At 39.0% G+C, this 56,847-nt stretch overlaps 2 protein-coding genes across 2 annotated transcripts; both read right to left on the bottom strand.

The window, feature by feature from the left end:
- Positions 1–5,558: 5,558 nt before the first annotated feature.
- On the bottom strand, positions 5,559–30,513 carry xxylt1 (xyloside xylosyltransferase 1). Its single transcript, XM_063013227.1, has 4 exons — positions 30,040–30,513; positions 25,063–25,210; positions 15,944–16,076; positions 5,559–6,410 (listed from the first exon to the last, which is right to left on the bottom strand). The coding sequence occupies exons 1-4, from the start codon at positions 30,505–30,507 to the stop codon at positions 6,014–6,016; spliced, it is 1,146 nt and encodes a 381-aa protein (XP_062869297.1). The 5' UTR covers positions 30,508–30,513; the 3' UTR covers positions 5,559–6,013.
- Positions 30,514–33,555: 3,042 nt separating this feature from the next.
- Positions 33,556–54,235, bottom strand: pik3ca (phosphatidylinositol-4,5-bisphosphate 3-kinase, catalytic subunit alpha). The gene is made up of 21 exons (XM_063013473.1): positions 53,995–54,235; positions 52,234–52,337; positions 50,269–50,676; positions 49,123–49,332; positions 48,505–48,755; positions 46,157–46,402; positions 45,461–45,546; positions 45,226–45,331; positions 44,698–44,850; positions 43,998–44,132; positions 42,926–43,047; positions 42,735–42,816; positions 41,892–42,056; positions 41,695–41,798; positions 41,088–41,259; positions 40,614–40,720; positions 40,394–40,515; positions 40,227–40,305; positions 39,503–39,673; positions 39,145–39,417; positions 33,556–38,610 (listed from the first exon to the last, which is right to left on the bottom strand). Exons 3-21 carry the CDS (start codon positions 50,618–50,620, stop codon positions 38,340–38,342), a joined length of 3,207 nt encoding a protein of 1,068 aa, XP_062869543.1. The 5' UTR covers positions 50,621–50,676; positions 52,234–52,337; positions 53,995–54,235; the 3' UTR covers positions 33,556–38,339.
- Between the last annotated feature and the right edge of the window lie 2,612 nt (positions 54,236–56,847).

The raw sequence follows: 56,847 nt of genomic DNA on the forward strand, positions 1-56,847 counted from the left end.
ATTGAGAACGCAAGATCCGGTGTGAGGGGAAACACAGGGGAGGAGTTGTAAAAAGGTGAGACAGGGGCATAATATAGTTTATATCAGAATAAATTGGCAAATGTTTAACAGTATTTCTGACCTTATCGTTCTCTACAAAACATAACACCAACACTGCATTGCAAAAAATACTTATTAACCTCCAACTCACAACAGAACAATCCATGCTGTTCGCGTTGCCAAATCCACTCAGATTCATTTATTTTCCCTCTTTGCTTTAACGCTGCACATCAGCACACAAACTTTGATCGCTCGCTACTTGGTGATGTGCATTTTTGGACGTGGTATCATTAAACCCCTCGTCACTTCTCGCATTTGTTTTCGTGACAAAATGTAGTTTGGGAGACCAGAGAAGCTCGCCTGCGATTCCAGTTGGTGATAGATGGTGTAGTGTGTGACCCCCTATCACCGATCAGTCGTGTAGTGTGAAAGCCACACCGACTTGAAAGACTCCCGATTACAAGAGATCCAGTTGTGTAGTGTGAACTGTACAGCGACCAGACCACTTGGAAAGTCGTGTAGTGTGAACTTGGCATAAGCTGAATGTGGGTTCTAATTTGATTATTCATTCGCACTAGTTACTGAGGCAAAAAATAGTACAACAGAGTTCTCACTACTGCGTTCAATAATCAGAACAAACTGTTTTTGTCCTACAGAAAATACTCACTACAGTGTGGTCTGGATGCTCGTGCTACATTCCTTTTACATAAGAAATAAACAACAATGATTACTTACTAGATCTGACCTACTTTAAGACTAATTTTATTAATAGATGAATTAGTAATAACTGACATACACAAACACACTCAACAACTCAAAATAATAATAACACTTTTTATTTCACCTCTGCTGTTATCATTACAGCTGTTTAAGTAAAAATATTGTATAAAATGAAATATGCATCTTGACTTACACTCTACATGGACCTTTATTTAAATTCAGCTGGTGGAAAAATAAAGAAACAAGTTTATTTTGCACTTATATTGTATTTATCTCCAAACATAAAAGGAACAGCTTAACGGTTATGTATTATACTAATTTGTTTGGATTTTCTTGTATGATTTGTAGGCCAAACAGCAAAACAGCAAATAAATGAGCAACCTTCTAAGGAAAAATGGGTCAATTTTACATTTTCGGCATTTAGCAGATGCTTTTATCCAAAGCGACTTACAGTTGTGACAGTATACAGTCTAAGCAATTGAGGGTTAAGGGCCTTGCTCAAGGGCCCAACAGTGGCAACCTGGTAGTGGTGAGGCTTGAACTGGCAACCTTCTGAGTACTGGACCAGTACCTTAACCACTAGGCTACACTAGGCTACACTAGGCTACACTGCCGGGTCAATGATGTAGGTCAGTGTCTTAAAAGCATCTGCTTTAAAAAAAAGACCCGTGGAAAGCATAGGGTACTGTGACATGGTTTCTGTAAACGAGGAGGACGAACATGCTGAGCAGAATATGAGCATATAATTGAACATCTGTGTACAGAAACACTGTTTACAGAAAGAAAACCTGTTTTATTGTATTTGACCCACATATAAAGTTCCAGCTTTGTCTTGAGATCCTTTTTTCACACATAAACCCTCATTTTTTCTCCCTATTTCATAATAAAGTCAATATATTGAGGGACAATACAAAGAGATTTCAGAGCTAGAAATCAGTTTATCTTATTGTTAGTCACCTGTACATCTGTCTACCACAGCTGGAACTGGATTTGTAGAGCAGACAGAATTATTTAACAAAAAGGACAACACACAGTGAGGTGACGACTTTGGTGATATTACTGAAGACAAGTTCATTTTGGTGTGCTCGAGTGGCGCAGCGGTAAAGTGCACTAGCCCACCAGTGCTGACATCTCGAGTTTGTGAGTTCCAGTCTCAGCACTGCTAAAGATTGACCGGATGCCTACATGGACAATGATTGGCTTATCTGAGTGAGAAAGGCTGTACTGATTTCAAATACATGTTGCAAAATATTTATAAATCTTTGCTGTCTTTTCTACTGCCAAGTTTTTCAATATTGGGTTTGTAAAATTTAAATAAAATTTTACACTCCTAGGCAAAGAATGGACCCAAACTTCCTTTTAATGGTCCTAACAACAAATCATTGGTCAGACAATAAGCCAGAAATAAGAAAATGCACTGAGATGTCATAAAACCATGTGCTCATCATTTGTAGATTCTGCAAGAAATATATATATATATATATATATATATATATATATATATATATATATATATATATATACAGTGGGGAAAATAAGTATTTGATCCCCTGCTGATTTTGTAAGTTTACCCCCTTACAAAGACTTGAACAGCCTATAATTTTTATGGAAGGTTTATTTTAACATTTTAACAGAGAGACACAGAATATCAACAAAAAATCCAGAAAAAAACATTAAATAAAAGTTATAAATTAATTTGTATTTAATTAAGGGAAATAAGTATTTGATCCCCTACCAACCAGCAAGAATTCTGACCCCCACAGACCGGTTATGTGCCCATGAGGCACACAAATTAGTCCTGTCCCTGTATAAAAGACTCCTGTCACAGAATCAGTTTCTTCTGTTCAAATCTCTCGACCACCATGGGCAAGACCAAAGAGCTATCAAAGGACGTCAGGGACAAGATTGTAGACCTGCACAAGGCTGGAATGGGCTACAAGACCATCAGCAAGAAGCTTGGTGAGAAAGAGACCACTGTTGGTGCGATAATTCGAAAATGGAAGAAATACAAGATCACAGTCAATCGCCCTCACTCTGGAGCTCCATGCAAGATCTCACCTGGTGGGGTAAGAATGATTCTGAGAAAGGTGAGGTCAGCCCAGAATTACACGGGAGGAGCTTGTCAATGATCTTAAGGGAGCTGGGAGCACAGTCACCAAGAAAACCATTAGTAACACACTTCGCCGTAATGGATTGAGATCCTGCAGTGCCCGCAAAGTCCCTTTGCTCAAGAAGGCTCATGTACAGGCCCGTCTGAAGTTTGCCAATGAACACCTGAATGATTCAGAGAAAGCTTGGGAGAATGTGATATGGTCAGATGAGACCAAAATTGAGCTCTTTGGCATCAACTCCACTCGCCGTGTTTGGAGGCAAAGAAATGCCCGGTGGGGATGGTGTTCTTGGGGTCATATCCAGCATTTCTCTGCTCCCAGCTCCCTTGAGATCATTGACAAGCTCCTCCCGTGTAATTCTGGGCTGACCTCACCTTTCTCAGAATCATTCTTACCCCACCAGGTGAGATCTTGCATGGAGCTCCAGAGCGAAGGCGATTGACTGTGATCTTGTATTTCTTCCATTTTCGAATTATCGTGCCAACAGTGGTCTCTTTCTCACCAAGCTTCTTGCTGATGGTCTTGTAGCCCATTCCAGCCTTGTGCAGGTCTACAATCTTGTCCCTGACGTCCTTTGATAGCTCTTTGGTCTTGCCCATGGTGGTCGAGAGATTTGAACAGAAGAGACTGATTCTGTGACAGGAGTCTTTTATACAGGGACAGGACTAATTTGTGTGCCTTTTGTGCACATAACCGGTCTGTGGGGGTCAGAATTCTTGCTGGTTGGTAGGGGATCAAATACTTATTTCCCTTAATTAAATACAAATTAATTCATAACTTTTATTTAATGTTTTTTTTCCTGGATTTTTTGTTGATTTTCTGTCTCTCTCTGTTAAAATAAACCTTCCATAAAAATTATAGACTGTTCAAGTCTTTGTAAGGGGGTAAACTTACAAAATCAGCAGGGGATCAAATACTTATTTTCCTCACTGTATATACAGTATATATATATATAAACTTTCTGAAATATCTTCAGGCTTGTTTTTGGCTGAAAAGATTAATGCAATTCTGAGTTTGGCTCTTGTTTTTGGGGAGTGTATTAAGCCTAATCTTTAAATGATTTATGTATTCAACAGGATTAAAAACTGGTACAGAGCATGAGTGACACAACTAGGTCTTGACCGGTCGTGATGCTCTTATGTATGCATGAACATCGTATATAAAAAGTGATATGAAAACGAAGTAAACAAAAGTAAATAATGCACATTATGAAAGAATTGGACTGTACAAGGGTTGAAAATCTTATATACATTAGTTTATGGTGATCTCATGGTGGTCCCTTTCCATAGATGATGAACATGTAGAGGGTGAATGACAAATTTTAGAGAAACAGAACACTTCAGTAAATGTACTATACAAACTGCAATACAAAGTCAATTACAGTTTGTAAAACAAAAATCATACACAAAAATGATTAATACATTCAAAAAAGTACCTCACATCATAATAAAACTTCAACTGGTGATAAATGAGTGGTTATAAATATGTAAGAGCAAACACCCTCCATACTGTCCTGAAAAGAAAATAACACACAAAATGGGCCACAAGAGATACGTATTGTGCCAAGTGTACTTATATCAGTGCAGTTCAGGGGGGTTTTTCTCATCATGGCAACTTCTCAAAATTGAAAATAAAATTGTAAGTTCCTCATTTTTTAACCTAAGCACAATCTTGAGCAGGTACTCCACCTTCTGCATGGGAGGATGGAAGGAAACTGGAGTACTTGTGGGATCCCACACAGACATGAGGGTGAACATTCCCAGTCGGGGACCCATATTGCTTTTGCGGCACTCCTGTTACCCCCTGAACAACTGTGCCACCATGCACTTGTAACTGCCTCCTTTAAGTAAAAGGTTTGTGATTTTTTTTGTACTGTAATTGATACATTTGAACCACTGTCGGTAATCAGAATCATCTCAACATCTAATAATTACTTTAGGATATTATTTGGGGATCTGTGTACACTAGTACAAGTAGGTTGTATAAAACAGGCTTCTTTCTGCTTCCATTAACATCTTTCCATGCAGCTTCTCGTCTGGAGCATGCAGCTGCTTGTTATGCAGACTGGAGTGTTATTGATTTTTTGAACGGTGGACCTCACAAAGTGATGGAATGCTGTTTTTAGATTGGACCTCTTTCACCTGGAGTTAAAGTGTAGAAGTTAGAAGTGGATCAATCTGTCAGTGTGTCTTTGCTGTTGCATTGTGGTCAGGACTGCATGCTGGAAACAAACAAGCCTGGAGTTGAGAATAAATGCGATTGCGGCCAATGCTGGCTGGCTGGGTTGGAGAGGGCGCATGATAGTTGGCGGCTTTCTTTAATCAGCGTAGGTGTCTAAAGTGGCAGGGAATGTTATAATTGGGGAACTGGTACAGGGTACTAATCTCAGCTGCGGTACTAGCCGGATGGGCATCTACACAGACATATTGGCTATGTCTAGAAGAGGGGAGGGGCTACGTCTGCCGGGACTGCCCACTGCCACTCATGTTTGCCACCTTAGAAGGTATTTGCAACTTAATCAAGAACAACTGTGAGGTTGTTTTAGACGACACTTCTCTGTGACAGTTACCATGTGATTAAGTGGTGCCCTGAGATAAACTGACACTCATGACACTATATTCATTGTAAGTTCATTATTTAAACATACTGAAAAATTTATTTCTTTTATATTTAGGCCATTGGCTTATATTCATTCATTGTATTAATTGCAACTAAATATGTATCTTCAGATGCGGGCAGAATTTTTGACATGCAAGCTGCTTAACTGGCACAATGAATGGCACAACAAATAAATAACAAAAGGTCATTAAGAAGTGGCGATGTATGTCTGCAACTTAAAATACTTCAGTAGACACACAGGGAAGGTAAACCATAACCAAAGGTGCAATACAATACATTCAGTTTACATTCATATTTCATCCAGGGGTGTAATGGCTGCTTAATGAAACATAATAATTTGGCTAAATGCATGATAAGGTGTGCCTTGATAACCAATGTGGTCTTCATTGGTTGGTATGTCAGCATTATGAACAATTCGCACCTTGAGCATTTGTACTTATCTCACAGATCAAACACCACAGAGCCAACCTTCAAGCAACAAAGCAGTGTTTTTTTTCAGATGATCTTAAGCAACCAGAAGATGTTCAGTCATCAGGAATTGGAGTGTTGCAGTTTCCATGGTAAATGTAAACGAGTCCATCACAGCGGTAGTAAAGATGGAACACATCACCATATCCATGGTCTCTCCACCAGGTGCACAGCTGCCGGTTCCAACCACAGTCCAGCTGGTAGAAGAGCTCTGGATGCTCCATGCCGATCATAGTGAAGAAGTCCTGGTCTCCCAGGTGGCCCCGGAAGTGGTACTTCTCAGCAAGATGGGCCACCCGTTCGGGCTCAAGTAGCCGGTTATAGAGGTCTGAGTGGCGCATGGTCTCTAGATTCAGCAGCATCACACCACTGTTAAAGCCAGGCAGGCCATCAGGAGGAGGGTCACCTACGCGGGACTTGGGCTTTTCCTTGCGATACTGCCAGAAGGTGTGCCTGAGATAGTAGAAAAGGAGGAAAAAATTATAAGACGGTGACTATGCAGGAATTATCAAGAATTTTGTCCATCCTTACACTGTCCTGTTTCACACCAGCAGTTTTACCGATGCAGCACATGAGCGCACTGTAATACATGTATATGGTGCATCAAACACAGAGAATAAAAATTTAAATGTAGCTACAGTACTGTTCCATGAGGGTCTGGTTTATTGATACATCACGGTGGTTTAGCTTTCAGGTAAATCTGGATCAACTCTGAGGAAATAAATGATCAAAACTCTAAATTCAAGGACCCTTGACAAGCAAACATGAAAGAATGTAACCAACTATGGAATTCAGAAAATCTTCAAAACCTCAGTGATGTCTTTAAAGGTAGAGCCGAGCCTTCAGGCAACAGGGTGACTAATAGAGTCGGAAAAACCTAAACTGCTTATAATGAGGAACGACTGGAAGTCTGAAGGACTAAGTAATGAAACGAAGGCAAAATCTTTGTAATGTCGGGACAAGCCTCAGTAAGATGCTAAATATGGAGTTCAGAGATTCCCATAAACATTCAAAAGGAAGAAGAGTGCCTGAACTCAGGAAACAACAAAGCCACTGCCCAGGTGCTTCTCATGGCAGGTTCATTTGATGCTAGAAGAGCAGAAGTGGAGAAAATAACCCAGGAGCATCGCTTTCATCTCTCTGGATCTCTCAACAATGTAGTGTTGCTACAAGTGAAGGCAGATCGTGGTGGTCTCAGAATTGATTAAGGCCAATTTAATTCTAATGAATCTATAGGAATAAGATTTATTCTTCAGTAACCGTGCATCCTAATTAACATCAGATCAGATCACATAAACACTGGACCCAAGGAAGGAACACATTCTGGACAAAGACTTCAGTCTATTGCAAAGCTTTACACAGTTACTTATTTATTTATACTTAATCATAAACAGGAGCAGAATAAAATGGCCAGACCACTAACCCTAAATTGAATACTTTTAGTTGTATGTAGGGAAATGGGTATGGTGTGTTTCCTGCCCTCCAAAATGTCTGTGCATGTCCCTGCTGACCAGGATGAACGGACTAATGAAAGGAATGACTGCAAGTCCAAATTTTGGAAGAGAATGAAAGGATCCTTCTTCTTCTTAATATTATTATCTATAGATGATTGGTCCAACTATAGCTGAGAAACATAGCCCAGCAACAGATATTTAGAGAGTATTAAAAAACTGTCCAGCTGTCCAGTAAAAGAGCCAAAAATGTTATTTAAATATTATTTACAAACTTAATTTCTTCCTTATTTATGTTAAAATTGCATACAGAACATGCCAAACCGATTTAAACTAGCTTTGAAAGAGAACTAGAGCTGTTGACAGTCTGTCTGCCTCTGCAATTTTACACTTCAGCATCTGAAATCAAGCTGCTTTTTCCAGAGTTCCAATTACCCAGATCAGATGTTTTAGCACCGAGCTGTCAGGTTATGTACTCTGCTCCTGCCCTAAATGTTCAGCTAAACACCACACAGAAAGAAATGTACTATACTTCAGCTGAGGCTTGAAGTGATGCTCAACATACTGTTCTAAACAGAAAGAGAACAAATGACAGCATCAGCCATGGTACAGCAAGAATTAAAAACAGTAACTTTTTCTCTATTTATTTATGCATTTTCTCCCTTTTTCTCCCGATTAAGCGTAGTTCATTTGTCTTCCGCTGCCGAGGATCCCTGATTGCGTTTGAGGAGGGTAAATTGCTGCTCACGTGCTCTCTGATGCGTGTGCAGTCCTAGCGGACCCCTTCTTTACACCCATGCTTCTGCACAGGCGTCTCCATCTGCTAACCAGGGTCCTGACACAGCGTTTGAAGACCCCACCCACTTAGTCCGTCCATTTCCCCCGCCCAGCAGACACGGTAGCCAATTTGTGTCTGCTGAGGGCACTGGCAATTGTGCTCATCAGGTGGTGCCCAGCCGACCGGTAGCAAAGCCGAGACTTGAACCGAGGTGTTCAGAATCTCGGTGCTGGTGTGCTTGGGGAATATCCTGCTGTGCCACCTGGGCGTCTAAAATAGTAATTTTATTACAAACCCAATAAAATTGAGTTTTACTTTACTCAATGATATTCCTATGAAAATTAGAACTGTATGAAGACATTATTATTTATTAGTTTTTTATTAGTTATTATTTATAGTTAGTCTTGTAATAATTGTAATTATATAACAAACAAACAAAAAACTAAACAGGGATAGAGGTAGCTTAGTAAGCAGAGCTTTGGGCTATAAGAAGATTGTGGGTTCGAATTACAGCTCTGCCATGCAGCTACAGTTGGGCACTTAAGCAAGACCTTTAACCCTCTTGGGTTCAGGGTCGCCACAATAGCTGACCCTGCTGAGATTCGCAGAAAAAAATTTTGTTGTACTGTACACGTGCATATGTATATATGACAAATAAAGGCTTTCCATTCCATTCCAGAACATTGCTGTTATCCTGGCTGGGCTGTTTTCACACCCACTCATGTTTGTAACCCTTCAAATCAGTCACGCAAACTGTCGCCTGTGGACCCGTGGATCAGCTGGGTGTCCTGCAGTAATTCAGTGATGTAACCTACTAATGATGTGTTTCCAACTGAGAAGAGTGATTAAAAGCATAAATGTAGGACTTCAAACAGGCAAAAAGCATTAAAATATTATTAATACTCCGACTCAACTCTGATTCATTTCAGACTTCATAATAAACAACAGTTTTCCTGTATTTTTATGTTAAACACAGTAAGACATATCATTAGTTCTTTTGTGTGTGACAGCTTAATGACGATGTAATTACAATTAGAATTCACACTGGTGTACTGAATTATTGTTTTCTTAGAAAACCTGTATGAATATTCATTAGAGCTATTTAAACTCTACTTCAATTGTCTAATAAAGCCACACACCATGTGGTGCGTTCTTCTGTGCTATGTGACAACCTGTTGCAATGGAGCAAAAAACGCATATGATTTGAGCTTAATTCGTAACTGCAAAGCATAAAAAATTTATTTTATGGCGCAGCGAGATATTCCGCTAGCACACCAGCACCGAGTTTCTGAACTCCTCGGTTCGGAACTCGGTGTTGCCACCGGTCGGCTGGGCGCCATCTGGCGGACATAATTGGCAGTGCCTGCAGCAGATACTAATTGGCCACCGTATCTGTAGGGTGGGGACCGAACTATGTGTGGGGTGTGGGTGGGTGGTTCTTCATACGCTGTGTAAGGACCCTGATTGGCGGAAGAGACGCCTGTGCAGAATGCAGGGGCAAGAAGAGGAGGGCTGTGCACATGTCGGAATAAGCGTGTACAGTGACGTGCTCTCCTTGGATGCAATCTGGTATCTCTCAGCAGCGGAAGACAAAATTGAGTGTACTAAATCGGGAGGAAAATGCATAAAAAAAAGAATTTTATTGTGACCACAAATATGAAAGCAAGTATTTTAGGCCTCGTCTACACTAATATGGATTTTATTATAAAAGCATATACCTACGAGCCAAAACATTAGAACCACCTGACTAATGTGCTGTCAAAACAGCTCTGACCCACCAAGACATGGACACCACATAACATCTGAAGGAGTTCAATAGTATCTGGTACCAGGACATTACCAGCAGATTGTGAGGTGGATCGTCCTACATGGCAACAGTGGTGCAGATTTCGTAGACCAGTCAAACTTCTTCCAATGCTCAGGTGTCCAGTTCTGATGACTGTGTGCCCATTGTTGGTGGACAGGAGTTAGCATGGGCACTTTGACTTGTTTCCAAAAAAGCAGCCCAATACACAGGGTTGGATGCACCAAATGTTGTGACACATTCACCTCATCACCAGCATTAAAGTTATCTGCTATTTGACCCACAATTGACCTTCTTTTGTCTGTTGGCATCAATACATCTTGGCTGCCCAAAAACATGCCAGCGGTTTGTAGCTTGTACCTCTTAGAACCACTGTCATGGGTAAACACCACAGCTGCTTGTGGGCTCCACTTGTTCTTTCCTGAGATACTTCGACCCAGTTATCCGGCTGTAACAATTTAGCCTTTATTAAAGACACTCGGGTCTTTATGCCTGATCATTTCTGCTACATTTAAGATGTGTATTACGAGCAAGTAGCAAAATAGGAATTGCCATACACGTTTTGAGGAGTGGTCATAATGTTTTGATGGATCAATATTGTGAAATGAGATATGGTTTAACATCAAGCTTGTTGTTGCATTCGGTCTTATGCAGCAGGTGCACCGTTAGGAAATGACGTCAGAAATCTCAAAACATGACACAGAAATTAAAGCATTGTTTCAAAATAGGTCAGTAAGGCAGTTTTGCTATGATTTGAACCAACTTGTGAAAGCTCAGCTATTTTAAAACTGCAACCAAATTACAGTAATTATTTATCTTTTATGGTCATTGGGCTGAGCAGCGTTCCTTCTGGTAAACCTAAAATGAAAAACCAATTATTGTCATTTCAATGTTTTAAAGCCTCACAGCTCAAAACAAAGTGTCACTTGAACAGTGGGTTCATAATAATATAATTAACTATAAGAGGGCAAATAGTGGTCTGAGCTTAATGATGAACAGTACTTTAATGACAGTAATTTGAACCAGGGACATCCTGCAATTTTTAATGCTGCACAAGAGCCTCTTCATTAAGAGAGGACATTAATAAGGTCATAAACAATGGTAACATTATTTTATACTCTGGATTGGTTCTGTTATCATTAATAACCTACACAGTGTTGTAGTATAATTAAAAACATATAATGTACAAATCAGTTTTGACCTAAATTTAACTGAGAAATGGCACAAAGATTATATTTTTACTAATAAAGTGTATATTTTCTGTTTCTATGTCCTCAATCTAACTTTGCTGGATGCATGTACATGTTTATCACTGTGTGGTTCTTTCAAACTTTTTTAAATGGTTGTAAAAATAGATTTTTCTTCCCTAGTATTGCTTAATTTAGCACGTCAGCTGCTTAACATTACAGAGATTACTCTGAATTCTCTAAATCTTTCAATAATGTTATGGACTGTAGATGGTAAAATCCCTAGAGACCCATTTGTGCATGTAAACAACTGTACATTTTGTTAAATTTCATTTCATACCAAAACTATCACCTGTGTTAGTTCAAAATGTATACATAACATTGCCACCATTGTGCCAAGGGCTTGTTTTTTTGGCTACATTATTTTTAACACCTCCAATTAGGCTTTTGAACAATGTGACATGACAGTGTTTTCACAGGTCTATAATTGAAGAATCATCATCAGAAAATGATTCACATACATACAACTACAAGACTTCAAGTTCTAATCTTATTCATGCCATGTCTATCTGAGCAAGGACTATATTTCCTGTTAGCTACACATGTGTGCAGAATTCAGACCTCTGTAAGATACATGACCCAATAAAGGGAAATAAATTGTTATCTGGAATGCAAGACAACAGGACCTGAGACCCCGTCCGACCTTCCCTCAAACAAACACAGCCTGTTTGTGTGGACGCCCAGCCAGTTGGTGGCTGTGCTGTGAGATTCGTACTCGCAGGTTTCAACACTCAGTAGTGGCGTGCTCACCCATTAGAATGCTGTGCCAACCATGTACCCTGGCCGTGTTTTTTTAATAAAAGAAATGACACTGATTTTGTACAGAAGATAATACACACTAGTACAGTCATTTTAAGGAGAATCTAATCTGGTCACTAATCTTTTCACTGAAAGACAGTGGAAGCGTCTCCCAACAGACAGCCATAATAAAGTGGAACTGAAAATGCAGAGCTGTGTATTCCAAAAGTTCCTCAAGATGAAAGTTTCCATTATAAAAGTGTCAGATGATGTTTTGGTTATGGTTCCATTCAATGGCGCAACAGAATTCAACTCATCTGCTCCATAAAACGCTTGTGAGAAGCTGCGTAGCGGGTTTCCATGTAAGCCTCCGCTAGACACATGACCCACTGTAGGGGAAGTGAAAGATATACAGTTAAAGCAGAGGTCAGCAGTTTTTTTGGATTGGAACACACACACACTTGGTCAAAAAAATTATAAATAAAGAAAAGAAAATGTTCATTGTTGGTTTCCCAAAATTGGAATGAAAAATGAAAAAAAAAAGCTTTTGTCCGTATGATCAGCAAGCAAATTCAGTTGAACTTGTGCTGACTCTGGTGCGAGAGTCTCCAAGCCCATTTTGATGTAAAGCTTGCTTGACTGTGGACAGTTAAACCTTCATACCAGCAGCTTTCTATTCATGAAAGGCTTGCCTTGGTGGTTTTTAGGTGGCAGTAAAGGGAAAGCGGTTCTTGGTGGCAGTAAAGGGAAAGCAGAAATTTGAACGCACAACCTTCTGTTCGACAGCCCAAAGCTCACTGGGCCACCACTGGTGTGTACAAATGTGCTATAGCAAATATTATCAATAATAAAATGTCCACAAACAGAATTTCCAGCAGTTAAATCAACAAAAACACATCGATTCAACATGAAGTAAACACAAACACTGAGAATTCACATGATGTGAACACGTCTGTACTAGCGATCAATCGCCTTTCAGCCAGAGCTGATAAATCTTAATGAAATGTTTATACAAGCACCACAGAGCTCAGCAGCTAGCGATCAGTTCAGACCTGAGTGACGTGTTCACTTTCTATGAGACGCCAAGTCCTGGAACAGCACAGAACAGAAATTCGGTAAGTGATGTAAAAGCACCTCGGTCTGTGCAATTGCAACAGGACATGCCACATTTATAAGGGGTTTCCTTTCATTTACAAGAAGAGAAGCAGCGCCCGACCGGCTGCTAACATCTGAGCAGTGCTGGAGAAGTGTTTACATAAACCGGAACTGCTCTCAATGTGCCAGAGGCACGGAGCATTCGGAAACCGTGTCCTTCACAACAGGACAGCATGGCATGAGCTATGACCTTACAGTTCATAAACAAAAAGGAAGGACTCTTTGATGTTTTCCAGTAGTGGATAGTAGAGATAGCCAGATTAATTACTGACTGAGCACTTTAACGAATTCATACTATAATTTATTTTGTGCTGTAAATGAGTGAGTGTGTGATGTAATAGTATCCTGTCCATCGTGGTTCTGGGATAGACACAGAACCCATCCCCATATATTTTTTTTGATTTCCCCTTCTTTATCTCCCAATCTAGTCAATATCTAATTCCCATATCCAAATCGTATGCTGCTTGTAGATTCCCAGTCTGATCAAGAAAGCTGGAACACCACATACCCACTTTGGCATGTCCTATCCGTGGGTGCTTCTTATCGCCTGCTAGTGTTGGGTTATCACATAGAGCTATTTCGCGTATCACTGATCAGACAAATAATGGATGGTGTATTTCTGACCATGTTTTTGATCAAGAAAAGCCTCAAATCAGGCATTTACAATATTAACAATGTCAAGTCATGACCAAATAGCTTTTAGAACTAAGAAAATCATATTATACTATTCTTAAGACAAGCAAAACAACCTCTACACAGTGGCTCTCAGCTCTCAGTTCTTTGGACTGGATTTACCAAGTCATGAAAACAGTGTTTGTTGGCACCATGCTGTGATGAAGTAGCTCTGAGCCAGAGAAAAACCTGACCGACTGATACTGAGCAGGAGTGGCTTCACGTTACTGTTAACAGACTGGCGACCTGAATCCATTTAATAGGTAGCACTGCTTAATGTTTATGCTCCAAGCCAGCTGTGCGTGCAGGGTAGTTTTCAGACATCTGGCATGCTGCCCGGCTTGATCTGCTGCCCTGAACGGATCGAGCTGGGTTCAAGTCAGGAAGCAAAGGAGGTGAAGAACGATTAAAGACTTTGTCCACTTTGGTTTCAGGATTGTGACAGCTATGAGGCTTTTATCAGACTGCAATCTGGTTTTCCAATTCCCTGATTATTTGAAGCAATATGTCAAAAACATGGCACATCAACAAGTAGTCATCCTAACACACACACACACACACACAGTTTCAAACATGACTTACTGTGTGGAACTGTGGGGAAAAACCAACACAAATCTGTTTATAAATGCTGCAGAAAAAAAGCTATAAGAATTATAAATCAAACAGATTATTATAGATTATTATAACCAACCGATATACTGTTCATTAATATACATGCTTTAAAATTCTTTGATTTAATTTATAACACAACACATAATGTACAAAGCACAAAATAATTTAATACCTTACTGTAATTCAGAAGCTTTTTAGAGAGAGTTTAGAGAGAGTCAGTATGAACTTGGGGGAAAGGGGAAGTTATAACAAGACAAATATAAAAATAAATGCATATCTGTCGAAGGGGTGAATTTGTGGACTAAAAAGGTGGTAATAAAATACTAACGATTGATTATGACAAACTTTTAAAATGTGAGAAATAGAAGGATTACAAGCAAAACAGAAGCATTTTCAATAAAGGTCTCAGAGTTTTGACTCACTTTGTACTAACGGTCAGTCAACAACCAGGAATGGTAAGAGGAAAGGGAGATTCCCCAAGGGACTTTCCACATAGCATATTCCCTGACCCTACTATTATATTAAAGTACAGATAAAGAAATTTCATTTTTCTTAACATTATCATTTATTTGTCATCATATATGCAAAAAGGTGTTATTCTATATACTATACATTATTACTGGTTTAAAAACCCTGTTGCAAGAGTACAACATTACAGCTTTTACATATAATAATGTACATATATATTCTCAACAAGGTTTGAACATTATCCATTAGGAAAGCCATGTTTCCTTTGCTCTTAAGACAAGAAACATGATGCATGTCTTGCAGACGGGAACCTCAGAAACACCAAATGTTAATTATAGGTGGGGCATCTCGTTGCCGCAGGCAGCAGATTGTATCAGCTCAGCCGTACTTAGGTTTTGCTGACACACTGCTGATATTTCTGTGGCTCATTATGTTGTGAAGATATAGCTATGGGGATGCTTCTTTACACATGCATAACATGCTTTACTCATAATGTGGAAGCCCATCGATATGTCCCCGTAACCCCGTAGAGGATATATGCACTGAAAGTATACTAGAAAAACAAAAACAAAGAAGTAGTTGAATAATAGTTTTTATCCACTCTAATTCAGATTCCCTGTGCCATATGGAGGAAGATTTTGTGATTTTTGCAAAATCCAGAGACATTTTGGAGGCACTGTTTGTACTGTTGTCTCCCAGAGCAAACTGGCAGAAAAATAAATCATAAATGACATTAAAAACCACAACAGAAAGAGGGTAGGTTCCTGCAGACTCAATTACAGTTACAGTTACAATTACAGTAAAGACACAGAGCAGACAGGTTCAAAAACATACCAGCCCTAACACTTGTCTCCTTATGTTGTCACTGCACTGTGTTAATGTTTTAAATCATCAGCCTTCGTGTTCATGTTAACCATAATAGATCAGCTTTTGTTTACATGATGTGACCTGGTATTTACCCAGCAATTATACTAGCATACACACTGTGCATACCCATTAAATCACAGGTTTAAACGCTGGTAAAAACAAATCTATGAAAGGGGACTTACGATGTGTATTACCTGTACACGGGCTGCATCTCTCGGACAATTCCGATCACTGCTTCAGAAGGAAAACGGTGAAATTCTTTGAAGAGATCTCGAATGTTAGTCCTGTATTTAAGATCCAGATCCAACTGCACAATATGCTTCATTTCTGAAAGGAAAACAGAAAAAAACAGTTTATAGTGAGCAGCATGGAAGACTTTTTAATACATTTGAATTTAATAAAAAGTGGAACACTCCAAGCTGTTAAACATCAATAAATATTAAATAATGCTGTCCGTTAAGCATATCATACTGATATGACAATTGCATTGAACAACTGAACAACTGGATCTCCTGCACACAACTGCGCTTATTTGTACCACATCCCATCACACCCTGAAGCCCTGCATTGCCTGCACAATCCCAAAGTTCTATGTTTTGGTAAAGTCCAGTGATTGTAGTATGAGTCTATGGTTAGGGTATAAAAACAGGCAAACAAGATGCCAGAGAAACACCCCCCCCCCCCTCCCCTTCAGCCAGGGGTGAGGTGGAGTTCCCAGAAATGAGGGTGAGTGAATAGTTCACAAGAACATGCCAGATAGCATGCCCACTCTGCAGATAACATCTAACAAAAACTACCACAACGTACAAACACACCATGCTGTGACGTAGCACAATTACTTCACTCAATTTCAAGTGTTTTGATGTCTGACTATGATAGTGAGGTTGTTTTGTACTGCAATTTGCTCTGATTTCTCTGTGCCTTTGCATTTTGAACCCTTGTTGAGGTACCAAATACTACATTTGCTTTTCCACATACAGTCGATACTGAAAGTATATAGACCCATTAACTGTGTTGATTTTAACCCGTAATACTGACGTTTTCAGAATATTGATTAAATATTAAATTAAACATTCATTACTTATAAGATAGAAGCTCGTTCAGTAGTAATTACAGCTGTTATTCTTCTTGGATATGTCTCTACAAGCCTGGTACATGTGAATTTGGGCAGTTTATCACATTCTTCATGGCAGGTAAGGTTTAGACTGGATAGCAAGCATATGTAAACTGCCAACTTCAGGTGTCTGTCCCCCCGGTCTGAGTTAATGTGAGCTCTGAAGGTTTTTTAAAGAATGTTCCTGTATATGGGTGCATTAATTCGTCCCTCAGTTACCCGTCTTACTGTCCCTGCTGCTGATATGCACGCCCATAGCATGGCACCACTATGTTTCAGCACAGGTGACTAATTTCTGTAAGACCAAGAGAATGCAAACTCAAAGTGAATGGTTACAGAAGTGGCTTCTGTCTTGTCACTTGTCAATCAGCCACAAAAGACTGATTGATGACAAGCTGCAGAGCTTGCTGCCAGTTCAACAGGTTCTCTTTTCTCCACACATGACTTTTGGAGTTCTTTTACAGTGTTTTTTTGGGTGTTAATTGTGGGTCCTTGTAAAACCAGATGTTGATATTTAATCAAGTCAATTTGCAATAGGTAGGCTCCAGTTCTAGACACATCTCGAGCTAAGTGCTAAGCAAACAGGATGCACCTGTCCACGATTTGTAACACAACAAAGGTAAATAATTTTTTGAAAAAGAGATTTCCAGAGAGGCATGCCATGGTTATAACATGGAGTGTTACCCAATAGTACTAACGTACTAACAAGCAAAACTTTCTCCATGTAGGTTACTGCGGACAAAAACGCAAAGCTTTTGACACAGCATGTAACAGGTGGGGGTGCAGATGGCCTTACTGGATTGTGACTGGGCTCAGGCCACCAACACAACAGTGATTCAGAGTGCTGCAGAGAGGACAAATGTAGGTCAACGCTGTTCACTGGCTGTTCATTTTAATTATGTGCTTGAAATCTGGCCAGATATCAGCACTGTTCATGCACACGGTCTGCACAAAACGCTGCTACAACAAAATACCAATGGCTACACTTGGTTAAAAGATAAATATCCCTTTAAAAAAATATAAGCATTATTATAGCCCACATTGCTAGTATTGGACTAGAAGACCTGGCTTGCAACCAGCGGTTTAGTTCATCGCAATGGTGTTCAATGGGATAAGGTCAGGCCACTGGACTTCCTCCAAACCAAACTCAAACCATGTCTTAATAGTGGTGCAGAGTCATGAAAAAACTATTACACCATATAATTTATTTCAAATTATAGATTTTAAAAGTCCTCCGTATGCGCCAAGGCTCTAATGTAGAGCTAATGTAAAGATGTGGTGGGTGACTTAACTGGGGGTAATGCAGATAGAGGGCCCTAAAAAGTCCTCTGTTGGCATTGCTGTTAAGTTTTATAAGTGACCTAAGATTTGTATTATGATTGGGTCTTTAAGCAAGCGTTTCATTCTTGAACCTGGTACTTTAACCTTTAACAAAACCTCTTTAAATCTTATCTATTTAATAAATTGTGACAGCATTGTTATAGTGGTACCAGCAATGTTTTGATGCCAGCTAGCTAACATGCACCAAGTGACAAAGCTGTACTACTGAAAGTCTCAACTGGTAATCACAGTTGTGTTTTTGACATTTCAGCCTTCATTTATCATCAATGCAGTAAACCTTTATATCTCTATGCAATCCACATTCTTATGTTAATAAACTGGATCTGATCCGCATAACAGACTTGGCACCATTTCTACACTGGATGGCCTTTCTGACACAACTTTGCTTGGGACCAGCACTAAGCTCACACTGACAAGTGCACCTCCCAATGACTGGGCTGTTTTGACCACTCCCCCAATCCCCATCTTCCCTGGACACTAGCTGTCCATGCAGACGCCCAACCAGCTGAAAGCACAGCTGAGATTCAAACCTGGATCTCAGTAGTAGTGGGATAGCGTGCTTTACCACTGCGCCACCCAAGCGCCCACAGACTTTCTGTTTTTAAATATGATAAACATACTATACAAAGAAAAAAGTTTCTGTCTGTGATTCTAAAACCCTGCAGACATAGCAATACTCAAACACAAAAGATCCGCTGTGCTTTACTTCTTCTGTACACAGAAAATAGACAGAAAAACTACTATAGTCTGTCAGACAGCCATTGTATTGATTCTATTCATTCTATCTGGGCATTAAACTGTTTGAAAAGTTTAAAACCAGAATGTGGCATTCTTTACTGACAATCCTACAGTTTTCCCCCTTAAGATTTCTTTCCATGTGATATGTCAGCCACATGGAATAGATGACCAGTTCTGTACAAAAGGCCTGCAAACAAACAAGCAGTCAGGAGAAAGAGCTGCTGAAATGAATCCCTTCCACAACCAGCCTGCGCTGTTATAATATTAAAGGGGTCAAATAAGTTCCTTTAGTCTTAACCAACTGAATGTCAGGAGCAACAGAAAAAAAAATTTAACCATGAGACAGACTGTGTGTACCTCCCCCAAAGCTTAACCAGCTTTGCCTCATTATCAGGCATTATTGAGTAGTTCGTTAGAAGAAGTTCGATAGCTGGAACATTCGATAGCTGGCAGGAGAGAGACATAAGATTCTTTCTGGACACACGTGACAATGAGAAAGAAAATGAGTTCATTCATGAACTAAATAACTGTGGCTTTTAGATCTTTATCATGAAAATACATTCAGGTACAGTGAACGAACAATTAGATCTTTGTTGGTTGCTTTCAGCAAACCAGAACCTCAAACTCTAAATAATTATTCCAGTGCATGATCAGTACATTAAAAAGTCATTTTATTTATTATGACAGAGGTGTTATACTGTAATGTTTGTAATTTAACCCCATATCAACAGTTTCAGTCTTTCAGGGTCACTGAAAACACAACACTTAAATACAGAAAGTCAAAGCTTTACCACCAACTAGTGTGTGTACATTACAACTGACATTAAAATGTGTAGTACTTTCAAAAGTCATTTATGTTTTGCTGTTAACTTAATTTTAACAAATTCTAAGATTGCTTTAGATCAAAGCAGTGTCCATGTAGGTTCGACCTTAGGGTTTAAGGTGAGTAAAATTTATATTCTACAAGCTGACAGGTATAATGCCTGGTTGTAAACATTTAGTCTCATTTTAGAAGGAGGATATAGTTAATTAATTATGTAATTTAACAGAATTTATTTATTCCGGCACCCACCATTTATTCCGCTAGCACACCAGTGCCGAGTTTCTGAACTCCTCAGTTCGAAACTCGGCATTGACACAGGTCAGCTGGGAGCCATCTGGCGGGTATAACTGGCAGTGCCTGTAGCAGATACTAACTGGCCACCGTATCTGCTAGGGCGGCATGACCGGACTATGTGTGGGTGGGGTCTTCATACAGAACCCTGGTTGGCAAAAGAGACACCTGTGCAGAATGCAGGGGCGAGAAGAGGAGGGCTGTGCACATGTCGGAAGAGGCGTGTACAGCGACGTGCTCTCCTCGGATGCAATCGGGTATTAAATGTTTAAAAAAAAATTAAAAAATTAACTCCAAATTAAAAATGAATTAAAATAGTTTTTGGCACCATATGGATCTTCTAAATATTTTAAAGCATGCAGTTAATTACACTTCATGTAAGTTTAAGTTCATAAAGGTTCATAAACAAGCTGTCCAGATGCAAGGTCACAATGTAATGTTATTATTTAATGTCTTTTGTGCCTGCTCACACACACACAGGCTGTGAGGCTGCAACCTCAGTGGTTATGAACAGCCCCTTCACCTAAACACAAGCACTTATACAACAACTGAGATGTAAAAAAAAAGCTTCTGGATAAATGGGCCAAGGATGGCCTTTACTACAAACAAAACAGGTCCTCACGACTATTACATCAATATACAGTTGTTGCCATGAATTCCAGTTTACTTATTATTACATTGACAAGGAAAGTCTGATTTTCAAAGAACCATCAACTGTATATTTTGTACAGTAAGTGTAAACAAGGTTGCTTTTGACATGTTAACATAATTGCTTTACATAAATGCTGCAGATTTGTCATCACAAGGGTGCTCAATCCAGAGACTGGTGAGGCACTGGAAGAACTCTAAACCAATTTAAGATGACAACTCTACTGCTAATATGGTGACGTATTCAGAATAGCTATATGCAGAATTGGATGTGGAAACAGAGATGGAGAAAATGGAAAAGGAAATAACCAGTGTACCGGTAGACTGTGTGGCTGTGGTTGATTACTCACAATGTTGGTCAAATGACTCTTTAAAAAAGATTCTTAAGTAAAGCTGCAGGTTTGTAAAACTACGTTGACAGAAACTTCATGTGCTCCTGAATCACTAACACCTAACATACCGGTAAAGACGATCAGAAGCTTCTCACAACCAGTTATCATTGGTTCATCACAACGGCCAGCAGCACCTTAAACACTCCAGACACTCACTCATTCACTCACTGTCTTAATCGCTGATCCAGTTAGGGTCGCAGGGGGGTGCTGGAGCCTATTCCAGCCTTTCAATGGGTGCAAGGCACACAGTAACACCCAGTCCATCGCAGGGCAGACACACACACACACACACACACACATTCACCTATAGGGAAATTCAGTGTCTCCAATTAACCTGACTGAATGTTTTTGGACTGTGGGAGGAAACCGGAGCTCCCGGAGGAAACCCACGCAGACACGGGGAGAACATGCAAACTCCGCACAGAAAGGACCCGGACCGCTCCGCCTGGGGATCGAACCCAGGACCTTCTTGCTGTGAGGCGACTCCCGCAATCCAGACAGCCAACACAAAAACTAAAAGTGCAGCTGGGGCCTAGCTGGGCCCAAGCTAATATGGGGAGCTAGGTTAAAACACCCATGGCAGGAGAACAACAATGACATTAAGCCTCCCGGGCTGGCAGCCACCCGAAATAAAAGAAGTGCTTTTTTTTTCTAAATGTCCTCCTGTCACAGGAAATGCAATAAGTAGCAGTGCTTCTGATGATGACAGAAAGCTTTTTACTGAGTATTATCTTCTACGATGACACCTTTAACAGCCACCGAAAAAATATATATATAGGTTATGGATGACAAACTCTGCTTCAAGCTTGGCAGTAAAGTATTTAGGGTCACATCTAAAGTGCCAATGGAGGACTGAGGTGACTACGAGCATGCCCCCTTCTGCCACGTTTTCCTAACCAGATTTGGCTATGACGCAGAGAAAATTAAAGAAGGAAGCTATGGATTAATTCTTTGATGCACATTTATACAAAGTTGGGAGGTTCAGACCAGAGGTTACTGAATAAAACCAAAAACAGCTGGGAGAAACTGCTTGGTCAAAAACTGCATATAGAACAGCAGTAAATAATGTAAGTCACATATTAGAAGCTGAAGGCTCAGCAAGTGGAACAGAAGGATTACAACAGGTGATCCTAGCTGGTGAATTTGAGCCACCTGACTGAGTGTTGATCTTCTATCTAAATGCCACATGTAAATTCCTTGTGACCTGGCGGCACCCTTAAACCTTTAAGGAAAAACTGGTCCCAGTAACATACCAGGTAACCCAACCAGGCTGACTGGAAGTTGAGCAAATCTAACCTTTAAAATTTTAGCAAATATAGCAACATTTCTGAATCAGATATCCCTCGAAATAGCCCTGGAGTGATCCTGACCTGCCAGGAACTACAGGAGTTACATGACTAGTCCTGAAAGATTTGTACCACTGTCACATACGGAAGTAAGTTCTTATCATAGAGGGTAATCAGGAACTGCCTACCCATGAAGGTAGGTACAGAAGATGATTAGCTAACAGTTATAAATTCATTAAGCCAAATCTCAAAAGAATCATGTAATGATTTACATGTATCTTCTGAGATCTTCAATTTTCTCACCTGTCCCATAAGCATGTGGATTTTATTATGGGCGTGGGAATTTACTGTACCAGCTTTTGTTCCACAATGCCCCAGTGGCCTTTCAGCACTTTACATGTATTATCCTAAAACCACCATCATCCTTGTTAGCTAACGACAGGCTCGGGATAACCAGCTGGTGCACCTTTGAAGAGTTTTACAGGCAAAACAAGACAATGAATCTTTGTTCTAGTTAAAGCATGGCACATGTGCTATAGGACGGCCGCTCAAAAAGCCAGAAGAAATAAAAAATGTTGACAGCAACAAACATTCTCCAGCCACTGAAGAAAACTTTATCATTTTATCTTCCCTGCTCCTTCTTTCAGCCTCTGCTGCGAGCCACGTGTCCCTGCAGCACCTGTGCAGCCGTTTGCACTACATTCTCCCTCAGACAGAATAACATGCCCTTATTTCTCCCAAATCAAACTACTTTCTTTCAGTCGCTGATTACTGTGGACACACATCAAAAACGCCCGGAGCTCAGGAAGAATCGACTTAAAATTGAATACAATTAAATTTTTAATGAAATACATCCAGCTTTATAGAAAAAGCAAGTGGATCTAGTCAGGACTTTGTTTACCCAAACCAAGATTATTCTCTCAAATTTGGAATCTTAGAAATAATGAAAACATTTTAAACTGATTTAAACATCATAGACAAGTAGCCACAAAAGGAATGCAAATTTGAAATATTACATTACTTTCATTATCATTTGTCAGTGGTTGACAACTAATGTACAGCACTCAATCAAAATATTCAACACATCACTATTTATTTAACACAATTGACATGGAAACAAAGCTTTAAGTTTTATTGATTTGAAAATAGGGCGGCACGGTGGCTAGGTGGGTAGCACTGTCGCCTCACAGCAAGAAGATCTGGGTCCTTTCTATGTGGAGTTTGCATGTTCTCCCAGTGTCTGCGTGGGTTTCCTCCGGGAGCTCCGGTTTCCTCCCACAGTCCAAAAACATGCAGTCAGGTTAATTGGAGACACTGAATTGCCCTATAGGTGAATGGGTATGTGTGTGTATGTGTGTCTGCCCTGCGATGGATTGGCGCCCCGTCCAGGGTGTTACTGTGTGCCTTGTGCCCATTGGGATAGGCTCCAGGATCCCCCAGCGACCCTAATTGGATAAGCGGTTAAGAAAGTGAGTGAGTGTTTTGAAAATGGGTAATGTTGTGAATATAACTGTTATTTAGAACAGTCAGAAAACTGTGATCTTACGTTAGCTAATTTGTGTAGTTGTTCAGTTGTAATTTAAAAGTCACTAATAAACAGGTCTGTCATAAATTGGAAGTAGTTTAAATACAACTTATGACATCATAGTTATAAGAATTAACATTTCATAATTATAAGAAAATATCTCATTGTTATAAGAAAGTGCCATAAAAACAACATTTGGACCATCTCAAGAACCGACTATCTCACATTTACGAGAAAATATCTCATTTTTATGGTGGACGCTCCCATTCTCTGTCCAGCATCATGAGTAAGTGGCAATTACTATTGGACTGCTGTTAGCTTTGTAGGCATGGAGCCAAATAATCATTCCTGAAAAGCCATCTATATGCAGATACAGGAGCTCGTCCGTTTATCATACGAGTCCACGTGCCACATGAGGTTAGGACCGTGATTCCTGTATAAGAAGCATCAAAGGTGATTTCTGTGTCTCAGCTCGACTCAAAAGTCTGATCCAGTCATGCATGACAACATACTGAGCTTGTAGACATTTAAGATGTTGTAGATGCAATTGTAGCATCGTGCCAATACTAATAAAAATACCATCTGTGCTGCTCTGTGATTTCACTGTGACAAGCATGAAGTAAAATTTGTTTAATTCAATCAGCTGTGCCATTGAGTCAAATAAAAAAAGCTACACTTATGCATTGAGATTCCTAGTTTAAAATGTAAACGATTTATTTATTTATTAGGATACAATGTCATGTTTTACACACTTTGGTTATATCATGACAGGACAGGTTGCACAAGATTAGTCTTTAGTGTCTAACACAGTCATGGACAATTTTGTACCTCCAGTTCACCTCACTTGCACTTCTTTGGACTATAGGGGGAAACTAAAGCTCCTGGAGGAAACCCACGGAGACACGGGGAGAACATGCAAACTCCACACAGAAAGGATCCGGACTGCTTCACCTAGGAATTGAACACAGGACCTTATTGCTGTGAAATGACAGTGCTATCCACCGAGCCACTGTGTCGCCCAGAATGTAAATGATTTAACAGGTAAACTGATGTATACAAGGTGAAAGGGGGAAATTTTTAAGCACAACACCAGCTTTCTCTGAATGGCTATAATGTGATATTTGCAGCTCTGTCCCTCCCCAAAAAGAAGCTTACCTGCTGGCATGATGCGATGCATGGCCACAGAAAGAAAAAAGATGGCATCGCTGTAGTAGGCTCCAGAGCCTGCACTAAAGTGCTTCTGCATGGCCTCCACAATAGGAAAGAGCTTCTTGGTCAGATCATCAACATCATGGAAAACCACCTAAAGCACACAAGTAGAAGCTGATGAACACAGACGTTGACTGTATATTGCAACTGAGTAAATGCACTACAGGTCCTGAAAGGTCTTTCGTAGTAGATCAGAACTTTTGCTTGACTAGATCCAACTACTTTAAATAAACGGCTTTTATACTAAAGTGCTTAATAGTGACTTACTGAGCAACAATATGAGCCTTTTGGTGACTTCTTTTTTTTATTTAGATACAAAAATGGCTTTAAAGCACGAGCAAGACCTTAATCCTGTCCTGCCCCGTATGTCTTTGGCACCCAGTCAGCATGTCCAATCAGATAATGTAAACAGATTACACAAAGCAGCATCAACTGATTTTAATGTACAGTACATGGCTTTTTTTTAAATAGGGATGTGTCCTGCAAAGAAATGATTTAATACTACCAATAGATCATGACAAATTCACATAGTTTATACTGTGAAAATGATTTAACCAAACAGGGTTATATAGTAACAGCTTTTCAAATCATCCCACAGACTAAAATCTTTACATATGTCCTTGCAATCTGAACTGTCATATTTTCACACCTTTAATGGCTGTTAAAACTGTTTTTAAAGCCGTTATCCTCTTCAATAACAAACTTACTGCTAGTGCACTTTTGTTGGGCCTCCAGACTGACGCCTCCACAAAGGAAGTCTGTTTTTTTCCTGCTCTTCCTGGCGTTGCAGACCATCTGCTGGTGGACAGTTTGCGTCTTTAATTCCCAACAAGCCTGATATGAGCCGAGGCTGTAAAAGCTGACTCTGAATCAGCAAACTTACAGTAAAACTGTAGCTTTCTTTGGCAGCTGGTCTGGGCTCTTTCTGCTTCCCTTTACACCATAACAATTGAAGCTCATATTAAAATAAATAGATGTTTTTCTGCTAACATTTACAGGAAAGCTCTTTTATACTAATTTTTATGTACACGTATTTTTATTTGCTGAATTTAACAGACAACAGGTCAAACGCAATTCAAAATGTGCCACCTGAAACAGTTGTGCTCACACATTCGCAGAAAATTGTCTTAAAAATAACTATACATTGTCTATTTTATTCTGCATTTTATGTATTAGTAGTATGTATGTAAAGATGTTCTTGCTCTCTTACTCTTTTAAGTGCCTTGGCTGCTTTACAATTTCCATCATTTACAGCTGTTGACTTTTCTGTGCCCATATAAATAGGACTAGATTGACTACATCCATCAAAAAGGTTCATGCAACTGTGATATTTCTCCAAGACTGGGAAGAAATCCAAACCCAGCTCACGCAGGTGAAAAAGAAGCAGTCGGATACTGCACACGTGTCAGAAATGGGCATGTGTCAGTCCCCTGCTCTTCTCGGTCAGGAGTGGAGGTCAGCAGCAGTAGAGAGAAAGTGGAATGCAATCGGGTAATTAGATACGACTAGATTGGGGGAAATTGTATTTTAAAAAATATTGGTGTAACCACAGTAAAAAGTGTGAAATGTTATTAGTTTAAATCTGTTAATAAATAATGTCCTGACCTAGTGCTCATGCAGCATATGGTAAAAGCTCAGAGTGGATTACTACAGGAGGCTACATTAAGCACTGTACTTATGATCTTTTGTGTGTGTGTGTGTGTGTGTGTGATGTTGGCATAAACTGGATTAAAGTAAGAGTAATCTGGACTGCTGCCTGAAGGCCACCTGTGCTATACTGAGTTAACTGTTCTAGGATCTCAGAGGATGTGAGGATCACATGTAAGCTGGGCTGTTGCTGGGCAGGAGAAACTGGACTGACTGTAGTATGGCTACAACTGAGAAAGAGCCAATACAAACCCCTGCTGCATACCCCTCATTCCAAAAAAGGCTGGTAAGATCAGTAGTCTGTTTCAACACTACAGTTCAGGTGACTGAGAACAGTCCCATAGTTTAAACTGAACACTCTCTGATTGTGCTTCCAGCTTTGAGAAGAACAAATGTGATGCCACCAGAGGATTAGTGCATTAACACACACATTCTTCACACAGCTGCCTGGAATAAGTTCAGACCATTTAACAGTGAAAACTAATCAGTTCCTGTATGAGCAAATGTATGAAAAAGAAATCTGGGGTTGAGGAAACGGTGGCAGATTGTACAGAGTAACAATGCCACCCTGTGTCCATTTAGAAACCAAACTAGAACTGACCAGATCTTACAACTAATAAACCACAATATTGCTAAAAGTATGTGGACAATGCTTCAAATGATAACAGTTGGGTGTTTTAGACACAACTGTTGGTAACAGGTAAACAAAACGACCCTTTTGATCCAGGATTTTGTCCAAGCAAGGTCCATGAAGACATGGTTTGTTGGTTGACCTCACACGTGGTCATTTAAAGAAATGAACACAAATGTCCACAGAGGCATCCTTTGGTAAAGTGGGGTGTTAGAGCATATTAACACCCAGAGTTTTGGAATGGAATGACCTACAAGCTTATGATCAGGTGTCCACATACTTTTGGCCACTGCAATATTACAGCAAACTTTGGGTTATGATTTCTGAAATTATTCTCCAACTACGATTAAATCATCAGAATACTTTTGTCCAAAAACAGGAATTGAAATGATTTAGTTTATATAAAACAGGCTTCATCGTTCATTGTTCTGCTAGTAGAAAAGGTTCTGCACATATGGGTCAATCAACAACATGGACTTGAGGTCATCCTCTCCTCCAGTCACTGTCTGTCAGGAACTTTCTCTTATCTCCCACAGGCATGCAGAAGGTGGAATGGCTGTTCTAATGACTTACTCTAGTATTCTAATCTGTAAATCTACAAACAGGTGATGTCCAGCAATCGATTGGTACCTCGCCTTAGCAGTATTCCTGACCTGCGCCTAGTGTTTCCAAGTGCCGTTGGATTCAGTCATAACTTAGCTAGATAGTGCAGTGGTAGTTCAGGGATTAAGGTACTGAACTAATAGTCAGAAGGCATAATTCAAAATAAGCCCCATCACAGCCATGTTTCCACTGTTGGGCCCCTGTGCAAGGCCCTTAAACCATAATTTCTTGCACTGTAACTGTGAGTCACTTTGAACTGTGAATCACTTTGGTAGGGCAGTTGTAGCCTAGCGGTTAAAGTACTGGACAAGTAATAAAAAGGTCACTGGTTTAAGCCCCAACACTGTCAGGTTGCCCTTAAGCCTCAATTGCTCAGCCTGTATACTGCCATACTATGTCTAATAAACACTGTAAATGTAAATCTAAATGAAAGTGAATAAGGGGTGAATTTATTTCCCATAACTTATTAAAATAATAATTATTACAAACACATTTAGGCTTAATAAAACCTGCATATATTCAGCCAATACAGAAACTGTTTACTTAAAACCTTGTTGCCTAGTATGGATGATTAGTTTTTAATAAACAACTAAGCAGGGTGATATAGGTTGGAACAACAGCTAGCTCGAAGGTTCCTGTGGGACTTTTTGTGGGAGTTTTGAGGCTGACAGACAGCCAGTGTTTGACTGTGCGGCAGTTCACAGGAAACGTCTGTTGTGTGACCTTTTTTCCTCTGGGCACAGAGAATAATGATCACATCAGCCTGTCTTGTGTGTCCTCTGTTTACCTACCACGCTGCCACCTGGTGAGCTCTATGTGAACATTCTTTCCACGTATAACAAGAAGGAGATTCTACTACCCAGTTTGTATGTACTACAATATCTAACTGGTCTTATATTTAAATTTTAATATTTTATATGTTAATAGAAAAACTTAATGATGAACGATTCACTAAATGGCTAAACGTATGTGGACACCTGACCATGAGCTTAATAGATTATCAATTTAAAAATCATGGGCACTAATATAAAGTAGCAGCTATACCAGCCCCCCATTTCATGATGTTTGTTTGTTTTTTAGGATTTTAACATCATGTTTTGCACTTTTGGTTACATTCATGACAGGAACGGTAGTTACTCATTACACAATATTCATCACCTCTCAAGGTTATATCAAACAGTCTTGGAAAATGTTGTATCTCCAATTCACCTCACTTGCATGTCTTTGGACTGTGGGAGGAAACCGGAGCTCCCGGAGGAAACCCACGTGGACACGGGGAGAACATGCAAACTCCACACAGAAAGGACCCGGACCGCCCCACCTGGGGATCAAACCCAGGAACTTCTTGCTGTGAGGCGACAGTGCTACCCACTTAGCCACCATGACGCCCCCCATTTCTTGAAGGCTTGCCAAGATTTTAAAGCATGATTATGGGAATGTATGCCTACTTTATTAAACTAAGTTAAATTAAGAGGTGCAATAGGATTGAAGTCTGGACTCTGGACAGGCCACATGAGTGTTTCTAGGGGTGCCAATGATTGTAGTACATGAAGTTCTGTTGAAAATAATTATTTCTTGATAAGGAATTAGTTTCATCTGAATGAATTTTCTTCAAATAAAAGTTGGATAATTTTTTTTATTGAACATCAAAAGCTTCTATATAAAGAAACCTAAAGAGAATGTAAAAATAGTAACAACATCAATGTTTTTCCAGTAAAACCATAGACTGGTAAACACCTTTTTTCACACTGAAGCCACACAACCAAGCTTATTTTTACTTTAGCATATATGTTGTTTAAAACTAAAACATAAATGAACACACCATAAGGTATACTAACACAAAAACTCTGTATTCAATTGTTTTCCATGATTTTTGTCAGGCATGGAAAACACCTAAATTCCTATGAGCATATGAACACTGCTTAGCATCTGCTGACCTACTTAAAACAGTCTTGCAATGGTAATCACACACATGCTTCAGATGCAGTAGAGATTATGCTGAAAAATGTTCGAGTTTCATTTTACAGTGTGTTTGTTCTTACCTGATACTGAAAGGTGGCCTCATTTAGAAGCTCAGGTAACATGGACATACCCAGCTCCTTACTGGCTGCATCTGATACATAATGAAGAACCAGCACTTCATTCTCCAGGAAGCTGCCATGTTTGGCCATAGAGCGCATCGCCACCTCAAACTTGCTCTGCAGTGCTTTGTTTTTGTCAATCTTGGTGAACATCATGAGAGCATGGTAGTTTTGTCGTTCTTCCACTCCATTCTCCTCATGATGGCCAGATCTGGTGTCCACAAAGAGGTCAGCATCATTACGGTTTGAGTTAAGACTCGCCTGGGTCTGCTTAATTCTCTTAGTGGTGCTGGAGAAGTTCTGGTTTTCTGCTCCCAAATAGTAGAAAGCCATGACAGCCAAGGTTGCAGCGAGAAGCAGGGCAAGATGACGGGGCCTGAAGGTGCTGATCCGTGCCATGGTGAGTGAGAACAAGTGTAAGATGCCCATGGCAGCGAATACAGGATGAAATCTAGGACAGACAGAATGATTAAAAATGCAACCAGCTGCCAATTTTGAGTATGATTACTTTGTATGTACACTTACTGTTATTATACTTTGTACACATCTTACCTCTATCATTGCACAATAATTTTATTTATTGAATTTCACATATGGGAAATATTTTTAAATAATGTGGCCTTTGCACAATTGATGGTACATTTAATTATATTTCTAAAGCAGATCATTTTTGCAGTGTGTTAACATTAAACATGGATTAAAAATGGATGATCCTAAGCTTGGTAGTTTCTCACAGAGGCAAGTCACAGTAGATCAGGACAAAGCAGTTTTACAAACTGGCTGACTAAATAAAAATAAAATAACAATAGTACATAGGGCGGCACAGTGACTCAGTGAGTAGCACTGTCACCTCACAGCAAGAAGTTCCTGGGTTCAATCGAATCCTTTCTGTGTGGAGTTTGCATGTTCTCCCCATGTCTAAGTGGGTTTCCTCCGGGAGCTCCGGTTTCCTCCCACAGTCCAAGGACATGCAGGTGAGGTGAATACAAAATTGTCCATGACTGTGTCTGACATAAAACTTGATGTGAACTGATGAATCTTGTGTAATGAGTAACTACCTGTTTTTTCATGAATGTAACCAAAACATGACCTTAAAATACTAATAAATAAATAGTCCGTTTGTATACTGTCAACCTGATTTGTCAAAGTCAATAAAAATTGCAAATCTAAAACATCATTAGTACCTTAAATCAGTGGTGGTTGTTCTGTCAGTTCTGTTAACTGATGGATTAAGGATGGTTCTCAAATTGTGCACAGCAGCATATGGGCTACACATTAAAAAAAAGAAAGATTGTTTAAGTAACAACTGTTTTTTTCCTCATAAAGAGGTCCTTAGCTTCAAAAATGTGGAGAACCACTGATTTGGACACTGTTGAACCTATTAGTTTAACAATAATGTAGGGAACCACTGATCTGGACACTGTTTAACTTATTAGTATTTTTCTTTATTCACCACCTGTCTCCTACACTTTCGAACAGTGATATCAATTATCAATAAGAGTGGTAACCATGCAGGCTAATCAATGTACGTAAGAGCTAATGGTATGTTTCACTTACCGTGGTATTAATCTTATTAACACATATGGACCAGCATGCAGAAATCCTTAATCCTCACCACTCCTCAACAAAACCATGTCTCAAGTTTAGTTCAGCTCGTACATAGCATGAAATAAACATTCACTCGTTGCAAGTCTAATTTTAGGGCTGGATCTCAAAAAAGCCTCTTTATCCCTATAGATGTGCACTAAACAGGACGCAAAACCCCTACTCTACATACTATGTAGTGCACTATATAAAAAGGATTAAGCCGTTTGGAACACAACCTAAAGCTTCGCTCTTGGACGACGCTGTGTGAAGCCAGATAACTAAGTGCAAAGCGTGAAGTCTGTATGTATATCAACATATCAATTAGAATTTATCTGTGTGTGTATTTTGAATTTATAATTGTATTAATTGTTGCTAGTAGTTTAAAGAATTCGGTTCGGGTTCTATATATAACACGTAATGTGTGGAGCTGCTACACTACACTACAGTCTTGTCTAGCATTAACGACTTACATATCGCGTTGTAAAAATAGTTAACATTTATAATGACTACAAAACAAGTTAAATTAAATTTTAATATATTAACATTTATGACAAAATGACACCATTAAACGTTTAACATAATTATTTTAAGAATGTGTGCTTTTATTTTGAAATAGATGCAAGTTTGGGCTTTTATGCTAACTGTAGCTAACATCACCATGCTGAGTAAAAGGTAAGCTGAGTGAGTCTACATACATGATCTCTACTTTCTTATGAAACAGGATAAATGTACTGAATGTAAACTGAAGTATCGATCCGCTTCCAGTACCAACGTTGGTATCGATACTATGGATATTTGGATCGATCAGCCCACCTCTACTAATAAGGGGTCAATACCTAGCCTAGCCAACTGGTTCACAGCCGAGATACTAAAACCCCAAAACTCATACACCATAATCATTATTATAATGAAATATATACAGTAATGACTTGTGCAGTACACTAACTATATGAAAGACATTACAGCTGTGAGTTAATACCCAAGATCAACAACACCGGTTGAAATAAAAAAAAGGATTAGGTTAAAGTTAAATATAGCCGCTCAAATGGCGCAGTGTTAAAAAAACACGCTGGAACCAGAGCTGGGATCTCGAATACATCGTATCGAATCTTAGCTCTGCCTGCCGGCTGAGGATGAGCGGCCACATGAACAGTGATTGGCCTGTTGTTCAGATGGGTGCAATTACGACCTCTGCTGGCTGATTGATGGCGCCTGCACAGTGATGAGGAAAAAAGTGCTCTTAGGGGGTGTCCCTCCATGCACGCAGCTATGCTGCACTGCACTCATCAAAGTGTTAGATTAGATGCATACGGAATGTCGGCGAGGTTAGCTTCGTTCTCCTTAATCAGAGTAGAGATCGGCATTGGTGGAGAGGAAGCATGATGCAATCGGGCAATTGGAAAAAAAAAAGTTAAATCTCTGGATTCATGTAATTTATTTTTCACTTCATGGATATAAACATGAGTGATTTTACTGATAGATGCCTGCCAAAGGAAAATAGTCCCCAGTTTTTATTTCAGAAATCTTTTACGAATAAAAGGTGGGGAAGGTTGCTAGTTGATCACTGACTGGTCTTCATTAAGGACTCTAAAAAGAAAATGTTGCTCAGCTTTATAGTCTTTTATTTGCTTGTCCTCCCCACTACATAAGACAATTCATTACTGCCTCCTAGGTAATACTTTACTTTGCTTCTTGAACACACAATGATTTCGCTGGTCCAGGTAACTTCATCTTAGTTCTCATAAATAAATGGTTAAAGGTAAATATGTAAAAGCAACATGCGACTATTCCAAATACTGAACCATGTTTCCTTTAATAATAATAATGGCATGTGGTAAATAAATCAAAACAGACAATATGTACGAAAATACCGAAAGCTGCAGAAGCAAACATTTTTGAAATGTGTTTATTTGTACATAGTCAATAACACTCAATATTGGAGATAGACAGAGTACAACGCAACCTTTAAACTGAGGTGCACAACAAAATGGTAAATGAATGAGAATGAAAATGAGGTTATGTCACTGTTAAGAGTCAAGATGGTTACTTCAGAGTGCAGTCTTAGGCCAAACCATTTATATCTACATAAAATGAACAACAAAAATGAGGGCTTTAACTTAAATCTCATGCAGGATGGGTGTAAGCAACATCATTATTTGGCCCAGTAAGTAGTGTTAAAAATAATACATGAAAAAAAAATATTTAACATGTAAACTATGAATGATATAGAAACATTTTTAGAATGGCAGACAGTTTTTGACCTTCCTTTGAGTAAAAGTTTATACGTGTGTCTCCCCGCTGTTGCCACATTCCACATAGGTTTACTTTTCCCTAAATTTAAAGAACCCTACTTTCTCTTCTTCCGACCCAACTATTTAACATTCACAATCGGTATGACATTGCCTATGTAAGTGAACCTTCAGTGCTACACCACTAGAACAGATTTGATCTGGACACAGACGGCGATGGTTCAGAGCGATGATATTCAAGTACATTTAACCAAAAGTAATAAAAGGTTTGTTTTAGTTTTTTTCATATAACTCATATAAAAGACACCAACAGTCCAGCATCTCAATAGTTTTCTTGGTTGGTGAAAAAGAAGGAAAATACAAAGCATTTTTCCATAATTACATAGGCCTAAACATTTTAAATGGGCTTTTTTTTACCGGGTCCAGCCCAAAAAAAAGATCTGTAACCTGTACAGACAAAACACACAAAAGAACAAAAACATGCACTAAATGGCTTTTGGGCAAACGTAAGGCTGCTTTAAGGACTAACTGCTTACCTAGAGATCTGTTTCAAGCAGTAGAGGTGTACAAATGTAATGCTGTGTATAAAGACATGCAATAGATATACAATGGCCTTTAGGACTAAAGGCATGTAAAGAAGGGGCAAAGAAAATGACAAAGTGCAAAAGCCACCTGCATACATCATGTTCTGTCTGACTATATATTTTCATCTGTTTACTGCATATAACAACATAACGTAAAAAATCTGAAACCTTGAGTTCAGCATGTGAATGCATAAGAAATCTGGAATACCACGGTGTGACACTTCTATAAATTAGACTGGAGATGAACAAAAAATGCCTTCGTTTTCTTTGCAGTAATACATCAGGGCAACGTTCTCCAACAGACCTGTACATCATGTTTACAGAATACAGATGGTTTATCGCCTCATTAGATTTGATAGAGCCTTCACGTAAACACAATTTTTAAGAGCACAAAAGTCTCCTTCAGATAGACAGATCGATCCTTTCAGAAGAGCTGACTGTATCTTCATTAAGATATTGAGCCGTCTAAACAAGGACCGGCACCCATAATGCTTCAGGTGGTTACGCAGGTGGAAAATCTCGACTTCTGAGAACTCTTCCATGAACATAAAACTTTGGCTTGAATAAACAATAGCAGACAGTAATATCTGCTTAACAGAGATAGACAAGTCTAGTTTAAAATCTCAACTTAAAGAAGTTTTTCCACCAGTAGCTGTACATCTTTTTAATTCATATAATTGCACCTTATTTGTAATCTGTACATGTTCACAGCTTAAATGTAATGCAAAAACAACATGTTTTCTTCACGAGCACATAAAGGAGGTTGGATTAACAGATCGCACCCAGGTAGTGACAAGTTGGTGTGGTTCAAACACAAGGCTGAATGCTGTGGCTGTATAGAGAATTTTTAAGACCAATTTATTTGGCATTTAATGATTGGACCTCAACAGCATAAATAACGTATTCATGACGAACATGATTTGTTGTTAATTTGATCTTAAAACTGTATATGTGATTTTAACATCAGGGGTGTAATGATGCACAAATTGCAGAATACAATATAGACTTCTACATGCTTTTAGACTCTAGATTGAACTATTAAACATGTTGCTAGCCGGCTTCTCACTGTTTCTTTTAATATACTTGAGGTAGTCAAGTTCCTTGTTAAATTATTTTGCTGATCTCCTAAAGCAGATGCAGGACTTCAGTGAACTCCTAGGTTGTAGATATTAAAATCACAAGCTTCTAAGTGGAACATTTATGAATTGTGGTCATTTTCATTGTTTTACCCTGGTTAATCTTTATATTTTTAAGGATGCTCAGGCTGGTAAAACACACCAGCCTTTGTCTGCTGAGATCCAGGGTTTTAATCTTAGCAGTGCGATCAGCCTGTCAGGCGTCTACACAGATATGATTGGATACTTCCAGGGGGTCAAACTGCCTAGCTAGTAAGGCGGTACACTTTTCAGTGCACTCTCGGCACCGGTCCCAAATAAGGAGGGTTGCATTAGGAAGGGCATCCAGCATAAAAACTGTGCCAGTTCAGGTTGATTACTTTAAACACCAACAGCAGCTCTCCTTGTGTCCATGTGTGTCGTTCACTTTGTTGAAATCATCTGCCTGTTTATATTTCATTTGCAGAGCATTACCCTGTATATAGAAAATAAATATAATAATAACTTGCATCATACCATCATTGCACCCCATCTGATGTTTTTCCTATCTTTTTTAAAAACCTTATACCCCACATGATTCAGCATCACACAGTACACAGGCAACCTCACCACTGACAAATCATTGCACCAAACTGATAATGAGGAGAGCTTGAGAGTATCGAAGGCATGTTCATGACACGTTTGTGTGTGATTGTGTGTGATTGTGTGTATACATACATAAATCTTCCAAAGCTTTTCGCCATCTAACATCCATTTTGTCTAAATGCTTTCTATGCAGAGAAATCTGTTAGCACCAGTGTTTTTACAGGGATACAAAGTCATTAGCTAAAAAAAAAACCTGCTTGGTTGTGTTCAGTGTAAAAAAAAAAAAAAAAGTATTTTAGAACCCTCTGGCTTAGAGCATCTACACCAAAGTGTTTATTCTCCGTCCTGTTTTGAAGATATCAAGATAGCCATCGCTGTGGCAGGCAGTAGGGCTGTCAGGGTGTCGCTTTTTTATAATCATAGTAACCACATAGTGCCTTTAAATGCCCTGGATATGGGGGTGTCATTTCCCCCACCCATATTTTGACCCATTTGTTGACCCATTTGTTGTACAATTACTGCTAGCGTCTACAGTGGCTCATCATAATTATAGAAAATAGTTTATTCATGTTTACATAAAACCTCATCTCTTGGTTTTAATCGGTTGGTAAATTGTTCAGGATGTGCACTATCCGATTCTTACAGTCCTAACCAATCAGCACATATGAAGACAGATTTTACTGATTTCTGTCCAGGTTTATCTGCATCTCATTAACACACGCAGACTTGAACCAGATAAAAACACTATCTACTTTCAGATGGTGCTCATTAATCAAAACCCTCAATGGCTCAATACACAAGGTATTCTCATTTTGGTAACCAAACATGACCTAAAGTATAAACATCAGCCAGATGTCGCTAACAGCTTACAGTCTTTGTATATTTTGCAGTAAATTTTGAAAAACAAAAACCAGTCGACAGGGCCATTAAATGTAAGACAAGGTAAGCAAGACAAAATAGCTTCTAAACGTAGCTTCTAAAATGTATGTCAGCCATGAAGAGCTATGTTAAATCGTTATACTCTCCATTTTCATTCTTCCTTGCTAACATAATAAATCCCGCAATTTAATACGGCATCTTTTTTTACAGCCTGTCTGAAACAGCTGAAAACGAGTGTCGAGTCGTTAGTATTTTACAATATTGTTCCACACTTATTGTGTACCACAATTAAATGAGTAAAAAAAAAAAAAACACACTGATGGTAATGAGAAACATTTTAACTTCTTATAACCAACAGTTTTATTGTGTTGGCGTTACCGTGACAGCCCTAGTATTAAATACACATGAAAAATGATTGTGCGTTCAGCCACAACATGATCCACACAGCTTGTTTCTGGTGCCAGTTTATCTTAACCACCCGTCCTCTGTGCTGGTCCTTACTATTGCACCTTCCTATTAGCTGTTTAATAAGGTAGCAATGAATCTAATGCACAACACCTTATATGATTGTGTCCAATGACTTAAATATAAGTAAAAAAAAAAAATCCTCTACATTGCCAATATCATTTTATCTCATAATTTATCTCAGATGTGGGAGATAGAGAAGCAGGAAACCTTTGTAGTGTATAAAGAGTAATAGTTTTGAAGAGCGTAAATGTGTATATGTAGGATCATGGGAGACATCAACTACATCTGCTTCATATGCTACAGCCACCTTATGTCAGGTGTTCCTTTCGAAGCAAAAACACACAGCCTCGACGAAATTCTTACCCTGTTTAGTCTACCAGTTTCTCAGAGGTTCCATGCATATTTGAAGGCGTTTGGAATCAGAGGAAGACGTGAGTAATCCGAATAAAGTGTTTGCAGAGTAAGTAATGCTTCCCATTGACACAAAGTGTTCTTGAATTAAAAAAAAAGTAAAATAAATCATGGTCTCTTGAGGAAAAAAGCAGCAAAAACATACCCAAAAAAACATCAGTACAAAACTATGGGCAACCATGTACCACCATTCTGGACTAGGTTTACAATTCTTCTGTATAGATGCCAAAAAGGGGATTGACAGAAAGAAAATTCTAGATTGTTTAGTGCTCTGTTGGGGCATCGCCCCATTTTTGAGGTCTGGCTGCCATTGTTTCTGCTGGCACAGACAAGCCAGTAAGTCCCAGGCAAAGGATTCAATAGCTGAACCATACCCTGGTGGATCAGTTCTGGGCGTGGTGTCGGATGGTGTGGAAGATCCAGTCCATCTTGGTGGTCCATCCGCCATGATGAGCGTCATTCATCTGCTTCATGAAGTAGTCCAGGGCCTCCTGCTCAGTTTTGTCCAGCGCCAAAGTCTTGCGGATGTAGGCGATGTCATCAAACGACTGTAGCTCAGGCATACCGGAGCCCAGCATCATGGAGAACAGGTTGATAAAGAGGTTGGCATGTTGCCGGATGGCCAAGTATGCCTTGTAGCACATCTCCTGGAACCTGCAAAGTCAAAGTTCTATATTTAGTGCAGCTCTGAAATAATAATGTTTAGCTGAGCTACTTTTTTATAATGCAAAAGCATTAAATCTTTCTAATTTGGTCTTTTTAAACCATCAAAATAGTCTTTGTACAATACTAACAACAAATCAAATTCCTAAAAAGTTGAGATGGTTGAAAAACTGGAAATAAGTAGACAGAAATAAATTGTGGTTCCTTGTAACAACGTTTTGTAATGGTTGATATAATAATCTGCTTTATATAAAATCTGCTAACCAGCATGGGTTGTTAGATATTAAGCTTCATAGTCAACAACAGGCCTTTAATAATTGATGTAGGTAGACCAGTCCAGCACCCTCTAACAACAAATGCATGTGTGACCTGTCTTTAGTTTGAGAAAGCAGGAACTTAGGTTTGCAGCTGACTGTTACACTGTACTTGGGAAGAGGAAAGCTGTTTGAAAACACTGTGACTGCTGGAGAACAAAGTTGCCAGCAATCATATTAAGGTTACAAAACGTGGATCTCACAGACATACCTCTCAAACTCCCTTGTTTTAGTGCATTCTTGGGTTCCTCCTTTGCTGATTACGATTAAAAAGTCCTGGGTTAAGACGAACGGCACTCGCTCACGCTTGTAACCAAACTTCTTCTTCTTGTGGTCCAAGAAGTGGCCAAAGTCTATGTGAAACAGCTGTCCATCATCCTTCACCATGATGTTACTGTTGTGTCGGTCACCGATGCCCAGAATGAAAGTGGCCACACAATAGCCAGCACAGGAGCGTGTAAACAAATCAATAGCCAGATCATACCTACAAAAAATAAACAAAAATACATAAATATGCGTGGTCAAAACAAACTTTGATTTAAACATGAACTGTCACTGCGAAAGCTCACATCTCGCCCTTGTTTTTGTCCTTCAGCCACTGGTGCAGGGTGGAACTGTTGAACTGCAGAGCTCCTTTGAGACCTCCTTTACACTGGATTTGCATTATGGTGTGAGAGCTTCTCACGACTTCGATTAGGCCCACACAGTCGCCAATTGACAAGCAACCATAGGGAAGCATTCTGTAAGGAAATTACAGTTGAGGTACAAATTAAATCACACATATATTTGTATGGGAAGCATGTCATAGCCGCCTTTGGATTTCGCATTCACATATGTTGTAGAACACAAAGTATATGGCCTAAAATATGTGGACAACCCTTCTAATTTTTGCTCCCATATTATGGGTTTGACATGGCACAGTCTTTCCTGACACAACCCTCCTTATTTAATTCGGGCTTGAAACTAGCACTAATAGGGCACAGTCAATTGCACCTCCGAATGTCTAGCCTTTTTGGCCACAACCCCCCTCAGACATGGCCCGTCATGTCTGTATAGACAGCAGCACTGAGAATTAAACCCTGGATCTCAGCAGTAGTGGGCTAGCGTATCTTACTGCTGTGCCACCAAGCTCCCCTGTAAACCCTTCTAATCCCATGGCTTTGAAACAGGATATCCAACAAGCTCACAGCTGCCCACATACTGTAGTGTACATGTCTTCGACAAGTGTATGTAAACCTTTTACCTAAACCATAAATGCAAATGAATGAATGTCAGCATTAAAAATAATAGTACCTTAGATCTAAGCCCTGGTTTTGCCAGATGTTCTCCATTATTTTAATAATCTGAAGCGTCAGCATGTCCTGCCTTAAATCTAAAAAACAAGTTCAAATACAATCAGATACACAACATACAAAACAGAGACATTCACAAAGACATAATGCTAATTAAAATAAACTGACCATCCCCATTCTTGAAGATGATCTCATTGTTTTGGAAGAGAAGCTCTGACATTATATCAGGGTTTTCCCAGTTCAGCCATAATGGCCTTTTGGCTGATGACATAATTCTGCATTCTTCAAGCCTAACAGAAAATAATTAAATACACAATGAATTACAGACCTTACAAAAAGCTTTGGGTTTTAGTACTGTGGTATCTGTTAATATGAACATGAATCTTACCGCAGGTTGCCCAGTTGGTGGGCTGGGTTTAGTGGAGAGGTGAAATTTTGAAGGGCATCCATGTAGTCTGGCCTCTTCATTTGCTCCACCAGGAACTTCATCTGCACCTTAAAATCATTACAAAAGCCATGTTATATCACACAGATCCTTTTGGGGCTGAAACTAAGTAATGCCCCTAATTTGATTAGTCTGTGATGTGTTACATAAACACCACCCAGAAGTGTTCAAGGTGTGTTGCAACCACAACACAACTACATGACACACACCACTCTTGACCAAGAAGCCCAGGAACTGGAACTGTTTGGCCATATGGATCAGCGGCTTGTCTGGCACAAGAAAGGCAAAGCTTATGACCATCTCCAAGGTCGAGCATGGAGGTGGGTCAGTCATGCGGGGATGCTTTCTGCTGCAAGAACCAGCAAACTGTATTAAAAGCTAACAAGAAGAATATATTTCTAACAAAAGTAGAACTACCTTTTGTGTCTCATCTTTCTTCTCCTGCTTAAGGATGTCTGTGAGGTTGATGAGTTTCTCCATGGCTTCCACCTGCCTACCCAGATGCTTCAGGTACATGCCACAGGCACGACAGTACGACTCCAACAGCAGGCCGAAGCGCTGGCTAACGGTCTTGTTGTGCATCTCAGACCTGTAAGATCCACAGTCGCTTGTTTTATGTAGAGTTTATAAACCACTCAGTGTATATTAGGGAGAAAAGCTACATCCAGGAAATTGGACTTCAGTCAACAGCAACAACAGCTGCTGTATACAGGACACATTCAATCATTTATAATCTAATCTAACTGTATGCAGACTGAAGTTGTGAAAATTAAGTTACTGAAGCATTTAGGTAATTGTGGGGAGGGGGCGTGTACAAATTCACAATCAGGATTTTTCCTTTTATGCCTGTACAGTTTTGTTCTTTGAAAGTACGACAAACATGCATGTTTTTTATGCGTCTGTTTAGAATGATTGCAGCATTAGTCAAAGTTGTCTAAATTATACCGCCATACTAGCTACAGTTTGCAAACATTACAGAGGACTACACCTAACCAAAGTCATGTAAACAAGGAATGGCACTTACTTCAAATGCCAGAAAAAGAAATGTCCAATTCTCTGGTTGATTAGTGCCCTCTTCAGAAGAAATCGTACTAATGGATTATCCAGATACTGCTCATACTTTAAAACCTTTAAAGGACACAGGCATGCAAATAAAAACCATTATGGTAAGCTCTGTAAAAAATTTTATCAACTCAATGTGTGGACACCAGTCCGTCATACCTGGACCAACTGAATAAGGTACTGGGAGAGTTTATCATCAGTCAGATACTTCTCAAGGCACCGAACTGCAAAGTCTCTGATCATAGGATCTGGATAGTTGCAGTCAAGCAACTCCATAGCTTGTTCTGGTTTTATAGGAGGCCAGTCTTTAAGCAAGCAATACATCTAAGTGAGACAAGGAAAGATGAAATTGCAAATTTTGTTAAAAGACAGACAACCACCTAAATTTTTCTTGGAAAAAACAGTGTCAGAGGGCTGAACCTTAATTCAGCTGCTTAAATCACAATGTGGTGCAATAAATAGCACATAATACAACAAATGATAATGCAGTTCCAATAGTTTTGGAAAGTAGCACAATATGTAGCTGACAAAAAAGCTGTGTGGCAACTGCACTATAACATAAGTACCATCTGTACACAATAAATAATGGTTAATTACAGTTAAACAGTTTTCAATATGGACAGAAATGCAATGCAAGTACAACAGTGTGTCAAAAGACCTCTAAGAATTTTTAATAAAATGTTTCTAAAACATTTACTTTAAACTCTTGACATCTTTACTTTAGTTGGACATGTTTTGGGTTTTTGGGCAGGTGAAAAAAAGGGTGTGGCTTGACATTAGTGATGTTTAGAGCCAACTTTTAATGACTTTTTCTAGATGCAAAATCTTGTTAAGACAACGTCAGCTAGCCTCCTGAGACTAATGAAATTACTACATATGACTGATTTTTTTTCTTTTTTATAATCTTATTAGTAAACATCTTACTTTGTTTTGTAATTTACAAAATATATATATATATATTACAGTAATGTGCAATAGGCTGGCATAATAATAAATAATTACTTGTGCAACTTCCTCTCTGGAGTTCCACTTTACAGCAAGTAGAATTTTAGGAAGGATCTCTGGTATGTTGACACAGTAATGCCTACAAAACAACACACAATACACAAATTAAATAGTTAACAGTTGTATTATAAATGCCACAGTAAAGAAAACACTAAAAGGGAAAACCATATAGAGGGTTATTTGATTACCTGTGCCTCCACAGAAAGTCCTTTTCTTGCTCTGTGATCTCTGAAAGTGGGTCTCTGTTTGCTACTTGTCGAAGCTGATCGATGTCACCGTCCATGATGTGGTCTCGTGCCAGTCTGCTACTCTGTGAACAAAAATCGCGAGATAGATTACAAAAGTTACATTTTGTTTGGCACTTGCTTTTAAGTTCTGCATATTTTATACCGTGTCATTAACTATTACAGGCATCTGGCTAAAATGCTTAGTAAACTGACATCAATTTGCCTAGTCGAGATGTAGTACAATAGTACAGCATAAAATCACATTCTAAAAAGAGCCCATAAATAACGGAAATTCTGAGGCAAACACACATGCTTTTATCACTTATTATGAAATTATTTTATAAAGTGCCAAACGATTTCAGTGGGCTTGAACAATAGACTACCTATCTCAAACTCCAAACTGACACTACATATACTTTGATCTGTGATCCCTTCTCCAGTCATGGACTTGCCCGACACTGTTTAATGGCAGAGACAACGAAAAGAGGCAGACACTGAGGGGTAATTCCACAGCTTAATATGAGTCCAAGAAAAATTTCCCTGAGGAGACAATAAAGTGAATCTCATCACTCAGACCAAGGGGCAATTAAGGGCAGCCAATCAATCTTCAAGGCCAGTTGTAGCCTAGTGGTTAAGGTACTGGACAAGTGATCAGAGGGTCACTGGTTCAAGCCCCACCACTGCCAGGTTGCTGCTGTTGGGCTCGTGAGCAAGGCCCTTAACCCTCAACTGCTTAGACTATATACTGTAACTGTACTGTAAGTCGCTTTGGATAAAGGCGTCTACTAAACGCTGAAAATGTAAATGTCTTAAACAGAGTGGAAGAAGCCCACATGACACAAAAAGAACATGCTCTATGTGCCACCATTAGTTTATACTGAAATGCCAAAACGAATTCAGGGTACATTTCACCAGAGTAAGTCTGGACCCTGGGTCTCGTGCCACATATACTCTGTAAAAGTGCACAGTTATAAACATCAGCAGGTAAAGTGGTGCCATGATCAAATGAGCGGGATTGTGTTTGGGTGCTCACCTGTCCAGACTGACAGTAATTGTATCCCATGTCTCTGGGTATCATCTTATTAGCATGATCCTCTATTGTAGCCATGTCAGGAAACTTCACAGGACCGCCGAGGTAGTCAAACTCCAGCTCGAGACATGGGGTTTCCTGAGTAACACAAATACAGAAGTGTGGGAAACTACTTTATCCCAAGAGTTAGAAGTCAGAATACCTCATTTCTGGTAAACAATTCCAACCTCAGTCAAAGTTGGCCAAAGCAAAATAAATGCCATTAAGCACAGTTGTAGTTCTAAACTACATTAAGACATTACTGTCTAAATGTTAGTAACTAACACAAACACTGGCATGGAGCCTTTACATATTTTACAGCAAAGTTTTTCTGGTTGAAGTTTTTTCAATTATTAAATTAGTACCAGCCATGACTAGTAATTTGGTGTTTAGACATTTCTCGTACAAACAGAGACTCCCAGGGATATGGACAAATAATATGCTCATTAAAATGACTTCAAACCAAAAAAAAACAAGAGTGTGCAGGTGAGCTCACCCCAGGTTTATTATTTGCAGCAGTACATGGCTACTAAATAAATTTTAAACTCTTACGTTGTATCTAGTTGGCATGATGTCCCAATTTCTACAATCTATTTTACATAGTAGCAACTAATAAGTAATAACATTTCAAACAGTGTATTATATGGCTGTATTGAGCTGATACCTTGTTGGGGTTGGAGCCTGTGACTCCAATGGGGTTAAGTAGATCTTCTAGGCCGTGTGGCACTGGCCACAGATTCAGTGCCATCTTACCAGACACGAGTGTATGTGTGTAGTCAAACAGGTTTACATTTCCCCAAGCCAGTGGACAGTGTTCCTAGAAGAGAGTGAAAAAGGTCACTTGTATAAGCTACAGTGTTTTGTCTGAGGAAAACTTGTGTGTGTCAAATTATATCAATTAAATAAAATATGTTTTCTATAGTTTATTTCTTATTCTATTCAACATATTGTTTATTATAAATTATGATTAACAATAGCTGGTTATAAACTGTATTAAAACAATATAATTGAATAAAATACAATATAAAAAAAGTGGCATAATGTCAGAAATGACAAATCAATCATTAATATCACAACTGCTTGCTAGCTACAATTATAAACGTAATTTTTTATGTCATAAACTGTGGCAGGCCTACCCACAATATTCTCAACCCTGAATTTAAAAGATACCAAGTTATAAACAAGCTTGTACCTCTTTTGCTCCCTTTCTTCCCTTTACAGAACAAATGGACAGACAAAGACGAGCAGCCCGGGGAATGTCATGAATGTACATGTCATACATGAGCCACTCGTTCCACCTGATAAACACATAGGAGGGGGAGGGGAGTGACACGAATCAGTAATTAGAATTAAGCTGCATTAGCAGAGAACACAGTTTCCTACTGTCAAATTTTTATTGTATACAGTTCTATTTATCTGGGTAATACCTTGGGTTTGAGCATGGCACACGTTGTGTGTTGACGTTGTCACACAACTGCTCTCCACCATGGTAGATTCCTGTTCTTACATAAATCTGCAACAGAGTTAAAAGCACAACATTATAATTGAGTCTTTAAAGTAATAATCAGTTACTTTAAGCTTTTACATCTTGCCATCAGCAATTGTGTGTAACTGAACATTGTGTATTGAGGTACTAAAAAGAAATGTGATTAAACAAGGTACAAAAACGAAAGCACTTTTATTCGTAAGATAAGATTTTTTTTTAAACTCTCATGGGGGAAAGCTTGTTGGACATCCCGTTTTAAAAACAAATGGTAATAAAATACAGTGTCCTGAAATTAAGTAATCTTTACAGCAATAACAGTAGCCACTATTCTGAGTAGGCTTCTCACAAAATGACATTTCATGCTTTTTCCTGGTCAGGGTCGAGGTGAGTTCGGTTTTCCTGAGATCACTGGTCGCAATACAGTAAGACACCATGGACAAAATGCCAATCCATAACAGAACCCATATAATCATTTTAACTATTTCCATAAAGACCTTATTATACCAATTATACATTAGCAACTCCCCTTACTTAACTAACCTTATCAACACTGTAATTCAATTACATCTGAGCAGCCCCACCACTTTTTAGAAAAGACTCCTTCCATGCATAAAATTAGAGCAGTTTAGATAAGCACCTTGTCAATATCCCGGATGTTTACATTAACGTAGGTTGCACAAAGAACGTGTATCCTCAGGTTGCTGTTGATGGCCCACAGAGATTTGCTGGAGGCTTCTCCGTTCATGTACGGCGTGGCTGTGGATATCCGCCGAGAGTATGACGGCATGGTAAAGGTGTCAACGGGCAGTTGTGAGTATAAACTATCCTTAGACATCAGCATTAGGTTTGGCATTCGGCCCAGCATAATGCAACTCCTCACATACTGAGACAGAGAAAAGAAACACAGAAAAAGATTGGATGTGTTTAAAGTAGCATATATATACACCTTGCTGACAGTCCAAAATGTCTGAAATGCAGAATGCTGTTTGTAGCTGCTGTAATATTTGGCATTGAAAACACAACTGGAGGACTTCAAATGCAGATGGTAGACAACACTGGCTGTTCAAACAAGCAAATAAATAATAGCAACTCTTTAGTAATTAATTAATTCATTTATTAAATCATTCAGGCTGCTCCCAATTTTGGGTCACCACATTTTGGTCTGTGTACCTGATTTGTGCATCTAGTTTTTAACGGCGGATGACGTCCTTGATGCAACCCTCCTTATTTTATCCTTAAAATGTATGACTATTACAATTTCATAACCCATAATTTACCATTTATCTGTATCACTGCCCATTACTATGGTAAATGTTAATACATTTTCAAAATTCTAAAAAAAAAAAAAAAAATAGTTCATAGCTTGCAATTACAACAGTTAATTGATGTTGAATTTGGTCATAAACTGACATTTTATTGTTCACCGTTAAAGCTGTCATGTATCTTTAATAGGGGTGGGTTTATAAAATCGATTTTTCGATTCGAATCGATCTTTATTTGAATGATCTGATATCGATTCATATAAACGCAAGATCGATCTTTTAAATGAGCCCCTTTTTACGGTGTACACGGAGATCTGTTACCCCCTTTAATCTCGCGTGACCAGCCACTGTTTTTTCGTGCAAGGAGATCTGACCTGCACATCAGTTCAGCATGGCAGAAGCTCCAGTAATGAATATCTGGTTCACACTACATGATTTCTGCCCTGATTTTCGGCGACTGGTCGGCGCTAGATTTGCCGGCTCGGGAGCAACTCGGTTCTTAATCAATGTGAAACAGCGAGGAAAAACACACGGGAGAGGTTGTAAACAGTTATAAACAGTAATATAGTTATCGTTCTCTACAAAACAAAATATTTATTAACCTCCAACTTCAGAACAATCCCTGTTGGTCGTGTTGCAAATCCACTCAGATTCCTTTATTTTTTTCTCTTTAATATTACGCTGCTCATCAGCGCACAAACTTTGATCGCTCGCTACTTGTTGGAGTGTATTTTTGGACGTGGTATCATTAAACCCCTCGTCACTTCTCACGTGTGTTTTCGTGACAAAACGTAGTTTGGGAGACCAGACAGACTCATCTGAGATTCCTTCTGGTGATAGATGGTGTAGATGTGAAACCCCCCCATCATCGATCAGTCGTGCAGTGTGAACTGTACAGCGACCGGGCAAATCAGAAAGTTGTGTAGTGTGAATTTGGCATAAGCTGTGCAACAGCCAGGTAAATGTTTACATTACATATACACTGTTGTAGCGTGTCAGACATATAAAATAATTATTTAAAAAAATTAATGTTACTGTTTTTTGTTTTGGATTAATTATTTATGTAAAAACAAATATTTTTAATAATAAGTGTTCTTTGTACAATTATCACATTCGTTCTCTGAACATCTGTACATATTTAAACAAAACCTGTTCATGTAACTCAAATATGCCTAAATGTGTTGAATCGAAATTGAATCGAAAATCAAATCGAAGATCGAATCGAATCGGGACCTTGTGAATCGGAATCGAATCGATCCAGGAAATGAGTGGCGATACCCAGCCCTAATCTTTAATATGAAATATATTTGTAAAAAATAATAATTTCATAAGATTTTGTAGCTACGTGCTTAAGGTGTGGTGGGCAATATAATACAATCACTTGAATTTTAAAAATGTATTAACATTTGCCAACGCTATGGGCAAAGGTGCAGAAGTCCCTTTTTTAACTCACACTGTACTTGTACAAGGGTACTCTACGTTTAGGTATAATCGTGATACTTAAAAATGTACGAAGTGAGCAGGTGTAAATGAGGTCTAAGAATGGCTGTATCTATGCAAACCAAGTAGACACAATGACAATATGCAAGTTATCAATGGCAATGTAGTACGTGGTGTGTCTATCTCAGCATTTACTAGCCATACAAATCTCAATTTGCTACTTAAAAAAAAGTGGTCAACATTTTGGAGATAGCAAGATGGTAAGTTTTAAAAATACATTTACCTTATATTGACTAATGGGGTACTTTTCCAGCAGGTATTCGTCACAGCCGCATACTTTAAGAATGTACTTGCCCTGGTACTCCTGCACGCACATCTTCAGCTGTTCAGGAGATAGCAGCATGCTACGTGTCTTTTTCCTTATGGCTTCTGCTATCACCTGCTCAGGCACGCAGTCGTGGTTGATCTTTAATGTGTACTTCTGCTTGTCATTGTTAGGTGAAACAATCACCCAGATGACCACAATGATCTGACCTGAATGGAACATTACATTATTAAAATATATGCAGCAAGAACATTGATATACGTTAAGACGAGAGATGTTACAAATCAGGGGTCTCAGCGATGGAGAATCCACTAATTTAGACATCTAGGACAAGCTGATTATTTATGTGAGTTACAAGTACATATTTGCATTTGTCCAGCTTTTATTTGTCATTGTTCAGCGGACTGCTGCGCTATAAGGACTAAAAACCTGTAGCTCAGGTACATAATAAGCTTGTTTACCCAGATGCTTCATGATTACTATGGAAACAAGTGAAGAACAGTCAGGAAAACAGCTTAAACTAAGCATACAGAACAGGAAAAAACAGACAGAACAAATGCCACCGGTGCCATTTACCTTTGTCTAATTTGCCGAAGATGTGCTTTGGAAGCTCTGGTGATGATTCCACATTGGGAGGGTAAACATACAACGCTCGACTATGAGGTCCATTGCAATCTCGGAGTTCTACTGAGTCTTTGCAAACATTAAGTATATTTCGTCTGAAGTCCTGCACTTCAGGATCTTTCACTAGATCAAACTCGCACACAGGCATGCCGATTGCGAAACCTACGAAGACACAAAACAATAGCTATTAGAACAAAATCTGGACCATGCTTATTAAGTACAGTGGATCTTTAAGTAACAACCTAGGAAGATGCATAGAAGAAAAAAAAGACGTGTAAAGGTGGACATTACACACTGGACGCAATTAAATCTGTTTTCCTTTTTTCTGTATTATTTTGTAAATTGTAGATTTGTACATCTTTAGCTTCTGAAACATTTGTACTCAAACCAAAATGTAATGAAACCATTTTAATTAACTGTATCTGTATTTAATGACTTTTAGTGCATTGGATATTGGTTTGTTTATTAGGATTTTACTGTCATGGTTTCTACTTTGGTTACATTCATGACAGGACAGGTAGGTACAGGTTACACATGGTTCATCAGTTTATGTTAATGTCAAATATCGTCTGGCAATTTTGTATCTCCAATTCACCTAACTCACATGTCTTTGGACTATGGGAGGAAACCAACTGGGTGACGCAGCGGTCTATTACGCTAGCACAACACGGCTGGGATCCGTGGTCGAATCTCAGCTGTACTATAGACTGACTGAACATCTACACAGAGACAATTGGCTATGTCTAAGGAAAAATGGCCGAGATGAATTGGTGCCCTGTCCAGTATTCCTGTCCTGCGACCAGTGTTTCCCAGTAGAACTAGACTTGCTGTGACCCTGACCGGGATAAACCCAAAATGACAAAATGAAAACGTTAACTCTGTAACTCTGTTACACCCATTACAAGTGTTTTAAATTAACAGATGTTCTCTTTTCAGGAAATTGTATGAATTCTTGATCACAGTAACAGCACATATGCTAAAAATGTGTTTGATAAAGACATTATTAAGAAGAAATGTCATCAGTATTTAAGACCCCTATTTTAACTGAACACCACCAAAAATTGGACCAAAAAATTTCCAATACTGAAGAGTTCTTACCAATCTCTCGGTTAAGAATTTTCTCCTCCCTGTTGCCAACAGGTTCTATGACCTTTAGGAAAGGCTGGAAAAGCCTAAGATCACAAAGTCTTCTGGTTTCATCGTAAAACTCTTCCCGCTCTGCCTCTTGCGTTACACTGACAAAAATGTAAGAGGCCTCTTCCTGCAACAGTTGATAAAGCGGGTACTTGCGGGCCTCCCTAAATAGTTCATGTTTAATAGTGACAAGTGTGGCCTCACGGAGGCACTCCAGGGTCAGGAGTATGCCGTTTGGAAGCAAGCAATCCACCAAAATCCTCGGGGGCATCAAGTGGATGCCCCATAGTTCTCCGGAAGAGGGCCTTGGAGGCATAGCGTCTAGTCCTTACAATCGTCCAGTTTTAGGATATGATTCTGCCGTTGTATCCACTGAGGAGAGAAGACAAAAACTGCATTTATACTGTTAGATCATGACCCTAAGCATGGTGACATGGTGTTAAAACATGAAAATGGAATTATTAAAAAAAAATCTAAATAAGTCATTTATCCATAGCTCAAAACCTACATTTTAAGCGAAGATAAAAAGCTGGGCTGCATTTTTTTTTACTGAAAATGATAAAGCACACGAGTCACAGCGTCTCAAAAAGAACCAGGGTGGAATAACAACACAGTGATGCAAAGAAACAACAGAAGCCCAATCCACTTAATACAATCCTTATCTCAGGCTTAGTGGACACCTCACAGAGTGCTGTCTTGATGACACAACAAATGTGTCATCCAAAGATTAACAAAAGAAAGGAACTATTTGCATTTATCAGTAAGAGACAAGTTATTTTGATCCACAGGAAGCCAAAAATACTTCTATCACAAGTGGGTGCCTTTTAACTCCATCCATAATGAATCAGCTAACTAGTCCAAGACAAGTGCATCTCCTAATGTGATAAGCCACTATGAACAAGTCACACCATGTACGGAATGGCAGTGAATTCTTTTATGTACAGAAGATTCAGGAAGTATACTTGCTATTTTGCACATTTTATTGCGTTGTGGATTTAAGCTGGCACTTCTGGTATGAAGCGGTAAAGTATGCAAGCCCAATACAGCTGAAATCCAGGAAACGGGTTTGAATCTCAGAAGTGCAAACACTACGTCTGGCAAAAAAACAGGCCCTGCACATCACCTGGCCATTAAACATAGTGGTGGTAGCAACATGCTATCAGGGTGCTGCTCAGTGGCAGGGACAGACGAGTAAAAATTGAGGGGCAGATGAATGCAGTCTAAATACAAACACCAAAGAAAACCTCGTCCAGTGCACAGTTAACTCATTATACTACACAGTGAATAAAACAGTCTATAAGATAGTATAAATAGCAATTCTTCCACCTCACTGGACAGCAAGCAAAGCTTTATTGCAGGCCCACATTGAGAAATCAGATTACTGTCTCATCTAGACTTAGAGCTTTCCCAACATCAGATTACTAAAGTGCATGTTAGCCCAGTGATCAGATTATTGCCACAGTCAGATTTCTTTCAGTTGTGTGAATAGTCGGTGCATGTAAACACTTACTATTCGCATGAGGAATATTACAGTACACATTTTTTAATTCATACTGACTCTTATTACATTTACATTTTCAGCATTTAGCAGACACCTTTTATCCAAAGCGACTTACAGTACTATTACAGTATACAATCTGAGCAATTGAGAGTTAAGGGCCTTGCTCAAGGGCCCAACAGCAGCAACCTCACAGTGGTGGGGCTTGAACCAGCAACCTTCTGGTTACTAGTCCAATACCCTAACCACTAGGCTACGGCTTGCCTTATTACTCACAAAAGGTTATGGGATGGTAAACCGTGTTAACAAACTCCTTTAAATATTGTCAGGGGTTTAATACATCATAAAATCCACTGCAGTATAAAAAAAAAGTCAATATTTGTTGCATCGTCCATCCTAAATGCATCACAATGACAGTAAAGAATCTTTACCTTAAAGCTGTTTTAGAGTGAGCTAAACACTGCTTGAATCATGTTGGAAGCCATCAGCTGATTTAATCTTGAAATAATTTGTGCCAATGGTGCCGGGGAGTATTCTGTAAGAATGAAAAAAAAAAAAAACATTTTGGTTAAATTTAATCATAAGAACAAATCATGGCCTATTTAGTGTTTGTCCACACCTACATTACACATGATCCTTGAGTCATTTCAATTATGAAACTGATTCTAAGTGTGAAGTTTTGTTCAAAACAAAAGATATGAAGCTTTAAATTTGTAGAAAAATAAAAGAAACCACTCATCAGCTTTCCAATTCGACTTTATATCCAAACCTATAATACAGTATTACCAATTTATCTTTTTATCTACACTGTTCTGTCGCATCTTTTAAAAATTGGCCCAGAGTAGTTAGTTCTCTTTATTTACTTTTCATGTAGCATTTGAGCCAAAAATGATAAGAAACTGTATGAACAAACTCTGAAGTTTCCAGGCTCAGTAAAAACATAGACAGACATGATGAAATAATGCAAATCATGATGATTAGGCACCGCAATGTGAATTCTAAAAGACTTCAGAATGAATGAATTAATTAATGAAAATAAATAACAAACGTGTGATTAACTTTTACACTGTTGTTTACTGTATAGTGGTTAGACATGTTTACACTACACTGCCCCTTGGTATGACTAGACAAGGAGGTTTGTGTGTAACACGTTAGCATTTATGATAAATGGATAACTCGTGGCATCTATTATAAGTCGTATAATTGAAGTGACTGACCAGTGGTCAATCAAAACGAACGTACTACAAAGATTCAGAAACACAGACAAACACACGTCTAAGCAAAAATAAACATGAGCTACGAAAGTGGAAGAAAGACCTGCCAAAACAATACCAGCTCGCTATCGATACGTCGGATCGCGTCCAAAGGGATGTGTTTACAAAAGATGTCCGCAGTCTATTGAAATACATTTGAAAAGTAAACTTGGTCAGAATTACTTCCATGAGCGACTGTGTCAAATTAATTCACATAGTTACATCAGAATATTACCAGCTAGCCAAACTAACAGGCGAAGGCGAGCCGGCTGAATAGGTAGACCAAAGCTCCGGGTCAAATAAACACACAAAACCTACCCAGCAACAAATAAAAAAGTATTTTTTTTTATTTTTCTAACTGTATTTTATTTTTCCTATCATACAAAGTCGTCGCTAAATTATTATGAACACGTAGACATATTTGTTTGTTTGGTATTAGCAAACTAGCTAACCAACGTTAGCTCCAAAAGAGCGTCTCAATCCGCACACTAGTGCACTACATAGTGTGTCACATGAGTACTACACAAATAGCAAAAAGTACACACTAGTTAGTAAATTGTTATGCGGTTTGAGACACGGCCTTCATGAAGCGCGATAGCTAATTAGAATGGGAGTGCCCGAACAAACTAAATACCCTACAATAAAACAAATTCAATGAGCGATTAGCTGGCTAACTAACATATCCTAACAAACCTCAATTCTTTTTTTTATTAATGTTATTCGTCGTTTGGACCTAAGTCATGAACCTAACGCGGCTAACAGCTTAGCCAGTTAGCTAAACTTACCAGTCTTACTAGAGAACTTCATAAACAATTTCAACACCATTCAATTTTCCTTTTTATTTACTTAACGTCTACAATGTAACCGTGCTTTAGTTCAATAAAGCGTAAATGTTTCACTCCATGTAGACTAAAGGTAACTGTTATTGAAATTACGCACCGTGTTCTCTGAGTAATCCGCTGTCGGTGCTCTCTCCCCCGGTTTGAGGTTCAACTTAGACGCGCAGGCGCAGCTCTGGCCTACCCTGCCCGGCCCGACAGGCGCAGGCTCTCCATAGCAACCCCGCACAGCTATAGCTACGGCGATCTTCTTCCAGCAGCCCACACACACACAAATTACACATTACAGAAGCAGAACAAAGTCGATGGTTGATCGATGTTTTATCCAGAAATGTAAAAGGTCACTGTCATGGATTCTGTGTTATTTCCCTCATGTAAATAATGCCGAGTGCCGGTAACAGCAGCGTAGGAGGACTGTAGACAAACAGGCTCTCGTCGGCGGTGGTGACTGAAGGAGAAACCCTGCACTGCACTTCTGTGTTCATTGGTGGGTTGTGTTATTGAGTTATGCCAATCCTAAGAGTCCTAAAAAAGCTCCGCTGAACTCCAGAACCGCAGCACTGACCGCATGAGGAAATACAGTCACTTCTTGAAAAGTGTCAGTTCTTTAATTTGTCCTGCTTATGAATCATTTCACGAAACGTTTACATTTAAGTGATTATAAAGTCATCCTTGTCTTTGGGGTTTCCCCCAGATAATCCGGTTTCTATCCACCTGCCAAAGCATGCAGACGGTGGCCTGGCTTTTCTAACTGTCCCTAAGTGCGAGTAACTCACTGACTGGGTGGATGTATGGTTGGTAATTTGGTATTTGGTCTGGGTATTCCTTGACCAGGTTTTAGTGGTTATTGAGAATAAATCACTATATATATATATATATATATATATATATATATATATATATATATATATATATATATATATATATATATATTGACAGGGGACCTGGTAAAAATCTCCAGTGAGAGGATCCAGTAAATTAACCTAATGGGCCCAAAATTTGCTATGCCATATGGAATGCCTTCATTTGATGTACTATATATACATATACACATCCAATTTAGTTCTTTTTCTGCATATCCCAGCTTGTTTGAAAGCTGGGATCAGATTGCAGGGTCAGACATTGTACGGCACCCCTGGAGCCAAGAGGGTTAAGTGCCTTGTTCAGAAGCCCCACGGTAGGCCACACAGAAACACCTCTAAAAAATATGTTATAATTACTTCTAAGGATTAGCTTTTGTGTAGCCCTATTGTTAAATATAGGTAACTACTGATGTTTATGTCATTTAAATAAAGCAGCTGATTACAGGCATCACTCTGGTCAGTTACTCAATACTAGAACGTGTAAAAATTGATAATATATTAATCAATATTTGATTTAGTTGAGGTATTCAAAGTTAAGGTGTGCAGACTTGTGCGAACAAGCATGTACATTCACTTTAAACTTAATGAAACAGTTTGATATTGGTGAATATATAAAACATAAGAAAAGGTTTATTAGAAACTCAATCACACATGATCCTGTATGTACACCAATTAGTCTATATCAGGGGTGTCAAACTCATTTTCACCGAGGGCCACATCAGCATTTTGGTGGACCTCAAAGGATTGTAACGTATCCTGCTGTGATTGCAGTCACATTGCTGTTTTTCTTGGAGGCTAAATTCTGCATTTATATTGTTCTACTTTACCACAGACACGGCCTCATAACACAAGAGACGCACCGGTTTCTCTTCCTGAAGCACAAACTTGTTTTCACTTTCATTAAATTTCCTCCTCATGCTTAATTTTCTTAATTATCTTTTTGTACATTTTAGGATCATGTGTAAATATGTGTAACATCATCTACTGGCGGGATGTGTCACTCTGCAGGTCACAAAATCAGCATGCATTTTGAAAGATGCAGTTTATTTAGGATTTTACAGTGTATTTTTAAGACAATCATTCTGCCCTCACTATTAGTTTATCCCCCTTTCTCAGCTAGACAGACAGACAGACAGACAGACAGACAGACAGACAGCTCCCTTCAGAATACAGTCGGTTTATTTGCTTCCCAGCTGTGTGATACACTGTGTGCATCAAAATAAAGTAAAAATACAAACAATAAAAACAATAAAGAACCTAATACAGTAAAAGCACACAGCTGTAGTCAAGTGTTACATCTGGTACAATATGAGATTTAACCAAACGTAAAATAACGAGTTAAAATTGTGTGTAAAGATACTAATTGCTAAAGTAACGTAACAACAGTATTTAATTACGGTAAATTTGTAACTAAAACGCTGTGATATACTCACTAAACATTTACTAACAACTGAGAATATAAAACCCACTACTTACAGACGATGTTTGGGTATTATATTGCAATATAATTATTTGTATTTATTTATTATTGTTTACATTACTAACTACGCTACCCCGCGTTCTTTTGCCGTAAAAGTCACATGGCTTCTTAGCGAAGGTTAAAGTTAGTTGCCATGACTACGATGTCACGTTGTCTCTTAAAGGCGCAGGAGCGCATTAAATTATAAGCGCGTCTCTGTAACGACTCGAACCATCACAACAATCATACAGTCGTTTAAGCTCTCGCGGGCCGGATCAAATGACGCGGCGGGCCGGATCTGGCCCGCGGGCCGTGAGTTTGACACCCCTGGTCTATATAATCATATCAGTGACATAAGTTAGTCTATGATGAGCAATTAACGCAGTCTATATATACAGTATATATATTATATATATTATGCAATTAATAGGTGTACTGTATGTATATTTTTACACGGTAGAGGACACAGTATGTGCTCTATTCAGTAAAAAAAAGTTGAAAAAATCTATAAAAAATCCAGAACAGCCGTGTAAAACGTGTCTATTACAAGTGCATGTTAGCAAGTGTATCTTAAATGTATCTGCAATAATATATTTCATGTTTTAATGTTTGTTACATAAACATGAAGATC

Source organism: Trichomycterus rosablanca, chromosome 17 (assembly GCF_030014385.1).
Source record: "Trichomycterus rosablanca isolate fTriRos1 chromosome 17, fTriRos1.hap1, whole genome shotgun sequence".
In the NCBI taxonomy this organism is placed as follows: Eukaryota; Metazoa; Chordata; class Actinopteri; order Siluriformes; family Trichomycteridae; genus Trichomycterus; species Trichomycterus rosablanca.

What these genes read in the sequence shown, in the direction of transcription:
- pik3ca (XM_063013473.1), bottom strand. Translation starts at nt 50,620, where the DNA reads ATGCCTCCAAGGCCCTCTTCCGGAGAACTATGGGGCATCCACTTGATG. An exon ending in CTTCGGCAAATTAGACAAAG is followed by an intron (nt 48,756 to 49,122) that starts GTAAATGGCACC and finishes TGTTCCATTCAG; the next exon opens with GTCAGATCATTGTGGTCATC. An exon ending in CATCTTCAAGAATGGGGATG is followed by an intron (nt 40,306 to 40,393) that starts GTCAGTTTATTT and finishes CTTGTTTTTTAG; the next exon opens with ATTTAAGGCAGGACATGCTG.
- xxylt1 (XM_063013227.1), bottom strand. Translation starts at nt 30,507, where the DNA reads ATGGGCATCTTACACTTGTTCTCACTCACCATGGCACGGATCAGCACC. An exon ending in AGGCCACCTTTCAGTATCAG is followed by an intron (nt 25,211 to 30,039) that starts GTAAGAACAAAC and finishes TGTGTGCTTTAG; the next exon opens with GTGGTTTTCCATGATGTTGA. An exon ending in GAGATGCAGCCCGTGTACAG is followed by an intron (nt 6,411 to 15,943) that starts GTAATACACATC and finishes CTACTATCTCAG; the next exon opens with GCACACCTTCTGGCAGTATC.